Source organism: Vicia villosa, unplaced genomic scaffold, assembly GCF_029867415.1.
Source record: "Vicia villosa cultivar HV-30 ecotype Madison, WI unplaced genomic scaffold, Vvil1.0 ctg.000207F_1_1_1, whole genome shotgun sequence".
NCBI lineage: Eukaryota > Viridiplantae > Streptophyta > Magnoliopsida > Fabales > Fabaceae > Vicia > Vicia villosa.
The window spans coordinates 25,422-97,510 of NW_026705072.1; the positions used below are offsets into that span (position 1 = coordinate 25,422).

Genomic DNA, 72,089 nt, shown 5'->3' on the forward strand with positions numbered 1-72,089 from the left:
ATCTATCATCATTTTAAAAAAATATTATTTGTAATAGTGGTGGTTTTTTCTTAAAATTTTTTAAAATATTTCATCCATGTTTGCTTAGTATATGACAAATATCACTTTTATCATTAAATTGTCAATTAAACCAAAACTCAATTTAAATTTAAATTAATAGTTATATAGGTTACTTAGGGAGGAATGTACCATGTTGTCCAAATTGTTTTCATTCTAACAAAATTTTGTTTGTAAAAAATATAACATAATCACAAATAAACAAGCATGTGTTCTTATGGAGAAACCATGTCAACTTAATTTATTTTTGGTTCTTGTGGAGAAAACTTTATTATAAAATGTATTATTTGTAATAGTGTTTTCGTTCTAAATGCGATTTGCTTAGCTAGAAATAAGGTGAGGTTTGAGAACATCGCTGTTAATCTTTCTGCCTCCATATCTTTTTTTGAAGGCAATTTCTTTGGATGATAGTTCTTCCTTCGCTGACAACTTTCTGAATATGCAGGATTTTGAGATTCTGAATAGATTCAAGGTTATTATTATTCTTCCTCCCAAAGCCCCTAATATTTTAGAGGTTATTTGGAAATCCCTTCCTAGAAATTAAATTAAAACCAATTGTGATGGTGCTTCAATTTCTCTCTCTGGTATTTTTGCGTGTGGTGGCATTGTGAGAGATTGTGATGGTATTTTTTTGGATGCGTTTGTATCTTTTTGGGAGTTTCCAATTCTCTCATGACCGAACTCTTAGGTGCAATGTTGGCAAATAAGTTTGCTTAAGAGAAAAATTGGAAAACCTTTGGCTGGAAACTGATTCGACAGCAGTAGTTAAAGCTTTTAAATCCTCTTTTGTAGTGCCTTGGTCTATTAAAAATAGATGGGTGAACTGTATAAATATAGTTGCTAATTAGAATTTTGTGTTTTCTCATATTTTTCGGGACGTGAATAGTTGTGCAGACATTCTTGCTAACCTAGGACTTAATCTTACTGAATCTACTTACTTTTCTTCCACCCTTCTTGTTAACCTAGGACTTAATCTTACTGAATCTACTTACTTTTCTTCCACCCTTCTTGTTAACCTAGGACTTAATCTTACTGAATCTACTTACTTTTCTTCCACCCCTTCTTGTTTAAGGACTGATTTTGTAAAGATTTGATTAGAAATTTCAATTTTAGGTTTGTTTCCTCTGAATAGGATTTTGGTTTTGTCCCCTTATCTCTTTTCTAACAATCTTGTTTTTTATCTATCTTCATTTAAAAAATATATTATTTGTAATAGTGGTGGTTTTTTCTTGAAAAATTTTAAAATTATTTCATCCATGTTTGCTTAATATATGACTTAATCTTAATGAATCTACTTACTTTTCTTCCACCCCTTCTTGTTTAAGGACTGATTTTGTAAAGATTAGATTAGAAATTTCATTTTTAGGTTTGTTTCCTCTTAATAGGGTTTTAGTTTTATCCCCTGATCTCTTTTCTAACAATCTTTTTTTTATCTATCATCATTTTAAAAAAATATTATTTGTAATAGTGGTGATTTTTTCTTGAAAAATTTTAAAAATATTTCATCCATGTTTGCTTAGTATATGACAAATATCACTTTTATCATTAAATTGTCAATTAAACCAAAACTCAATTGAAATTTAAATTAATAGTTATATAGGTTGCTTAGGGAGGAATGTACCATGTTGTCCAAATTGTTTTCATTCTAACAAAATTTTGTTTGTCAAAAAAATAACATAATCACAAATAAACAAGCATGTGTTCTTGTGGAGAAACCATGTCAACTTAATTTATTTTTGGTTCTTGTGGAGAAAACTTTATTGTAAAATGTATTATTTGTGATAGTGTTTTCGTTCTAAATGCGATTTGCATAGCTAGAAATAAGGTGAGGTTTGAGAACATCGCTGTTAATCTTTCCGCCTCCATATCTTTTTTTTGAAAGCAGTTTCTTTGGATAATAGTTCTTCCTTCGCTGACAACTTTCTGAATATGCAGGATTTTGAGATTCTGAATAGATTCAAGGTTATTATTATTCTTCCTCTCAAAGCCCCTAATATTTTAAATTAAAACCCTTCCTAGAAATTAAATTAAAACCAATAGGGATGGAGCTTCAATTTCTCTCTCTGGCATTTTTGCGTGTGGTGGCACTGTGAGAGATTGCGATGGTAGTTTTTTGGGGGCGTTTGTATCTATTTGGGAGCTTCCAATTCTCTCATGACCGAACTCTCAGGTGCAATGTTGGCAATTAAGTTTGCTTAAGAGAAAAATTGGAAAACCTTTGGCTGGAAACTGATTCGACAGCAGTAGTTAAAGCTTTTAAATCCTCTTTTGTAGTGACTTGGTCTATTAAAAATAGATGGGTGAACTGTATAAATATAGTTGCTAATTAGAATTTTGTGTTTTCTCATATTTTTCGGGACGTGAGTAGTTGTGCAGACATTCTTGCTAACCTAGGACTTAATCTTATTGAATCTACTTACTTTTCTTCCACCCTTTTTAGTAACCTAGGATTTGATCTTAATGAATCTACTTACTTTTCTTCCACCCCTTCTTGTTTAAGGACCGATTTTGTAAAGATTTGATTAGAAATTTCAATTTTAGGTTTGTTTCCTCTTAATAGGGTTTTGGTTTTTTCCCCTTATCTCTTTTCTAACAATCTTTTTTTACCTATCATCATTTAAGAAAATATATTATTTGTAATAGTGGTGATTTTTTCTTGAAAAATTTTAAAATTATTTCATCCATGTTTGCTTAATATATGACTTAATCTTACTGAATCTACTTACTTTTCTTCCACCCCTTCTTGTTTAAGGACTGATTTTGTAAAGATTAGATTAGAAATTTCATTTTTAGGTTTGTTTTCTCTTAATAGGGTTTTAGTTTTGTCCCCTTATCTCTTTTCTAACAATCTTTTTTTTATCTATCATCATTTTAAAAAACATATTATTTGTAATAGTGGTGGTTTTTTCTAAAAAAATTTTAAAATATTTCATCCAAGTTTGCTTAGTATATGAGAATTATCACTTTTATCATTAAATTGTCAATTAAACCAAAACTCAATTGAAATTTAAATTAATAGTTATATAGGTTACTTAGGGAGGAATGTACCATGTTGTCCAAATTGTTTTCATTCTAACAAAATTTTGTTTGTCAAAAAAATAACATAATCACAAATAAACAAGCATGTGTTCTTGTGGAGAAACCATGTCAACTTAATTTATTTTTGGTTCTTTTCGAGAAACTTTATTATAAAATGTAATATATGTAATAGTGTTTTTGTTCTAAATGCGATTTGCTTAGCTAGAAATAAGGTGAGGTTTGAGAACATCGCTGTTAATCTTTCTGCCTCCATGTCTTTTTTTGAAAGCAGTTTCTTTGGATGATAGTTCTTCCTTCGCTGACAACTTTCTGAATATGCAGGATTTTGAGATTTTGAATAGATTCAAGGTAATTTTTATTCTTCCTCCCAAAGCCCCTAATATTTTAGAGGTTATTTGGAAATCCCTTCCTAGAAATTAAATTAAAACCAATTGTGATGGAGCTTCAATTTCTCTCTCTAGTATTTTTGCGTGTGGTGGCATTGTGAGAGATTGTGATGGTAGTTTTTTTGGGTGCGTTTGTATCTTTTTGGGAGCTTCCAATTCTCTCATGACCGAAATCTCAGGTGCAATGTTGGCAATTAAGTTTCCTTAAGAGAAAAATTGGAAAACACTTGGCTGGAAACTGATTCGACAGCAGTAGTTAAAGCTTTTAAATCCTCTTTTGTAGTGACTTGGTTTATTAAAAATAGATGGGTGAACTGTATAAATATAGTAGCTAATTAGAATTTTGTGTTTTCTCATATTTTTCGGACGTGAATAGTTGTGCAGACATTCTTGCTAACGTAGGACTTAATCTTACTGAATCTACTTACTTTTCTTCCACCCTTCTTGTTAACCTAGGACTTAATCTTACTAAATCTACTTAGTTTTCTTCCAACCCTTCTTGTTTAAGGACTGATTTTGTAAAGATTTGATTAGAAATTTCAATTTTAGGTTTGTTTCCTCTTAATAGGGTTTTGGTTTTGTCCCCTTATATCTTTTCTAACAATCTTTTTTTTTATCTATCATCATTTAAAAAAATATATTATTTGTAATAGTGGTGATTTTTTCTTGAAATATTTTAAAATTATTTCATCCATGTTTGCTTAATATATGACTTAATCTTACCGAATCAACTTACTTTTCTTCCACCCCTTCTTGTTTAAGGACTGATTTTGTAAAGATTAGATTAGAAATTTCATTTTTAGGTTTGTTTCCTCTTAATAGGGTTTTAGTTTTGTCCCCTTATCTCTTTTCTAACAATCTTTTTTTTTATCTATCAGCATTTAAAAAAAATATTATTTGTAATAGTGGTGGTTTTTTCTTGAAAAATTTTAAAATTATTTCATCCATGTTTGCTTAGTATATGACAAATATCACTTTTATCATTAAATTGTCAATTAAACCAAAACTCAATTGAAATTTAAATTAATAGTTATATAGGTTACTTAGGGATGAATGTACCATGTTGTCCAAATTGTTTTCATTCTAACAAAATTTTGTTTGTCAAAAAAATAACATAATCACAAATAAACAAGCATGTGTTCTTGTGGAGAAACCATGTCAACTTAATTTATTTTTGGTTCTTGTGGAGAAAACTTTATTATAAAATGTATTATTTGTGATAGTGTTTTCGTTCTAAATGCGATTTGCTTAGCTAAAAATAAGGTGAGGTTTGAGAACATCGCTGTTAATCTTTCTGCCTCCACATCTTTTTTTTTTGAAAGCAGTTTCTTTGGATGATAGTTCTTCCTTCGCTGACAACTTTCTGAATATGCAGGATTTTGGGACTCTGAATAGATTCAAGGTTATTATTATTCTTCCTCCCAAAGCCCCTAATATTTTAGAGGTTATTTGGAAATCCTTTCCTAGAAATTAAATTAAAACCAATTGTGATGGAGCTTCAATTTCTCTCTCTGGTATTTTTGCGTGTGGTGGCACTGTGAGAGATTGTGATGGTAGTTTTTTGGGTGCGTTTGTATCTTTTTGGGAGCTTCCAATTCTCTCATGACCGAACTCTCAGGTGCTATGTTGGCAATTAAGTTTGCTTAAGAGAAAAATTGGAAATCCTTTGGCTGGAAACTGATTCGACAGCAGTAGTTAAAGCTTTTAAATCCTCTTTTGTAGTGCCTTGGTCTATTAAAAATAGATGGCTGAACTGTATAAATATAGTTGCTAATTAGAATTTTGTGTTTTCTCATATTTTTCGAGACGTGAATAGTTGTGCAGACATTCTTGCTAACCTAGGACTTAATCTTACTGAATCTACTTACTTTTCCTCCACCCTTCTTGTTAACCTAGGACTTAATCTTACTGAATCTACTTACTTTTCTTCCACCCCTTCTTGTTTAAGGACTGTTTTTGCAAAGATTTGATTAGAAATTTCAATTTTAGGTTTGTTTCCTCTTAATAGGGTTTTGGTTTTGTCCCCTTATCTCTTTTCTAATAATCTTTTTTTTATCTATCATCATTTAAAAATATATATTATTTGTAATAGTGGTGATTTTTTCTTGAAATATTTTAAAATTATTTCATCCATGTTTGCTTAATATATGACTTAATCTTACTGAATCTACTTACTTTTCTTCCACCCCTTCTTGTTCAAGAACTAATTTTGTAAAGATTAGATTAGAAATTTCATTTTTAGGTTTGTTTCCTCTTAATAGGGTTTTAGTTTTGTCCCCTTATCTCTTTTCTAACAATCTTTTTTTTATCTATCATCATTTTAAAAAAATATTATTTGTAATAGCGGTGGTTTTTTCTTGAAAAATTTTAAAATTATTTCATCCATGTTTGCTTAGTATATGACAAATATCACTTTTATCATTAAATTGTCAATTAAACCAAAACTCAATTGAAATTTAAATTAATAGTTATATAGGTTACTTAGGGAGGAATGTACCATGTTGTCCAAATTTTTTTCATTCTAACAGAGTTTTGTTTGTCAAAAAAATAACATAATCACAAATAAACAAGCATGTGTTCTTGTGGAGAAACCATGTCAACTTAATTTATTTTTGGTTCTTGTGGAGAAAACTTTATTATAAAATGTATTATTTGTAATAGTGTTTTCGTTCTAAATGCGATTTGCTTAGCTAGAAATATGGTGAGGTTTGAGAACATCCCTGTTAATCTTTCTGCCTCCATATCTTTTTTTTGAAAGCAATTTCTTTGGATGATAGTTCTTACTTCGCTGAAAACTTTCTGAATATGCAGGATTTTGAGATTCTGAATAGATTCAAGGTTATTATTATTCTTCCTCCCAAATCCCCTTAATATTTTAGAGGTTATTTGGAAATCCCTTCCTAGAAATTAAATTAAAACCAATAGGAATGGAGCTTCAATTTCTCTCTCTGGCATTTTTGCGTGTGGTGGCACTGTGAGAGATTGCGATGGTAGTTTTTTGGGTGCGTTTGTATCTTTTTGGGAGCTTCCAATTCTCTCATGACCGAAATCTCAGGTGCAATATTGGAAATTAAGTTCGCTTAAGAGAAAAATTGGAAAACCTTTGGCTGGAAACTGATTCGACAGCAGTAGTTAAAGCCTTTAAATCCTATTTTTAGTGCCTTGGTCTATTAAAAATAGATGGGTAAACTGTATAAATATAGTTGCTAATTAGAATTTTGTGTTTTCTTTTATTTTTCGAGACGTGAATAGTTGTGCAGACATTCTTGCTAACCTAGGACTTAATCTTACTGAATCTACTTACTTTTCTTCCACCCTTGTTAACCTAGGACTTAATCTTACTGAATCTACTTACTTTTCTTCCACCCCTTCTTGTTTAAGGACTGATTTTGTAAAGATTTGATTAGAAATTTCAATTTTAGGTTTGTTTCCTCTTAATAGGGTTTTGGTTTTGTCCCCTTATCTCTTTTCTAACAATCTTTTTTTTTTATCTATCATCATTTAAAAAAATATATTATTTGTAATAGTGGTGGTTTTTTCTTGAAAAATTTTAAAATTATTTCATCCATGTTTGCTTAATATATGACTTAATCTTACAGAATCTACTTACTTTTCTTCCATCCCTTCTTGTTTAAGGACTGATTTTGTAAAGATTAGATTAGAAATTTCATTTTTAGGTTTGTTTTCTCTTAATAGGGTTTTAGTTTTGTCCCCTTATCTCTTTTCTAACAATCTTTTTTTTTATCTATCATCATTTTAAAAAAATATTATTTGTAATAGTGGTGGTTTTTTCTAAAAAATTTTTAAAATATTTCATCCATGTTTGCTTAGTATATGACGATTATCACTTTTATCATTAAATTGTCAATTAAACCAAAACTCAATTGAAATTTAAATTAATAGTTATATAGGTTACTTAGGGAGGAATGTACCATGTTGTCCAAATTGTTTTCATTCTAACAAAATTTTGTTTGTCAAAAAAATAAAATAATCACAAATAAACAAGCATGTGTTCTTGTGGAGAAACCATGTCAACTTAATTTATTTTTGGTTCTTTTCGAGAAACTTTATTATAAAATGTAATATTTGTAATAGTGTTTTCGTTCTAAATGCGATTTGCTTAGCTAGAAATAAGGTGAGGTTTGAGAACATCGTTGTTAATCTTTCTGCCTCCATGTCTTTTTTTGAAAGCAGTTTCTTTGGATGATAGTTCTTCCTTCGCTGACAACTTTCTGAATATGCAGGATTTTGAGATTTTGAATAGATTCAAGGTAATTTTTATTCTTCCTCCCAAAGCCCCTAATATTTTAGAGGTTATTTGGAAATCCCTTCCTAGAAATTAAATTAAGACCAATTGTGATGGAGCTTCAATTTCTCTCTCTAGTATTTTTGCGTGTGGTGGCACTGTGAGAGATTGTGATGGTAGTTTTTTTGGGTGCGTTTGTATCTTTTTGGGAGCTTCCAATTCTCTCATGACCGAAATCTCAGGTGCAATGTTGGCAATTAAGTTTGCTTAAGAGAAAAATTGGAAAACCTTTGGCTGGAAACTGATTCGACAACAGTAGTTAAAGCTTTTAAATCCTCTTTTGTAGTGACTTGGTCTATTAAAAATAGATGGGTGAACTGTATAAATATAGTTGCTAATTAGAATTTTGTGTTTTCTCATATTTTTCGGGACGTGAATAGTTGTGCAGACATACTTGCTAACATAGGACTTAATCTTACTGAATCTACTTACTTTTCTTCCACGCTTCTTGTTAACCTAGGAGTTAATCTTACTGAATCTACTTACTTTTCTTCCAACCCTTCTTGTTTAAGGACTGATTTTGTAAAGATTTGATTAGAAATTTCAATTTTAGGTTTGTTTCCTCTTAATAGGGTTTTGGTTTTTGTGGACCTCCGTTTTTTAATTCGGGCCATACCTCTGTTCGGGAGAGATACGTGAACTGACTCTTTTTTATCGCTTAATGCTTTCGCATTTTTGAAAATTCACAGAGTCGCCACCGACCTTTTATTTTATCCAATTCTGGGTAAGGGGGTAGGTTATACAAAGGGAAGGTGTTAGCACCCTTTGTATCCATGGTTATCCATGGGCTCTTAAGTTTGCTTAGCTCACTTGTTTTTCGATTACTTTTCAATTGCTTTAGAATGCTCATATGTGGTTTCAAATACCTTTGTAAATTGAATTTTGTAATGATCCGTGTGCGGATGTATACAAAATGCTTGTTTATCTTTCGAAAGATGTTTTGAAAAGAACGTTAACTTTGTAATGATCCGTGTTTGGATGTATACAAAGTATTGTCTTTTTGGAAAGTTTTGTTTTGAAAAACAACAGTGTATGAGAATTTTGTTTGTTTTGATTTGAGCAAGCAAACTAGGAGGTCTACCCTGAGTTGTAAGGTCTTTATCCCATTTCCTTTAAAAATCTATCCTTTCACCGGATATAAACAAAAGGTTCGATTTTGTACTCGAAACAGTAGAATTTTGACTTTGATTTTGAAAAGAATGAGAAGGGATTACCTTAAGAGGTGCAAGTGTGATTGTGTTTGTATTCAGATATTTTATCTTTGAAGTTAGTGATCTAACGGTTCAATTTTATCTTTGACATACACGCAGTTTATATTTGCTGGAAATTAAAATGCGGAAATGTAAAGTGCGGAAAGTAAATCTACGCTATTACATCGATTGTGCAGGAAATGTAAACTAAGCCTATTTACATGAATTTGACATCCTATACATTTATCTAGGAATTTAAATTGCAAGAAAAATAAAAGGCATGTTTTTGGATTTTTTATGATTGATTTTAATTATAATTAATGCATGATTAATTAAATTAAAATGAAGAAAAAAGATGAAAATAGATTTAAACCTAGAAATTGAGTTTAAAATATGTACAAAATATTTGTCAATTAATTTTAAAACAAAACTAATTTTTTGGGATTTTTGAAATTGATTTGAAATTGATTAAGCTAATTAATACATAATTATACAAATAACTAAAACTTAAAGAGAAAATTATTCAAAATATGTAGAAAATTGGTTATAATATATAAACAATATTTAACATGAAGAACAATTTTTTTTATGATTTTTTGATTGGTTAGAATAATTAAAAAGCAAATATATAAATATATACTAATTAATTATGCAAAATATTGAAATTTTGAAGAAAAATAAAATATTTTTATTTCAGAAAATAATATATTATTTTAGAAGTCTAAAAATATTTTTTATGCATTTTTTGGATTTTTGAAACTATTTTTAATTAATTTTACAAAGAAAATTAAAATAAAATAGAAAATAAAAGGATACTGATCAGGTGTGGTTGGATTGAGAGTCTATATCATGGGCTAGCGTGTCTGGTACGCAGGATGAGCTGGCAAGTGGATCAGAAGGTGATTAAATTGAGGCACATGGCAAAAGCGTGGACTGCAAAGCACAGGATCAAAAGTTATTTTAAAAAAAAACGCGCGCGCCCTGGCCAATAGGGAGGAGCCACGCATCATCTTCTTCATCAGAACCACCCTTTTACACCTTGCGTTTGCAGGTGGTGTAAAAGCTCCCACCTATTACACCTGCAAAAAATAGCGAATACAAGTAAAACGTGATATAAATCTGGCGCGATGCCATGGTTGAATTCGTCTGGTACATACGAATTCAATGGGACATGTTTGAACTTGTAATTTTGCCTAATTTGGAAAGCCCTAATTTTGAGATGAAGAACCCTAAAATGGTAGTTTCGTGTATACGTGTTCAAACTTCAATTAAGTTTCCAGAAATGATCTACACATCAAACCAAACTCAAATATATGTCTACATCTTGTTAAGCATGCGTGAATAACCAGATACGAGTTGATTTAGGTTCGAACAAATTATGACCTGTATAGCTCGATTTAGTGAGCTTCAAGGCTTGCAATTGATTGGGATACGTTTATTGATGTTCAAGGATGATGTTTGAATGCTTAGTTTGAACTGAAACTAGTTAGAAACTAAAATTCGAATTTTGAATTTCTTTCAAAAAGTTCCAAGTGGTTACAAGTGTGTTATGAGCAAGGCTTTGTTTCTGAACTTGTCTCTCTATATTACTGAAGTATTGGAGTCTATTTATAAGCATTGAGGTGCTTAAAATCTAAGCTAGAAAGCAATAAGTGCTTTTGCTAGAATCTTGACTTTTTCCACATATGTAGCTTGGCATTTAAGCCACTATGGCTTGATTTTCTTCTCTCCCTCTGCTGTACTTTGCCTTGAGACAGAGTTGAATGAGTCATATTGATGAGTCATGCTTGGAATTCAAGCTATCCATTATCCTTTCATTTTTCCTTTTAATTTAATCTTAAAATAAGAAAAAATCAAGCAAAAATGGATGAAAAATGTTATGGGCTTAGTCTTGGTCGTGGGAGGCCCATAATATTATGGAAATGATGTTTGAACCATGAAAACTTGGCCCCTTTTGGAAAAAATGCATTTTTGAGCAATGTTGGTTTTATGCATTTTCCAAAATTTAGCCAACTTCAACAAGGTGTAAATCCCTCAATTTTTGTCATATGAAGGAGATCTTGCACTTTTTGGAAACCTCAAAGAGTCCTCTAACCAATGCCTTTGGTATCATGTCAAAATGATTTTTGATGCTCCTTGTGTGTCCTTTTGAAAAAAGTGTCTTTTTGTTGACTTTGAAAATGACCTGTAATGTCTTTGATCATATTTTTCAAATGGTGAATCCAATGACCATGGGATCAATGGCATTTGAAAGATAATTGAATTTCCTTCAAAATGAGCTTTGGTTTGAATTTTTTGGATGAAGGATGAGAGAGTTATGACCAGTCAAAGTTGAGTTGACTTTTCAGGTAAAAACCCTAATTTTGAATCTTAGGGTTTTGTTGATTTTTGATCTTTCCTTGATGAATTATGATCATCCAATGATCAAATGATGAATCCTTTGACAAAATATGGATTTTGACAAAAAATTTCATTTTTGACTGTCTGTTGACTTTTTGGTCAAACGGGTCGTCTGTTGACTGTTTGAGCTGCTGACGGTGCGTCTGAGTGAATTGAAGTTTGAAAATTTGTATGATGGTACTTTGAGATGTATGGATGTGCATGAAATCCATTTGAGGTCTCAAAAACTTGTTTCTCCTGTAAAAACAAGAAAACCCTAGTCAGGGACTGTTTATGTAGGAGACAGTTAAACGTACCTGATTTTTGTGCAGTGTTGAGTCTCTGCTAATCGCGTGATATTCAGAAGACTTCTAGAACAAAAATCTTGGAATTTTGAATTGTGAAAGATTGATTTGATTGATGGTACAAAACACTGAGAATTGTACTGCCAGCAGTTTGGCTGTCAACTGACTGTTCAGGTATTGATGTAGTAGTTAGAGTGAAAAATCAACAGTCAAAGTTAATTTTCCTTTTTTTTTGTTGTTTTTGTTTTATGTGAAAAATGAAAGTTTATTTACATGACTTGTTAAAAAAAACAGACATAATAAATAACCAATATTTACTGTATGCGGGCAAAATTACCGATAATAACCCTGAAAATCATTTAATGCACAGAAAAATGAATATTTGACTGGCAGAAAACACACAAAATATTATCTGAGTAATTAAGCAATATTATGACAAATAGTACAACATTTAATACTGACAGTACAAATATTACATACTATATTGAACAGTATGACGAATAAACGGTACATTTAAGAAATAAGAAATACGGCAAATTTTAAGAATGACGATTGATAACCCATGCTACAAATAGTAACATGTAGATGATTGGGAGCATAAGCATCCCAGGTCCACAGTGTTCCGGGCTATGCAGACAGAAGAAAGACATGATCACCGTAGCAATGGTGATTACCATAAGAAAACACGTTTCCCACCGCTTCGCCATTTTGTCGGGGAAGAAGAAAGGATGGATTATGAAGTGGAAATTTGAGAGATGAATTAGAATTTGATGTGAGATTTTATGGAAGAAAATGGGAGGTATTTATAGAATGGAAAGGAGGATAGAGACGTTGGGGAATGATGTGATTCCGTACAAAAGGAAAATTTGAGTGGAAGTAAGATTTGAAAGAAAGTGGAGATAGTGTTGGGAAAAAGAGAGATTTGATTTTTGAAAAAGAGATTTGAAAAGATTTTTGAAAATAATGGAATATAGTACAATAATTAGTGGGAAACAAAAGATAATAATAATCTACTTGTTACCAGTACAGTCTGAGTTTCCTGATTCTGCGCCTGCAAAAAGATTTAACTCTGTACCAATTGTGTCAGTACTATTTATCTGTAAATAAATAAATAGCATGTGTGAAGTAATAAACAGTATTTGGCGTTTGCGTAAGAATAAATTCAACTGCAAGCCAAATTACTGTATAAGAAAAATTCTAAAAACTAAGTATTTCATATATCAGGATCTTTGTTGAAATAAAAATCCATGATTATATGAGACTTTTAATTTTCAGATTGGAGTTTTCTTGAAAAATAATGCGGGCAAATTTTGGGGTATAACAGTTTTGTCCCCTTATCTCTTTTCTAACAATCTTTTTTTTTTTATCTATCATCATTTAAAAAAATATATTATTTGAAATAGTGGTGATTTTTTCTTGAAATATTTTAAAATTATTTCATCCATGTTTGCTTAATATATGACTTAATCTTACTGAACCTACTTACTTTTCTTCCACCCCTTCTTGTTTAAGGACGGATTTTGTAAAGATTAGATTAGAAATTTCATTTTTAGGTTTGTTTCCTCTTAATAGGGTTTTAGTTTTGTTCCCTTATCTCTTTTCTAACAATCTTTTTTTTATCTATCATCATTTTAAAAAAATATTATTTGTAATAGTGGTGGTTTTTTCTTGAAAAATTTTAAAATTATTTCATCCAGGTTTTCTTAGTATATGACAAATATCACTTTTATCATTAAATTGTCAAATAAACCAAAACTCAATTGAAATTTAAATTAATAGTTATATAGGTTACTTAGGGAGGAATGTACCATGTTGTCCAAATTGTTTTCATTCTAACAAAATTTTGTTTGTCAAAAAAATAACATAATCACAAATAAACAAGCATGTGTTCTTGTGGATAAACCATGTCAACTTAATTTATTTTTGGTTCTTGTGGAGAAAACTTTATTATAAAATGTATTATTTGTAATAGTGTTTTCGTTCTAAATGCGATTTGCTTAGCTAGAAATATGGTGAGGTTTGAGAACATCCCTGTTAATCTTTCTGCCTCCATATCTTTTTTTTGAAAGCAGTTTCTTTGGATGATAGTTCTTACTTCGCTGAAAACTTTCTGAATATGCAGGATTTTGAGATTCTGAATAGATTCAAGGTTATTATTATTCTTCCTCCCAAATCCCCTTAATATTTTAGAGGTTATTTGGAAATCCCTTCCTAGTGTAGCAACCTGCCCTAAAAATTTAGACTTTTAGAGTCGCCACCTATTCTGAAGGGCGAATAGGAAACCCTACGCAGTATAGAGATCAGGGTAAGATACTATATTCGGGTTAAGGGAAGGTGTTAGGCACCCAAAACCCTTTCCTAAAGGTTAACATTGCAAAGATGAAGGTTTATGGCTAAATATAAAGAAAAGTGACAAACAGAATAGGGTTAATAATTTTAATCATTGACATGATTAGGGTTTGAAGGAAGGGGACTCGCCTTGTTGCCAAGTGCCTACATATCTCCTTAGGGAGAATCAGAGTCAACATAGTTCGGGCACAGGATTGTACGCCTTAGAGTTAGAGTTTGAATGGTTTGAATTTGTTTTGAAATGCGAATGTTCGAAGGTATTTTGAATTACCTTATCGTAGTTGTGAACATCGCAATGTTTGCAGGGATAAAAATCCGTAGTAATGCGGTTTAGTGTATTTTGAGTGTTTGGGCGTACAACCCTGATTTGGCACAATTAACCGCAATGATCAATAGGTTTGATCACCATAGTTAAAAGATTGGGGTTTTGCATCATTACCAATTCAAATCGATTGATTCGATTATTACTAATAATGAATTAATATGTTTTATTATTGATTTATTAATTTATCGTTACCCCTCATAACCGATAGTTTCGATTACAAATAATAACGAATTGATAAGGGGAAATATGCTAATCATCATAACCAATAAGATGGTTAAAACCATTTAGCAAAATAAATTTATTATTTTAATTTATTATTGGATTTGATTAAATAAATTAATCGATTGTTAACCATTGCGACCAATGTGTTTAGTCGGAACAAATAACAAATTAAATCCTAAAACTTTGGCCAAGTGGCTAGTGGGATTGGGCGAATCCTAATATATATAACCTTCCCAGAATTTTTATTGTGATTTAATAGTTAAAACTAATTAAATAAATTAAATCGATAAAATCGAAATAATCGGGAAAATAATCCTAATTAATCATAGCCCTAATCCTAGTTATTCTCAATTTAATTTTATCAATCAAAATTATATATAAAAAAACATTGATTTATTGACACCATTATATTAATAATATAAAACAACTAAAATAAATAAAAAACAATTAAAAAACCTGGGAAAGCAATTCGGTGTTGTTGTTCTTTGAAGCTCCATGGTGTGCCCTTCAGTTCTGGTACGTAAGATCAAATCTTGATATGATCCAAAGGCTGCTAGTTGAGAGTATATGGTGGACGCGTGTTGGGATGCGTGGCACCGGATCTGCAGACAATATCAAATATTAACAAAATAAAAGTGTCTTGGGGAAGAGTTGAACCCCAGACACGCTAGTTACTACCACGCCCTAGCCTTTGCCACTGAGCCACGCTTATCATCTTGTAAACTAATGGAACCAGTGTTAATATATATGAAAAAACAAGATTAAATTTGAAAACCAAAAGCAAGCGCGCGCCTCTCCCCTGGTTCATCTTCTTCCTCGTGAAAATTCAGCAAAGGCCACGTTTTTTTCGCCTACGGTTTACCAGCGTGGCCATAGGTCTTCTTCTCCAAATCCTGTAATTCATCACCGTTAAACCCCAATGGACAACCCAGATCGATTGAACTTCATCCCCTGCGTGCAAAACCATTGTTAATTTTGCGCAATTTGGCCTCTATTTGTCCGCCCCCAAACTAAAGCTTATGAACCCTAGTTATGGTGATTTGTTTAAATATGCACCAAAACACAATTAATCATCCAGAATGCAAATAGACATCAATTCAAACGCGAATATATAGTCAAATTCGATCAATAATGCCTATATCATCATGAACAGAATTCTGAAAATTTTAGATCAAACCGTGTTCTAATGGACGCGATTCAGGATGTGTTAATCGAAGGTGATGGCATGGTTCGCTTCAGAACATCTCAAGGAGCGCATTTGAATCACCAGAACCAATTGATTCACCCTGCAACAATGAAACAGAATTTCCATTTTTTTTCGACTTTGGGGATTCGGCCATGGCTCTTGGAGGCCACCCCTGGTTTGTGAAAAAGCTTTTTCTTTTATGTTAGTCAAATTAGGGTATTTCTACACCTATTGGGCCTATTGCCCAACTAACTCCATAATCATAAAAAACTAAAAATAACCTTAATAATAATAATATTATCTAATATTAATATTAATATTATTAATAAAAATTAATAATATTAAATACTAATAGTTAAAAATAATAAAAATTACTACTAATAATAAAAATGCAAATGTTAGTAAAAGAAAAATAATATTAACAGATGATGAAACCTTTGTAATAATTTGGGCCCCTGGTTTGGATCCCAAAACACCTGTTAATCGCACCCTATTTTGTTCTCAGGATATTTTATAAGAGGGCGGGTTTGACAATAGGAATGTCAAACCCCATGGCTCTTAATTCTAATCCTTGATGATTTAACAGGCGTAGATTTGATCAGGCAAATTTTAGGGTATGACAGCTGCCCCTGTTCAATCTTTTTAAACCTGAAGAGTCAGATAGGCACGTCTGCCTATCATAATCTAAAGGTAGAAGATGATTGAACACTGAAGTGCCCTAAAATTTGCGTGTGTCGGGAAGAAATTTCGTGGGAGATGGGCTTAACGATGCCACCCAAAGTGAATACCATTTTTTCAGAGTGTGAAGCAAACGCCTTTTGGAGGGTCCCAGGTGATTTTGATTGTAGCACAGCCTAAAAAGGCAACCTGAGTTTTATGCAATGTTATGATGCATGTGATGTATGATGCAGTGAGCTTCTCAAAATAAATGAGAGCCATGTATGTATATGCGTAATGTATGAATGAGGTTAGTTAGTTGAAATGATGCATGATTGTTAGTTTCGTTAATCGAAGTATGTTAGTAATTCTGAAAAGAAAGATAGCACCTTTGATTGTTTGTTGATGATGTTTTGGAAGATATCACTGCCGAGGGACTAACGTGATAAACCCAATTGAAGAACGGTTTAAAAATCTTGTGTGCCTGAAAAAGCTCCTAGAAAGGATGGAATACGCTTTAAAGAAGACTGCTTGAAAAGGCTCCTGAAAAGGACTGCACCAACAGGGTTATTTGCGAGGGTTATCGCAAAATTTACCTGCACCAACAGGGTTATTTGCGAGGGTTATCGCAAAATTTACCTGTGCCAACAGGGTTATTAGCGAGGGTTATCGCAAAATTTACCTGCACCAATAGGGTTATTTGCGAGGGTTATCGCAAAATTTACCTGCACCAATAGGGTTATTTGCGAGGGTTATTTGCGAGGGTTATCGCAAAATTTACCTGTACCAACAGGGTTATTTGCGAGGGTCATCGCAAATTTACCTGTACCAATAGGGTTATTTGCGAGGGTTCTGACAAGCGTACCTGCATAAAAGTAATCGTTTGCTATAGTTCTAGCAAACATACCTGCATGAGAGAGATTCACCTGTTTGGAGACTCACGACTCGAGGGTCGGAGAAAATACACCTTTCACAACACGAGGGTTGGAAACTCACGACACGTGGGTCGGACAATACACCTATCACAACACGTGGGTTGGAGATTAGGCTTTTGTAGCGTGATTTGAATTTTGATGTAATAGTCAGACGGGAACTGACTACCAAACGAGAATTGGATTTGATGGTTTTCCAGTATGAGAACTGGACTTTGTAATGATTTGGATTGCCAATAGAAATTGGGCTTTTTGTATATGCTAATGCTAATGTGTATGTATGTATGCTAATGCCAATGCAACCCCGAGATTTTATCTCCTTAAACCTATTGAACTTGTTTAATCCATGCTTGCACCTACACCATGACTATGCTTATGTTGGCTTTGTAATGTGGATAGTGCTTATGCATATACGTATGTTTTGTTGACGTAATGAGTGGAACGAAGTAATGTCTTCTGTAAGATTACCTGAAAAGGTCTTTTGAATGGATGTGAATGTTTGTCTTAAAGAAGACTATCTGAAATGATTTTTCGTCATGGTAGCAATTTGTCTTAGAGAAGACCACCTGTAAAGGCTCTTAGCGTAGATAGAAATTTGTCTTAAAGAAGATCACTTGAAAAAGTCCTTAGCAAGGGATGAAGAATGTCTTTAAAGATGACTACCTGAAAAGGTTGAAAGATGTCTTAAAGAAGACTACCTGAAGAGGTTCTTGAGAGGGATGACAAATTGTTTTTTTTGAAAGGGACTACCTGAAAAGGTGCTTAGGACAAGAATGTCTCGAAGAAGGCTACCTGAAAAGGTGCTTAGAAAAGTAATGTCTTAAAGAAGACTACCTGAAAAGGAACTTAGAAAGAAGGGAACGTCTTGAAAAAGACTACCTGAAAAGGAACTTAGAAAAGTAACGTCTTGAAGAAGACTACCTGAAAAGGTATTTAGAAAAAGAATGTCTTGAAGAAGACTACCTCAAAAGGTACTTAGAAAAAGAATGTCCTGAAGAAGACTACCTGAAAAGGTACTTAGAGAAGGAATGTCTAAAAAAGACTACCTGAAAAGGTACTTAGAAAAAGGATGTCTTGAAGAAGACTACCTCAAGAGGTACTTAGAAAGGTAATGTCCTGAAGAAGACTGCCTGAAAAGGAACTTAGAAAAGAAATGTCTTGAAAAAAGACTACCTAAAGAGGTTCTTGGAAATGGTGATAATTTGTCTTGCATAAGACAGCTTGAGGAAACTCCTAGAAAGGATCGTGAGATTCGTCTTAAAGAAGACCACATAAAGAGTTACGGTGTAATGTATCAACCAATGTATGTAATGCGTGATTTGTATGTATTTGTGTGATGCTCCAATGGTAGGTTATTAATAACCAAAGCGTATATAGTTCGCTGGAGTTGCAGGTCTGTTTGCTAGGATGGGGTGCGATGCTAGCGCGATTTCCCAATACCTGTTTTGTTTGAGCTCTGAAGATCGTAGTCAGGAGAAAGATTGATTCGAGGTTGTAAAGTGTGAAGACGCCTTTTCCTTTTGTTATGCGTCTTATGGATTTGTTATCCATTGCCCTAGTATTTTCGTGGAAAAAGATGCTTATGAGGGAAGTGCCCCAGCAAATAGCTTTGTCATATGCTTCGATGTTTAGATTGAAGGGTGTGCCCTTGATCTCCATGATATGGAGGACTATCCATAGTGTTCTATCCTTTTGAATTTGAATTCTTCCCATGTTCGACATGCCCCTGTTTGTTATTGCTTCGAGATGTGACCCAGGTCGATTGAACCTTAGGAAGAATGCCCCTAGTAAATAGGATCTTTGATTGTATGCCCCTGCGATCCTTGAAAGTTTGCCCCTGTTTAGGAGAACCCCCTAGATGTGGTTCCCCCGACTCCAGGGTCTTTATTAGAAATGATCACCTTTGATTAACCCATTTCGAGATTTCCTCGATGCTAAGTGTATACTCGTAGATGGTGTTGTACCTTTTGAGAAGTAGCTCCAATGGAATGCGTATGCAAGTTTTGAAATCGAAGTCCGTTATGAATTAGGACTGGATGGTTTTGGAAAGAATGCTTGAAGAAGCACATTGGTTAGAGATAGTTTTAACAAACATAGGAGTCAGTATAACAAATCCTGCTTAACATGCTTTCATGGTTAACCTTGCCTCAATTAGGACTTTTAAATGTTGTAACTTGGCCTGGTTCATGTTTTAAGAAACAATGGATATAAGGCTCAAAATTTATTTAACCCACCCCTTTCTCCTTGATGTTCTCCAGATCCTAAAAATTCGCCTAATCCAATGAATGTGCTTTGTTTACAAGAGAATTGTTTCAGTTCCAATGTTGAGCAAAAGCCTTAGTAGAGATTCAAGCATTGATGGAAAAAAGTTGTAAAGATCCAAGCATTGATGTGAAGCTTTGATGATTTAGCAGTCACAAGATTGTACTTTGTATTTTGCCTTTGTTTTATTTATCCCTTATTTTTGCATGAACCAACTCCTTGAGTTTGATCCATCGGGATGCCCTAATTTTTGCCTAAGTCGTTCTTTTGTTTTCATGGAATTTTCCATTTTGACTTAGCGGGCGTTTTTCTCCTTTTTCTTTCGAATGCTCCTTTTGAAGTACTTGATCCTTGGATATTGAATGTTGTGACTGCCATGTCGATTTTGATTTGTAAGCTTCGCCTTTGATACTTCCTCGATCTTGAATGATGTAATGAGGAAGAAGATTGTTGTGAATGTTATCTCCATTACTTCCTCAATCTTTGATGAATGCGAGGAAGAAAATATGCTTGAACCTTTGCTTTGCTTGATCCTTTGCTTGGATTGAGTGATTCTCTTGACAACCAAAATACACCATTGAATTAATTGAAATCTACCCTGCCCCTGGTTGAAATCAAGGTTTAAAAAGTAGAAGAAAACTCCAACTCCTGGCTCGAGGGGGTGACGAGGGATTAACATCCTTATATCTCCACTGTTTGGGAATGGAAACAATGCCTGTACATCCTCGGCTCGGTCTTACCTTGAAAGCATATATTTAGCTGGACTTAGTTTTTGTATTCGTCATTCTCCCTCAAGTTTGTTAATAACCCTAAAAATAGAAGTGTGTGACTGGAAAGTCATGGTAGTGAGTGAATGAATTGACTCCAAAACCTGCATGGTTGTCCCATTAGAATTACTAATCCGAAGGTACAACTTTTATCTTGAGTAACACTTAGCGGTCGTAAGGGTTGAAATTGTGAGCACGGTAGACACCTATTGATCCTAGGGATAATCTCCTTTGTAGATCCACTGACCTTGTTTCACTCCTTAGATTCTTAAACTTGTAGAAGTGAGGGCAACCTCGAATTTTCTTTGGACATGTCAAACCTGGCGGGAATAAATCGTTAGCGGTGGGTTTTCGTCGTATCGGAACTTCATGAGTTTCCATTGACTGAACCTCTTTTGCTTTTCCTAAGGATAGTATCACCTATGACCCTTTTTTTCTTGGTGTGGGGCTGACATATGTCGAATTCCCTCCATCGTAGTTATGCCTCTTTGTTCAGGATATTGCCCCAGTTGGACTAATCCTTGCCCCCAGGTTATCGTAGAGCGTCCTCGAAAGTTTGATATGTTCTAAGATGAACCCCTTTATAACTAGATACATCTTGAGTGTATCTATGAGGGAACTCTTTCTTGAACTAATCCTTGCTCGATGACAACCTTCATTGTATTCATAATCCTGTTATGACAAGGCATGGACATGCGGCTGGCATGGCGAAAGGCATCTTTTTTCTTTAGCAAGACTAAGATCTTTTATTCTCCTTGCTCCGTAGTCTACGATCCTTTGATTTTTTGGGAGTTTCGGGAAACTGGCTAGCATGGTTGGTATGGATGCGGGCGAAGATAGAAATGCAAATGTGAATGTATGAATGCATGAAAATGCAAATGCACGCGTAAGCGAGAGACTCCTTATATTGTAACTCCGTGTATGCAATGCAGACGTGTAACATATGATCCTAGGAATAGCCTTAGAGGCGACATTAGACCCTCTTGGAATCTTTACAGGGTAAATGTTATGACACGCCAAGGGAAATCCCTTGGATTCGAGAGTATGCAGAAGATAGAGGCTAGTGACCGTTCAAGACAGTCACTAAATCTCATGGCCATCGAGAGGCCAATCAACATGTACCAATGAATTTGTCCCTCGTGGGAAGGTTCTCTATGCGGAACACAACCTATATAAGGACGATATCGGGCGAAGAGAAATCCCTACAAGCTAGGGATGAAGACGCATAAATGGAAATCCGAACCCTACAAGTTAGAGGGTGTGCGAAGATGATAAGTGCCAAAATGTTGTTATTTTGAGTATATAATTGTGGCACTTATCGATTCTATTCATTCCGTTTTTGTAATAAAATCCCCACTTTTGTGTATATATTCACATTATTTAGTTTTTATATGTTTTATATACCGTTTAATAGTTTTTCCTTTGTTTTTATAGGTATTCATGCTTATTGGAGCCTCGAGGAATAAAGTGTCGAAGGCACGGCTCCGATTGCGCGATTTTGGATCAAATAAGCAAGTTTTGTGCAGAGAGCGCCGCTGAGCGGCGTGTAAGCGCGCTTTCCAGGGGCGAACCAAATTTCCCTGGCCGCTAAGCGGCAGCTCTGGCCGCTAAGCGGAGCCCTGTTTACTGTTCTAGATATTTTTGTAATACGTGTAGTCCGCTCAGCGAGATTTGGCCGCTAAGCGGCCGTAGCAGAAAATGTGTTTATATTTCTTCATTTGAACCATTTTAGGGTTATGGTTTTGGGAAAGTTTTAGTTCCAACTCCATCATTTTCATTCTTAGATTAGGATTAGCTTAGAAAACAACACTGGGTCATGCACTTGGAAGATCGGAGGTGGATTTCTCATCAACCGGAGCTGACAACCCGCGAGATGTTTGGTTTATCTTCTCTATTCTTTGTGTATTTCTTTTGTGTTGGATTTGTTTGTATAGTTACTCGAATCTTATGTATATTTACCGATTATAATGTTATGTTTAACTTGCTTTACAAATCTGTGTTGATGTTATCCTGGATTTTTGCTCTATGCTGGGGATTTAGGTTGCTTTAGAGATAAACTGCTTGAATCTTTATCTAGGATGATAATCTGTTGGTTCTGAACTCTAGAGATAGATTTAGAGCTAGCATTCACTGTGGGTATCTGTTCTTAATGCTTTCGTGTTTGAGCGGCGTGCGAGAGATCGCCGACGCGAGAATACGGATGTTCTCGCGACTCCGCGTTAGAGATAACCTTAGTTGTGAGATGATCTCGTTTGTGCTCCAGAGATGGACGCTTATGTGAGAGATACGTGATGACATAGATGAGTATCGTAGGTTGAGCATAACGGGTTGGTAAGTGTATGTTTGTGAAGAGTGAATATATTTACATTCCTGATAAGTTATTTCTCTTCTAAGAATGTGTTTATTCTTTTCCTGTCTATATCTTTGTTTACTTTTTGCTCATTCAAACCCAAGCTCGAAACCGTAGAAACTGTTGAATGGCATCTCTCCATCTCTGAGGACGATAATTCTCGGATCAATATTTCCAAATCTTTTTTAGTTGCTTGCCCTATACTGCATTCAACAAAATGGCGCCGTTGCCGGGGATGGTTATGATTGCATCGCAATAGTTTCCGTGGTTTTGAGCTTTGTATATAACGTATATATTGTATATGTTTACTTGTATATTTCCACTTGTACATGTTTACTTGTTTATGTTTACCATTTTAGCTTACTTGTTTATAATTACATATAATTATACTTTTGTATATAACATATATATTTTTATAGTTTCACTTGTATATGTTTACTTGTTTATATTCACCAATTTTTCCTTTTTGTATGATAATAGTTGTTTGTGTTCCATACTTGTACATATGTGTTTGTTTGTGTATATAGTTGTATACTTTCATTTTTAAGTTCGTTTAATCATTGTATATATTTGTACTCGTAACGTTTGTTGAGTGGTTGGTTAGGACACTTCCTTTAGGTTTGTGCGGTGAGATGTCACCATGGCATGACGGGAGGAAGCTACTTTCCAAACACCAAAACAATAAAGGCGTCGAGCTAACGACGTAAAACAAGCGCTTGTTGGGAGGCACCCCAACGGTTGTAAATTTTTGTCTATATTTCAGTATTTGAGGTATTTAGGTGAAGTGGAGGAAAATTGGAACAAGTGTTTTTGTTCTGATTTTTCTGGTTTTTCTGTCATCCGCTAAGCGAGCCTAGCTCCGCTAAGCGATGACAGTAAAATTCTGTTTTTCTGCTTTGTACCAGTGGGGTTCCCATTCCACTTGGTTCACTCCTTTTCTCCACTTTCACCAAGGTTATTTAGTAGTAGATATTAGTGTTATTTTTCTAATTCTTTTGTTGGTTGTTTGTACTCAAATTTTGTTCGGTGATTCGAAGATTTTTGAGGTGATTTTCCAAAGCTTGAGTGTTTCAACTTGCGGATGTATGGTAGGATATTGTTTTTGAAGTTGTATAATTCAAGGTACTCATTTATCGCTTTCTATAGCATAGCATGTTTAGGAAACTTTTCATTTGTACAATTACCATACCATTCATTCTTTTGCATTACTTGCTTGTTGATTGAATCACTTTAGTTCCCAAACCATAAATGTGAGGAAGCTTTCCATTGCTCATATATGCTGGAGGCCACAATCTTTGTTTTAACTGGATTTTATTATGCTTAATCTTTTGTTTATGTTGATTTTATGGAAGCATGAAAAGGATCAAGGCATTTTGTTTCATTTTGAGCACAACCACCATAACCAAATAGTCAATTCACCTTGTGAGTGTGTGATCATTTGTTAACCCTTTTGAGCCTTTTTGTCAATGTCCATGTTGTTTTTGCTAAATGCTTATCTTTGAGTGTTTAGTTCTCATTTTTGCATGGATGATTGATTCTTTGTTTTCTTGAACCCTCAACCATGACTTTTGGTATGAATTTGTACCTTGCCTTAGAAAGTAGGGAGTATTCATATGATGGTGTGGTAGAATTCAAGTTGGGGAGAAAAATGGTTGCTACTTATTTGGTTGTTTTATGAGGTTGAAAAGAAAGAAAAAAAAGAAGAAAAAGAAAAAATGAAAAGAAAAGAAAAGAAAAAGAAAGAAAAAAACGTGAAAAAGTTTTGAAAAACAAAAAGAAAATAGAAGTGAATAATTGTGCTAATAAGTATTGTGATTGGTTTGAGAAACTTGTGGTTAAGGAAGAAGTTTAATCGAGATTTTGTTGTTTGAATCTTTGGTGGATTGATCACTCCCTTAGGTTTAGGCAAGTTTTTGTTTCGAATAGCCTTAGGACTTATCCATTGTTTGTTAACCAAGCCACATTACAACCTTGAAAAGTCCTTGTGATTCTTGCTTTTATATCTTCAATGTGATTTTTGGATGAATGCATAATTTAATCTTTTGTTTGCAAGATTGTTGGATGAGTGTTAAAAGTCCTTCACCTTTGTGTGTTCTTCATCCATTGATGAATGTTTGCTAGGTGTGATTCATGATGTGAGCATGTATTGGTTTAGAATGTTTCGTATGATTTTTGTACTTAGGATTAGTTTCATTTACATGTTGTCGTTGTAGTATAGTGGTAAGTATTTACTTTGTTTATACGTTTTTGTATTGAGCCATACATTTGTTTTTGGTTTTCAAAACTTGTTGATTCACAATTCTTTGGTTTATTACTTTTGATTCTTTGATTTATTTGACATTGTTTGAGGACAAACAAAGTTTTAAGTTGGGGAGAGTTTGATAAGTGCCAAAATGTTGTTATTTTGAGTATATAATTGTGGCACTTATCGATTCTATTCATTCCATTTTTGTAATAAAATCCCCACTTTTGTGTATATATTCACATTATTTAGTTTTTATATGTTTTATATACCGTTTAATAGTTTTTCCTTTGTTTTTATAGGTATTCATGCTTATTGGAGCCTCGAGGAATAAAGTGTCGAAGGCACGGCTCCGATTGCGCGATTTTGGATCAAATAAGCAAGTTTTGTGCAGAGAGCGCCGCTGAGCGGCGTGTAAGCGCGCTTTCCAGGGGCGAACCAAATTTCCCTGGCCGCTAAGCGGAGCCCTGTTTACTGTTCTAGATATTTTTGTAATACGTGTAGTCCGCTCAGCGAGATTTGGCCGCTAAGCGGCCGTAGCAGAAAATGTGTTTATATTTCTTCATTTGAGCCATTTTAGGGTTATGGTTTTGGGAAAGTTTTAGTTCCAACTCCATCATTTTCATTCTTAGATTAGGATTAGCTTAGAAAACAACACTGGGTCATGCACTTGGAAGATCGGAGGTGGATTTCTCATCAACCGGAGCTGACAACCCGCGAGATGTTTGGTTTATCTTCTCTATTCTTTGTGTATTTCTTTTGTGTTGGATTTGTTTGTATAGTTACTCGAATCTTATGTATATTTACAGATTATAATGTTATGTTTAACTTGCTTTACAAATCTGTGTTGATGTTATCCTGGATTTTTGCTCTATGTTGGGGATTTAGGTTGCTTTAGAGATAAACTGCTTGAATCTTTATCTAGGATGATAATCTGTTGGTTCTGAACTCTAGAGATAGATTTAGAGCTAGCATTCACTGTGGGTATCTGTTCTTAATGCTTTCGTGTTTGAGCGGCGTGCGAGAGATCGCCGACGCGAGAATACGGATGTTCTCGCGACTCCGCGTTAGAGATAACCTTAGTTGTGAGATGATCTCGTTTGTGCTCCAGAGATGGACGCTTATGTGAGAGATACGTGATGACATAGATGAGTATCGTAGGTTGAGCATAACGGGTTGGTAAGTGTATGTTTGTGAAGAGTGAATATATTTACATTCCTGATAAGTTATTTCTCTTCTAAGAATGTGTTTATTCTTTTCCTGTCTATATCTTTGTTTACTTTTTGCTCATTCAAACCCAAGCTCGAAACCGTAGAAACTGTTGAATGGCATCTCTCCATCTCTGAGGACGATAATTCCCGGATCAATATTTCCAAATCTTTTTTAGTTGCTTGCCCTATACTGCATTCAACAGAAGACAAACATGGAGTGACCGTTCAAGACAGTCACTAGATCTCATAGCCATCGAGAGGCTAATCGAACGCATGCTAATGAAGTTGTCCTTCGTATGAAGGATGTGATTTTTTTTGAAATAGAGTCCCTACAGGCTAGGGACTGCATAGATGTAGGCACGAGGTGACCGTTCAAGACAGTCACTAGATCGCATGGCCATCGAGAGGCCAATCGATGTGCGTTAATAGAAATGTCCTTCGTGGGAAGGACACGTAGTTGTAAGAATACAAGGATATAAAAATAAAATCCCCACAGGCTAGGGGATGCATAGATGGTGATGTCCTTCGTGGGAAAGACATGGTCTTTAGAAATTAGAGTCCCTACAGGCTAGGGACCACGTGGGGATACCTGCAAAATCGAAACGCATAGATATTCGAAGTATATAAATTGCAAACATATAAAGAGCATAGCAGCACAAAAGTCCTAGGTTCATAGGTTCGACGTAGCGGCTCTTGGGAGCCAACCTTTTTATATGGGGGTTCTAGAAGGTCTCATGGGGTCGTTCGTAGCCTCCGAGACTTTTTGTCTCTTCGGATTTTAGAACAACTCATTTTATCCATGAGGTTCGAATTTTTGGGGTAGGTTCCCGGAGAGATCAGCTAAGTATCCAGTCCAGCCCTCCACAAAGTCAAGCTTCGTTTCGGACCTTTCCAAATACCTAACCCACTCCGAGTGGAGTTATCAGTGAGACTCGTAGGCGATTCATACTCCCCTATTGATCTCAAAGTTAACTCCCACACTTAGGGTTTAACACAACATAAAAAAAACACCAGCAAATATAATAGAAATAAATATTCACTTAAATAAATATTTAATTAAATTGCAGTAATGAAATTGAAAAGGAAAATAAATAAATAAATAAAATTTAAATATTTGAAACTAACCTTGAATCCGGCCGCTTGCAATTTAAAAAAATACAATACGCAGCAAATATTTAAATAAACAGATTTTTTTTATAAACAGGTATTTATTCAATTGATGTAAAAGATGAAATTATAAATAAATAAATAAAGTAAAAACTTTAAATATTTAAATATAAATAAACCCTAATTTTTGGCAAATTAGCCAAACCCTAAAAAAGTTTGCCAAAAACCTAAACCCTGCCAAAGCCTATAGGAGCATAGTATTCACCATTATAGTTATCCCCAGCAGAGTCGCCAGCTGTAGCAACCTGCCCTAAAAATTTAGACGTTTAGAGTCGGCACCTATTCTGAAGGGCGAATAGGAAACCCTACGCAGTATAGAGATCAGGGTAAGTATATTCGGGTTAAGGGAAGGTGTTAGGCACCCAAAACCCTTTCCTAAAGGTTAACATTGCAAAGATGAAGGTTTATGGCTAAATATAAAGAAAAGTGACAAACAGAATAGGGTTAATAATTTTAATCATTGACATGATTAGGGTTTGAAGGAAGGGGACTCGCCTTGTTGCCAAGTGCCTACGTATCTCCTTAGGGAGAATCAGAGTCAAAGTAGTTCGGGCACAGGATTGTACGCCTTAGAGTTAGAGTTTGAATGGTTTGAATTTGTTTTGAAATGCGAATGTTCGAAGGTATTTTGAATTACCTTATCGTAGTTGTGAACATCGCAATGTTTGCAGGGATAAAAATCCGTAGTAATGTGGTTTAGTGTATTTTGAGTGTTTGGGCGTACAACCCTGATTTGGCACAATTAACCGCAATGATCAATAGGTTTGATCACCATAGTTAAAAGATTGGGGTTTTGCATCATTACCAATTCAAATCGATTGATTCGATTATCACTAATAATGAATTAATATGTTTTATTATTGATTTATTAATTTATCGTTACCCCTCATAACCGATAGTTTCGATTACAAATAATAACGAATTGATAAGGGGAAATATGCTAATCATCATAACCAATAAGATGGTTAAAACCATTTAGCAAAATAAATTTATTATTTTAATTTATTATTGGATTTGATTAAATAAATTAATCGATTGTTAACCATTGCGACCAATGTGTTTAGTCGGAACGAATAACAAATTAAATCCTAAAACTTTGGCCAAGTGGCTAGTGGGATTGGGCGAATCCTAATATATATAACCTTCCCAGAATTTTTATTGTGATTTAATAGTTAAAACTAATTAAATAAATTAAATCGATAAAATCGAAATAATCGGGAAAATAATCCTAATTAATCATAACCCTAATCCTAGTTATTCTCAATTTAATTTTATCAATCAAAATTATATATAAAAAAACATTGATTTATTGACACCATTATATTAATAATATAAAACAACTAAAATAAATAAAAAACAATTAAAAAACCTGGGAAAGCAATTCGGTGTTGTTGTTCTTTGAAGCTCCATGGTGTGCCCTTCAGTTCTGGTACGTAAGATCAAATCTTGATATGATCCAAAGGCTGCTAGTTGAGAGTATATGGTGGACGCGTGTTGGGATGCGTGGCACCGGATCTGCAGACAATATCAAATATTAACAAAATAGAAGTGTCTTGGGGAAGAGTTGAACCCCAGACACGCTAGTTACTACCACGCCCTAGCCTTTGCCACTGAGCCACGCTTATCATCTTGTAAACTAATGGAACCAGTGTTAATATATATGAAAAAAGAAGATTAAATTTGAAAACCAAAAGCAAGCGCGCGCCTCTCCCCTGGTTCATCTTCTTCCTCGTGAAAATTCAGCAAAGGCCACGTTTTTTTTCGCCTACGGTTTACCAGCGTGGCCATAGGTCTTCTTCTCCAAATCCTGTAATTCATCACCGTTAAACCCCAATGGACAACCCAGATCGATTGAACTTCATCCCCTGCGTGCAAAACCATTGTTAATTTTGCGCAATTTGGCCTCTATTTGTCCGCCCCCAAACTAAAGCTTATGAACCCTAGTTATGGTGATTTGTTTAAATATGCACCAAAACACAATTAATCATCCAGAATGCAAATAGACATCAATTCAAACGCGAATATATAGTCAAATTCGATCGATAATGCCTATATCATCATGAACAGAATACTGAAAATTTTAGATCAAACCGTGTTCTAATGGACGCGATTCAGGATGTGTTAATCGAAGGTGATGGCATGGTTCGCTTCAGAACATCTCAAGGAGCACGTTTGAATCACCAGAACAAATTGAATCACCCTGCAACAATGAAACAGAATTTCCATTTTTTTTCGACTTTGGGGATTCGGCCATGGCTCTTGGAGGCCACCCCTGGTTTGTGAAAAAGCTTTTTCTTTTATGTTAGTCAAATTAGGGTATTTCTACACCTAATGGGCCTATTGCCCAACTAACTCCATAATCATAAAAAACTAAAAATAACCTTAATAATAATAATATTATCTAATATTAATATTAATATTATTAATAAAAATTAATAATATTAAATACTAATAGTTAAAAATAATAAAAATTACTACTAATAATAAATATGCAAATGTTAGTAAAAGAAAAATAATATTAACAGATGATGAAACCTTTGTAATAATTTGGGCCCCTGGTTTGGATCCCAAAACACCTGTTAATCGCACCCTATTTTGTTCTCAGGATATTTTATAAGAGGGCGGGTTTGACAATAGGAATGTCAAACCCCATGGCTCTTAATTCTAATCCTTGATGATTTAACAGGCGTAGATTTGATCGGGCAAATTTTAGGGTATGACACCTAGAAATTAAATTAAAACCAATAGGGATGGAGCTTCAATTTCTCTCTCTGGCATTTTTGCGTGTGGTGGCACTGTGAGAGATTGCGATGGTAGTTTTTGGGTGCGTTTGTATCTTTTTGGGAGCTTCCAATTCTCTCATGACCGAAATCTCAGGTGCAATGTTGGCAATTAAGTTTGCTTAAGAGAAAAATTGGAAAACCTTTGGCTGGAAACTGATTCGACAGCAGTAGTTAAAGCCTTTAAATCCTCTTTTTTAGTGCCTTGGTCTATTAAAAATAGATGGGTGAACTGTATAAATATAGTTGCTAATTAGAATTTTGTGTTTTCTTTTATTTTTCGAGACGTGAATAGTTGTGCAGACATTCTTGCTAACCTAGGACTTAATCTTACTGAATCTACTTACTTTTCTTCCACCCTTGTTAACCTAGGACTTAATCTGACTGAATCTACTTACTTTTCTTCCACCCCTTCTTGTTTAAGGACTGATTTTGTAAAGATTTGATTAGAAATTTCAATTTTAGGTTTGTTTCCTCTTAATAGGGTTTTGGTTTTGTCCCCTTATCTCTTTTCTAACAATCTTTTTTTTGTATCTATCATCATTTAAAAAAATATATTATTTGTAATAGTGGTGGTTTTTTCTTGAAAAATTTTAAAATTATTTCATCCATGTTTGCTTAATATATGACTTAATCTTACAGAATCTACTTACTTTTCTTCCATCCCTTCTTGTTTAAGGACTGATTTTGTAAAGATTAGATTAGAAATTTCATTTTTAGGTTTGTTTTCTCTTAATAGGGTTTTAGTTTTGTCCCCTTATCTCTTTTCTAACAATCTTTTTTTTTATCTATCATCATTTTAAAAAAAAAATATTTGTAATAGTGGTGGTTTTTTCTAAAAAAATTTTAAAATATTTCATCCATGTTTGCTTAGTATATGACAATTATCACTTTTGTCATTAAATTGTCAATTAAACCAAAACTCAATTGAAATTTAAATTAATAGTTATATAGGTTACTTAGGGAGGAATGTACCATGTTGTCCAAATTGTTTTCATTCTAACAAAATTTTGTTTGTCAAAAAAATAACATAATCACAAATAAACAAGCATGTGTTCTTGTGGAGAAACCATGTCAACTTAATTTATTTTTGGTTCTTTTCGAGAAACTTTATTATAAAATGTAATATTTGTAATAGTGTTTTCGTTCTAAATGCGATTTGCTTAGCTAGAAATAAGGTGAGGTTTGAGAACATCGCTGTTAATCTTTCTGCCTCCATGTCTTTTTTTGAAAGCAGTTTCTTTGGATGATAGTTCTTCCTTCGCTGACAACTTTCTGAATATGCAGGATTTTGAGATTTTGAATAGATTCAAGGTAATTTTTATTCTTCCTCCCAAAGCCCCTAATATTTTAGAGGTTATTTGGAAATCCCTTCCTAGAAATTAAATTAAGACCAATTGTGATGGAGCTTCAATTTCTCTCTCTAGTATTTTTGCGTGTGGTGGCACTGTGAGAGATTGTGATGGTAGTTTTTTTGGGTGCGTTTGTATCTTTTTGGGAGCTTCCAATTCTCTCATGACCGAAATCTCAGGTGCAATGTTGGCAATTAAGTTTGCTTAAGAGAAAAATTGGAAAACCTTTGGCTGGAAACTGATTCGACAGCAGTAGTTAAAGCTTTTAAATCCTCTTTTGTAGTGACTTGGTCTATTAAAAATAGATGGGTGAACTGTATAAATATAGTTGCTAATTAGAATTTTGTGTTTTCTCATATTTTTCGGGACGTGAATAGTTGTGCAGACATACTTGCTAACATAGGACTTAATCTTACTGAATCTACTTACTTTTCTTCCACGCTTCTTGTTAACCTAGGAGTTAATCTTACTGAATCTACTTACTTTTCTTCCAACCCTTCTTGTTTAAGGACTGATTTTGTAAAGATTTGATTAGAAATTTCAATTTTAGGTTTGTTTCCTCTTAATAGGGTTTTGGTTTTGTCCCCTTATCTCTTTTCTAACAATCTTTTTTTTTTATCTATCATCATTTAAAAAAATATATTATTTGAAATAGTGGTGATTTTTTCTTGAAATATTTTAAAATTATTTCATCCATGTTTGCTTAATATATGACTTAATCTTACTGAACCTACTTACTTTTCTTCCACCCCTTCTTGTTTAAGGACTGATTTTGTAAAGATTGGATTAGAAATTTCATTTTTAGGTTTGTTTCCTCTTAATAGGGTTTTAGTTTTGTCCCCTTATCTCTTTTCTAACAACCTTTTTTTTATCTATCATCATTTTAAAAAAATATTATTTGTAATAGTGGTGGTTTTTTCTTGAAAAATTTTAAAATTATTTCATCCATGTTTGCTTAGTATATGACAAATATCACTTTTATCATTAAATTGTCAATTAAACCAAAACTCAATTGAAATTTAAATTAATAGTTATATAGGTTACTTAGGGAGGAATGTACCATGTTGTCCAAATTGTTTTCATTCTAACAAAATTTTGTTTGTCAAAAAAATAACATAATCACAAATAAACAAGCATGTGTTCTTGTGGAGAAACCATGTCAACTTAATTTATTTTTGGTTCTTGTGGAGAAAACTTTATTATAAAATGTATTATTTGTAATAGTGTTTTCGTTCTAAATGCGATTTGCTTAGCTAGAAATAATGTGAGGTTTGAGAACATCGCTGTTAATCTTTCTGCCTCCATATCTTTTTTTTGAAAGTAGTTTCTTTGGATGATAGTTCTTCCTTCGCTGGCAACTTTCTGAATATGCAGGATTTTGAGATTCTGAATAGATTCAAGGTTATTATTATTCTTCCTCCCAAAGCCCCTAATATTTTAGAGGTTATTTGGAAATCCCTTCCTAGAAACTAAATTAAAACCAATTGTGATGGAGCTTCAATTTCTCTCTCTGGTATTTTTGCGTGTGGTGGCACTGTGAGAGATTGTGATGGTAGTTTTTTGGGTGCGTTTGTATCTTTTTGGGAGCTTCCAATTCTCTCATGACCGAACTCTCAGGTGCAATGTTGGCAATTAAGTTTCCTTAAGAGAAAAATTGGAAAACCTTTGGCTGGAAACTGATTCGACAGCAGTAGTTAAAGCTTTTAAATCCTCTTTTGTAGTGCCTTGGTCTATTAAAAATATATGGGTGAACTGTATAAATATAGTTGCTAATTATAATTTTGTGTTTTCTCATATTTTTCGGGACGTGAATAGTTGTGCAGACTTTCTTGCTAACCTAGGACTTAATCTTACTGAATCTACTTACTTTTTTTCCACCCTTGTTAACCTAGGACTTAATCTTACTGAATCTACTTACTTTTCTTCCACCCCTTCTTGTTTAAGGACTTATTTTGTAAAGATTAGATTAGAAATTTCAATTTTAGGTTTGTTTCCTCTTAATAGGGTTTTGGTTTTGTCCCCTTATCTCTTTTCTAACATTCTTTTTTTTTATCTATCATCATTTAAAAAAATATATTATTTGTAATAGTGGGGGTTTTTTCTTGAAAAATTTTAAAATTATTTCATCCATGTTTGCTTAATATATGACTTAATCTTACTGAATCTACTTACTTTTCTTCCACCCCTTCTTGTTTAAGGACTGATTTTGTAAAGATTAGATTAGAAATTTCATTTTTAGATTTGTTTCCTCTTAATAGGGTTTTAGTTTTGTCCCCTTATCTCTTTTTTAACAATCTTTTTTTTTTTATCTATCATCATTTTAAAAAAAATTATTTGTAATAGTGGTGGTTTTTTCTTGAAAAATTTTAAAATTATTTCATCCAAGTTTGCTTAGTATATGACAAATATCACTTTTATCATTAAATTGTCAATTAAACCAAAACTCAACTGAAATTTAAATTAATAGTTATATAGGTTACTTAGGGAGGAATGTACCATGTTGTCCAAATTGTTTTCATTCTAAAAAAATTTTGTTTGTCAAAAAAATAACATAATCACAAATAAACAAGCATGTGTTCTTGTGGAGAAACCATGTAAACTTAATTTATTTTTGGTTCTTGTGGAGAAAACTTTATTATAAAATGTATTATTTGTAATAGTGTTTTCGTTCTAAATGCGATTTGCTTAGCTAGAAATAATGTGAGGTTTGAGAACATCGCTGTTAATCTTTCTGCCTCCATATCTTTTTTTTGAAAGCAGTTTCTTTGGATGATAGTTCTTCCTTCGCTGGCAACTTTCTGAATATGCAGGATTTTGAGATTCTGAATAGATTCAAGGTTATTATTATTCTTCCTCCCAAAGCCCCTAATATTTTAGAGGCTATTTGGAAATCCCTTCCTAGAAATTAAATTAAAACCAATTGTGATGGAGCTTCAATTTCTCTCTCTGGTATTTTTGCGTGTGGTGGCACTGTGAGAGATTGTGATGGTAGTTTTTTGGGTGCGTTTGTATCTTTTTGGGAGCTTCCAATTCTCTCATGACCGAACTCTCAGGTGCATTGTTGGTATTTAAGTTTCCTTAAGAGAAAAATTGGAAAACCTTTGGCTGGAAACTTATTCGACAACAGTAGTTAAAGCTTTTAAATCCTCTTTTGTAGTGCCTTGGTCTATTAAAAATATATGGGTGAACTGTATAAATATAGTTGATAATTAGAATTTTGTGTTTTCTCATATTTTTCGGGACGTGAATAGTTGTGCAGACATTCTTGCTAACCTAGGACTTAATCTTACAGAATCTACTTACTTTTCTTCCACCCTTCTTGTTAACCTAGGACTTAATCTTACTGAATCTACTTACTTTTCTTCCACCCGTTCTTGTTTAAGGACTGATTTTGTAAAGATTAGATTAGAAATTTCATTTTTAGGTTTGTTTCCTCTTAATAGGGTTTTGGTTTTGTCCCCTTATCTCTTTTCTAACAATCTTTTTTTTTTATCTATCATCATTTGAAAAAAAAATTGTAATAGTGGTGGTTTTTTCTTGAAAAATTTTAAAATTATTTCATCCATGTTTGCTTAATATACGACAAATATCACTTTTATCATTAAATTGTCAATTAAACCAAAACTCAATTGAAATTTAAATTAATAGTTATATAGGTTATTTAGGAAGGAATGTACCATGTTGTCCAAATTGTTTTCATTCTAACAAAATTTTATTTGTCAAAAAAAATAACATAATCACAAATAAACAAGCATGTGTTCTTGTGTAGAAACCATGTCAACTTAATTTATTTTTGGAGTCCATAATCATTTCTTAAGAAATAGGGAAGACAAACTATTCCCTTTTCTTTTTCTCCACCATCCACAAACGCCATCTTCTCACACAATACAAAGAAAAATGTGTGACAAATGTTTTCAAATTAGAAGATATCTCAATCCACCTCATAATACTCTTAGACAATCAGTGAAATTTTATTTCTGCTCATGCTTCCGTAGATGTATTTACAAAAATATATATTTTTTATTTTACGTTGAATCGTTACGTAGATCCATTTAAACAACGTTAAAATAAAGTTTCGTAGATACATCTACGAAACAAATCAACGTAAAATTAAAAAAAAAAATACTTTTAGATATACACTTTTAAAAACATAAAATATTTTTAGAAACGCACATATCCACGGAGTGAAATGAGAGATACGGGGTAGAATGAGAGATTTTCTCAAATTATGTGTGTAGTTTTTTAGATTGAGAAATAAATAATGGGTTCTCAATAACCCTCAATAACCCACTTACAACATTTATTAAGATATACTAATATTTATTAAAATCTTAGTTCTTATTTCCATTCAAAACAATAAGCACCATCATTAGGTATAACTCGACATGGTCCATTTTTTTTTACGTTCCATCTACATAGATCACATATATATGAATCCCTTATTGCTATGTAAATATTAAAATATTCAGTCCTATTATTCCACTTAAAAGAACAAAAAAATAGTGTTGTTCCCCAGTAGTTATTAAGAAATTTAAAACTATAAGCATAATTATAACGAAGAAGATGAGGTCCAAGATCATCATCTTTAGATTTGCAATGAACAGTTAAATCTGATCTGTCTTCCATACGGTTAACAACCATCACACGTTTCTCTCCAATAATGCAGTGAACAGGTAGCAATGTAAATAAATTGAGCAAGATGAATATTTGGATAAATGTCAACATTGCATTTAATTAATTTTTTTCTTAAGGTGAAATACTTTTTTTACATGATGGGGAAATATTTGCTCTAAAGAAAAACATATATTTATAGGAGGTTTTAAGATTGAATAGAAATATATATTTTTATTAATTATTAATTTTTATATGATCTAGGAAATTTATAGTTTTAGAAAGAATATGAACAAATTAAATGTTAATATAAATTATTAAATATTTAAAACTATTTCAAATTTTACCATTAAAATATGATTTTGACTAGAAAAAATGTTGACTAAATATTCATAACCAAATCAATTTAAAACTAATAAAAAAAATTCTGAGTTTTTTTTTTTTGACAAACAGATTTTTCATTAGTTAAATAATAATTTTTTATACTTGAACTTTCTATGGTGTGGTTATGGGAAATCAATTTCATATATTATCTTAGAATATAAGAATGGTGTAAAATAATATCTATCATACTAAATTATAATTTTATAAGTTTTTTTACTAAATTGTCCTATCAAAATTCTGTTACTATTAATTACTAATAAATAATAATTAAACAAATAAAATACATTAAACGGCTGATAAACTTCCGATTTTTCTATTGTTAGTAACCCCTATAACTTCATTAATTAATTAGCTACTTAATTAATTAATTAAGACAGTAACTACAAAATAGTTCATTGCAATTCTACTTTGGATAACGGGTAATATTGAAACCTTTTTGCCTTTGGTAGCATTTGGTAAATAGCATTCATTGTCGTTATAACAAATAGATGAAGGAAAAATACTTAGCTTGAACCATGACCTCCCGGCACGATGTGAGATATTGGATTAAACTCTAGTATGATCGGATGATAGTTTCTTGGTTCGATAGGATTAAACATGAAGTCGAAGGTTGTTCACATACTGGTGTCGAAGATGCTAGGGTTGTTAACATGTTAAATTAGGTTTTAGTGTTTAAACTCTAATTTGTTAAGTTAGTTAGTTTATTAAGTTAACTTGTGTAATGGACCTTGTGGAAAAAGCCCATTAGTTAGTATATTAGGTTTTATTATAAATAGCATACTAGTCTTTCATCACTGCATACTGCAAATCCTAATTTAGGGTGAGAGAGGTTATTTGTTATTCTTGTAAACTTGTAATCTTGTTTTCTAAGAGAAAGTAAAACAATAACAGTTATAACCAATTCTTGTATTCTTCTTCTTCCTTGTCCTTTATTCTTTCCTTGTTTTATACTTCGCTATTGACATTGAATTCACAACAAATTGGTGCGGTGAGCGTGGAGAAGATGCCTTCAACAAAGTATGAGATTGAAAAGTTCACAAGAGTGAATGATTTTGGTTTGTGGCGCTTGAAGATGAAAGCCCTACTGGTTCAACAGGGTTGCTTGGAAGCATTAAAGGGAACGGCGGCTATGGACGCTGCGTTAACGGATAGAGAGAAGACGGCCATGACCGAGAAAGCACACAGCACAATTTTGTTGAGCCTTGGGGATAAGGTTCGCCGACAGGTATCAAAGGAGACGGCGATATCAGGGTTACGGGTGAAACTTGTAAGTTTGTACATGACCAAATCGTTGGTAAATCGACTCTACCTAAAGCAAGCTTTGTATTCATTCAAGATGATTGAAGATAAATTGTTGGCTGAGCAGTTGGATATGTTCAACAAGCAGATTCTTGATCTTGAAAATATTGATGTGAAGAACGATGACGAAGATCAAGCGTTGTTACTATTGTGCGCTTGGCCTCTATCATATGCTCACTTCAAAGAAACTCTCCTGTATGGAAGGGAGTCCCTGACCTTTGAAGAAGTTCAATCAACCTTGTATTCTAAGGACTTGAATGAACGAAAGGAGCATAAACCTTCAACTGTTGGTGAAGGTTTGGCCGTTAAGGGCAAATTCTATTAAGGATGGTAAGTTTGATAAGAAGAAGGGAAAAAGTCAGCAAAAGTCTTATAGTGGTGATGCATCTGGTATTCAATGCTGTCATTGTAAGAAGGAGGGTCACACAAGAAAGGTGTGCCCTGAACGCCTGAAAGATCATGGAGGTAAGGATAATGGCAATGCAGCCATTGTTCAAGATGATTTCGAATCATCTGATGTCCTTTTGGTTTCGAACAGTGATTCTAGAAGAGAGTGGATTATAGATTCAGGTTGCACTTAACAAATGACTCCAAACAGAGACTTGTTCGAGGAACTGTGTGATTAAGATATTGGATCAGTATTGCTGAGAGATAACAAAGCTTGCAAGATTGCAGGTGTTGGATTTGTGAGATTCAAGCTACATGATGAGTCAATAAGGTTGTTGAATGAAGTCAGGTATGTTCCTTATTTGAAGAGAAATTTGCTTTCTCTTGGTGAATTCGACAAGAAATGATATGTTTTCCAAGGAGAGAAAAGTATCCTAAGAGTCATGAAGGGTGATCGCACTAAATCACACTATGTTTCTGACTCGAAAATCACATGTTTTCCTTAGTTTTTATTATCATTTTCTTGTATTATGCTTCTATTTCCTTTGTTTTCAGGATTCTTGACCTTTCGGAGCCTTTAGTGAAGAAACGAGACAAAACGCCGAGAAAATAAGGTTTTTCAAGAAGATTCACACTTGTGGCGTTCAGCACCGCACCGACCATAGGGGGCGCCATGACGTGGCCCACTCCATGATGGGGCCAACTGCCATGATCCCACGATCCCGTCCGTTACTCAGCACCGCGCCCGCGGTGAGGCTGCCGCGCCCGTGGCCTTCACAAAGTAGTTCCCGCTCAGAAGGAGTTGAGGGACACTCCTGTCCTTACGCACTTCCAGAATCCATTATATATAGTTTTCGTTTTTCATTTTTTAAGTTTTATCCAAGCTTAGTACAAACTTAAGCCATATACTATCAGTTTCTGTAAAGTAGTAATCTTTTCACATCGGGGAGTTACTACGGTGTAGATTGAGTTGTAATCGAGTCTTGGAGCACTTTGGTTGAAGTTCATCATACCAGCCTTCACTTTGTATCAAATTCAAATCTCCGATCGGAGTAAGGTTCAATTTAATTGCTTTATTTATCTTCTTGCTCTTACCATAGTCTACATGTTTTTATAGACTCTAAATGCTCTTACCCTAATCTACATGTTTTATAGACTCTAAATGCTCTTACCATAGTCTACACGATTCATAGACTCACACCCTTTTAATTACTCGCTCTTATCATAGTCTACATGTGTTATAGACTCACACTTATTATGTCTGGATAAATTATAAAGGTTTGAATGTAATGATTGTCATCATGATTGTGTTCCAATTATCATGCTAGTGAAAATACTCTAGGGATGTTTTTCTTTTAACTTAAGTCAATTTGTGTTTAAATGTTTATTGGGTAAGATCGAAAGCCGTCCATATCAAAGATATGACTTGATTATTATTTAACCAAACAAAAGAAGCGAAAGCGATTTGGTTGGTTAGATAGGAATCATTAACTCTTTTTAGAAAACGATTTTGAAACTATTTTCGGATGCGTTTGTAGGTTTGAAATCTGACTCTTGGCCAAAAGCCAAGAGTCTCTTTAAGTTAATATTTCCAAGTCAAAATTACTTTTCTGTTAAGTCAAAACTATCAATTTCTTAAAAATAGATTTACCTCTTTAATGCGGAAGGCACCCTTTATATGTGAGAATAAAGGAAGTTAAATTAAAGATAAATTCGGTTCTTAGTAGCCAAAAGCTACAAGTTCCCGTTAAATTGATTCTTTGCTACGAATAGAAAATACTGCCCCATGAGTCGTTTCATTTATGCATGTCTGGATCATAGTCTGATTTCATGGTTTACATTCCAACCTGTCGCTTAAACTGTTATTCACTTCGCTTACTTACCTTGTTGCACTGCACTCACAACAATATTCTTGTTCACCTTAGATAAGCACCTTAGCAATAGAGTTGATAGATTGACGATTGGTCTCTGTGGTTCGATATTCTTATATATTACTTCGATAGGCTGTGCACTTGCAGTTTTATATTTAGGCTATACGTAAACAACCCATCAAGTTTTTGGCGCCGTTACCGGGGACCAACTTCGTCAAATTTCGTATCCTATTGTTATCCCGTTTAAACTAAGGCTATTCTAGCCGGTAGATGCGTAGAAATTGTAGCATCGGTAACCTATTAAACCCTTTAGTGGAACCCGACAGTTACGCCCGAGCACGTCTGTTTATCCTTAAGTTAAGGAAAGCTATGACCGAAGACCATAACCAAAGACCGCTTAAAGAGTTTGCTCAACCATCTAATGAGGAGCCCAGTTCTAGTATCGTAAACCCCGCTATAACAACCAACAATTTCGAACATAAGCCCTCATTACTACAACTAGTACAACAAAACCAATTCGCTGGTCTCGCTACAGAGAACCCGAATCAACACCTAAAAGTGTTTATCCAGTTAGCTGATACCCTTAAGGTAAATGGAGCCACATCCGAAGCCATCCGCTTAAGATTGTTTCCTTTCTCCCTTAGAGGTAAAGCCCATGACTGGTTAGATGCCCTTCCAGCCAACTCAATAACGACTTGGGAAGACCTTAGGAGAGCTTTTCTTGCCAGATATTTCCCAAGAAGTAAGACCGCTGTCCTTAGGAACCTGATCACTAGTTTCACATAAAACCAAGGCGAATCACTTTTTGATGCTTGGGAGAGATATAAAGAACTTTTGAGAGCCTGTCCGCACCATGGCCTAGAGCAATGGTTAATCATACACACCTTTTATAATGGACTCGATTACAACACGAAGATGTCCATTGACGCTGCCGCTGGCGGAGCGTTGACGAACAAACCTTACCCCGACGCTTGTGCCCTGATAGAGGACATAGCCCAAAACCACGCCCAGTGGGGAATAGAACGAGCGACGATAGAGAAAAAGGAGAGCCATGGAGGAAAGCATGAGATAAGTTGCATGGACATGATGAATACTAAGATGGACGCCTTGACCTTGAAAGTCGAGAACATGTCTCAAACCCCTACCACAGTGGCAGCAATCCAATCTGAGTGCGAACTTCGTGGAACTCAAGGACATCAAACCATTGACTGTAACCTTTTGAACGACTCTAGCTCAGACCAATTTAACTATACCCAAGGGAACCCTTTCTCGAATACCTACAATCCTGGATGGAGGAACCACCCAAATTTCTCTTACAAAAACAATAACCCCATCCAAAATTCCGGATCTTCGAGACCCCAAGGATTCCAAACACAAAAACAAAACCAACCTATGCAAGTTGTGCCACCAAGACCAAACCTTAAAGAAACCATATACACCTTTATTCAGAATCAAACTCAGCAAAATAAAGAGTTTATGAATCAACACATTCACACAAACAAATTAGTTACTCAACTGGCAACCAAGTTTGATTAGATGATGACCCACACCAAAATGCTTGAGACCCAACTTTCACAAGTAGCCCAAACCACCTTTGCACAAGTTGTACCTGGAAGACAATTCCTTGGACAAACTCAACCCAATCCCAAAGGCCAAGCAAATTCTATCACCTTGAGAAGTGGAACCGCTTATGAAGGACCTAGAAATCCTAACCTAAGCACATCAGAAAAACCTAAGGAAGATGCTGAACCGAAGGACCAGGTAGAGGAACCAGAGAAACCCGAAAAGCATTCAAAACCAGAGGTAGAGAATAGCACACCACAACCTTACAAGCCACCTATTCTGTTCCCACAAAGGTTGAAAAACACCAAAACAGAAAACCAATTCCAAAAGTTCATTAAGGTAATAGAGAAACTCCACGTAGAAATCCCTTTTACCAAAGCAATAACCCAGATACCTTCATATGCTAAGTTCTTGAAGGATATTTTGTCCAACAAACGGCGACTCGACGATCCCAAACCTTTAGAATGCCATTCCATATCCAAGAATAAACTTGCCAAGAAAGACAAAGATCCTGGAAGTTTTTCTATCCCTTGCGTCCTAGGAAATCATATGATAGACAAAGCATTTTTAGACCTAGGAGCAAGCGTAAGTCCGATGCCTTTGGTAGTCTGTAAGAGGTTAAAACTAGGAGAAATTCAACCTACTAAGATGTTATTACAACTAGCCGATAGATCTATCAAATACCCCATGGGTATTTTAGAAGACATACCTATCAAAATTGGTCAGTTATACATTCCGACCGACTTCGTAGTTATGGATATCAAAGAAGATGATGACATCCCAATCCTCCTAGGCAGACCATTCATGTCGATCACCGGAGCTATAATAGATGTTAAGATAGGGAAGCTGACTTTTGAGGTAGGAGATGAAAAGATCGAGTTCATTCTATCAAATTTCTAATGGCACCAGTGATATGAGATGCGTGTTATGCCATCGATGTCATTGATGAGTGTGTAAATGAGCTCAGCGGATCCTTAATCAGATTACCTTCTACCCCCATTTTAGAGGATGACGGATTTAAGAGTAATGAACCTTACATTGACGACAACCTTTTTGAATGCTTAGCACTTACCCCTGACCCTATGCCGTGCACCAAGAAACCTACCATAGAACTTAAGGAACTACCCAAGAATCTAAGATATGAGTTTTTGGATGAATAGATGAATCGACCTGTCATAATAAGTGCCACTCTAAACCAAATCGAAACAAACCAAATCTTAGATACCTTACAGAAATATCCCTCAGCTTTAGGTTATAAAGTCTCTGATTTAAAAGGAATAAGCCCGTCTTTATGCATGCATCGGATTATGCTAGAGGAAAATTTGAAACCCTCAAGGGAACATCAGTGATGTAGTAAAGAAAGAAGTCCTTAAGTTATTAGAAGATGGCATCATATACCAGATTTCGGATAGGAGTGGGTAAGCCCTGTCCATGTGGTACCAAAGAAAGCAGGTATCACCGTCGTGGAAAATGAGAAAGGTGAGCGTGTAGCAAAACAAACAAAAGGAGGATGGCGCATGTGTATAGATTACAAAAAGTTGAACAAGGCGACTAGGAAAGACCATTTCCCTCTTCCATTTATAGATCAGATGCTTGAGCATCTATCTAGACACTCGTATTTCTGCTATCTTGATGGATATTCTGGCTTTTTCCAAATCCCTATTCACCTAGAGGACCAAGAGGAAACCACATTTACTTGCCCTTATGGAACATTCACTTATAGACGAATGCCCTTTGGGCTCTGTAATGCACCTTCCACTTTCCAACATTGTATGATGTCGATTTTCGCAAACTACCTCGATGGAATTATGGAGGTATTTAGGGATGATTTTTCGGTGTGTGGATTTGATTTTAAAAACTGCCTTTCAAATTTAGAGAAAATCTTTGAAAGATGTGTGGAAGTGAACCTTGTGTTGAACTGGGAGAAGTGTCCATTTCATGGTGAACGAAGGGATAGTCTTAGGACACATCATCTCTGAGAGAGGCATAAAAGTCGACAAGTCCAAGATAGAAGTTATAGAAAACCTAAACCCACCTGTAATACGGTGAACTGACTTTTAAAGAAATGTCGCGGTAAGCAAGATCTCGCCACCAACTTTTATTTTATCCAAATTATAGAAAGGCTAAAAGAACAGAAAAAAACCTTTAAAAGAAATTTTGAGTTCGGGGGGTAATTTATACAAAGGGAAGGTGCAAGGCACCCTTTGCATACATGGTTTTCCATAGGCTCTTAATTGCTTTGCTCTTTAGTTTTCAAAGGTTTAGAAATACATAGAAAAAGCATTGGAATAAGGACTTTAGCTTGTAAATAAGCGTAGCCTTTTTGAAGGTTTTTGATAAAAAGGGTAAAAAAGGATTTAAACCATAGCAAGCAATTATGAGGTAATTACCTTAAAATTTAAAAAGAGTTCTTTTAGCCTTTCAGGGCTATCCATACCATAAGAAGGTAGGAAGTCCTTTTATTTGGAGGTTTAAAGGGTCATCGAGAGTTCGTTCGCCATAAGACTGTCCCTTTTCATAGAGAGGGCAGGTAGTGTAGGGGAAGGAAAAGAATAGTCATTATTAGGAAACCAAGAGGACACCTCAGCAATAATCGAAAGGGACTATCACATCATCATAGGCAACTTCGATGGACGAGATCATATAACCGAACCGAAGGCAACATCATTCGGACTTATGATCTTTTGTGATGAGAATGAACCGAGGGCAACATTTGCTAAGGCGTCCTCGTATCCGAGGGACTTGACTATTCTGAACTGAAAAGGCAACAAGGCAACAAGCAACAGGCAACAGGCAACAGAGGGTTTACCATAAAAGGTGCGTGGGTTCACAATCACGTGATTCAATTTAAATAATTATTTTGTAAATTAGTTATTCTATATTCAGTTTGAGGTTGCACTCCCTAAATTAATAACCACGCAGTCATAATAGCAGTTTAAGTGCCTTCAAGGCCAAACAATACAACCAGAAGCAGTTACAAAATAAGCCATGGGGAAGGGGAAAAAGAAATAAAATAAACCCCAACAAAGCAATAGGTTTGACACAAGTAATAATTAAAGAAGTAATTAAAAAGGAACGAGTTTTAGGGTTACCGAAGGTTCGAGCTTTGACCGGTTGGTTAACCTTGAAAATCAATAAAGGCAAAAGACGGGGTGAGTGTAGGAGAAATTCATTGACTATTTGTGTAAACCCTAATTCAATCTATAAGGCAAAAATAAAAGTAAACTAATATTTAAATAAGAAAAGAATTAGAAACTTAGCTTTCGATTGGTATGGCGCGTAGTCGGAGGATCTTGGTTAACCCTGAAAAAGTCAGACACAAAGAAGAGAAATTTTTAGTGTATGAATGATCTAAGGACAAACCTCGCAAACCCTGATTTAGGGTACAAGTTAACCATGGTTAATAAAATAATGAAAACCAAATTAATTAATCAACGGTGTTCAACTTAATTAATTAAATCGGCAAAAATAAATTTTTGATTAAATTGTCTAACCCTAACAAGTATTTTAATCAATTAATAATTAAACAACTAAATTAATTTAATCATTTAATTATAAAATAAATTTTATTAAAAATAAAATGATTATAATTTTATAAAAAAGGTTTTAGTTTTCTTAAAGAAATAAAAATGAACAAAAATATTAAAAAAAACAAAAGGAAAAGAAAGTATAAAAAGAAAAAAACAATAAATAATAAATGAAAACTTAGCGAAATGTTCCAGTGTGGAGCACCCAGGGAGGTCCATGGTGTAACTGCATGATCGTGTGCGTTGGATCTGGAACATTGGAGATCTGATGGTGGATGAATTGAAAGCGCATGGCAGACTCTCTTAGTGAGGCGCATGGGATCAGAGATTGATATTTGTTGAAAAAAATAACACCAAGGCCAGGGATCGAACCCTGAACCCTTGGGTGAAAGGCTTGCGCACTTACCATTCCCACCAACCACTTGAATTGTTAATTTATACAAACGGAACAAATTATATTAAAAGGCATTACTTAATTAAAAAAGGGCGCGCGTTTTTGAACGGGCCAATTACCAAGCGACAGGCCTTCATCTTCAAGCTCCAGACCTGTAATTCACCTTAATATTCGCTACGAATTGGCTGCGACTCCGTTCGTAGCAAATTAAACCTGTAATCACAAAAGTCGTGTATACGCACCAAAAATACAATCTAAAGCCATGGTTGTGATCCTATTGGTCATACGAACACAATAATACCTGTGTTTCCCCCTAATTCGCCCTAAATCCATAATCCCTAATTTTAAAGGGATGAACCCTAACATGGTGATATACGGTATACGTGCGCAATACTCAAATTAACAACCCAGAAAGCTTCAGAGCATCATGATAAACCAAGATATATGTTCAAAACACGATTATGCTTCGTAAATCATATGAATCGATTCAAAATAGAAAGTGACAAACCGTGGTGTATGGTGGGTGATCCTGGACGTTTGGCTTGCAAACAATAACTCAGAAAGCTTTGGGGATCTCCTGGGAATCGTTTGGGATGGTCACAACGCTTTGAATTGGCCTCAAACCTCAAATTGATTTTGAGATTTCTTTGGTTCTTGAAGACACGAGTTAGGTCTCTTTCTGCTGCCAAAAAAACTCTCCTAATGCTTTGTGTTAGTCAAGTACTTATAGGAGCAGAATTAGGTCAATGCGAACTGAATAAAATCTCCATAAATCATTTATTGAAATTTGATTGGAAATTGGTTTTGAAAGTTTCTAAAATTAGTCAATTTCAATATTTCTTTTACCAATCTTCTCTTCACGAAATTGAATCAGTTATATTGCCTAATTGATGATTGAATATGGCTAAAATACTCCCTCCAATCAAATCTTTGATTATTATTTGATTTATTTGATTTTAACTATCTTTTAAATGAATAAAAATCCATAATAAATTAAATAAATCATGTAATTTCGTGAGAATTGGATTTTGAATATTGGATAACTTGAGGGTCAAGCTTGGGCCAAAAGAGATTGGGTTTGTTTGCAAAGAATTTCATTTTTAGGCCTTTTTGTGTCACATTTTTCTCTAAAAATTGTCCAACTTTGACAAGGCATATCTCTCTCAATTTTTAAGATATGGAGGAGTTCTAGGACTTTTTGGAAACCTCAAGATGTCCTCTATAAACCACTTTGGAAGATTTTTGCTTTTGAGGATTTAATCTTGATGATATTGGCTTTGACAAAAAACTGCAATTGGTTGACTTTCTAAAAAGACCTGTAATCTTTTGATCCATATCTCTCAAATGAAGCATTTTTAGCCTTGGCTTGTGAGAGAAAAAATTGTAGAGTATTAAATTTACTTCAAAATGAGCTTGGGATGGGAAATTTCTGATGTTCCATGTAGGAGTTATGGCTGGTCAAAGTTTACTTGACTTTCTCCTATGAAAACCCTAATTTAGAAACTTTGGCTTTTGTTGATTTCTGAACTTTTCTTGATGAATCATGATCAATACTTGATCAAATGATGAATGATACTTCAAAATAAGGATGTAGACAAAAAATCAGGAGTTTTGACTGTACTTTGACCACAGTTGACTTTTAGGTCAAACCAGTCGACTGTTGACTTTCTGGGCAATTGACTGAGCAATCTTTGGAATTGAAACCTGAACTTTGTCATGGAGATAGTTTGAAGCATCATAAGCCATATGAAATGCATTGGGGATCTTGATTTATTAAGTTTCTTCAGAAGAATCAAAACCCTAGTTTATTGAGCCATTGCATAAGAGAATGTGTCTTTTAGTCTTAAGTCTTGGTATGAGCTTGGGAAGTAAAATGAGATGGGCAAATTTTGGGGTATGACACCACCTAAGACCATTAGGGAAGTGAGGAGTTTTCTAGGTCATGTTGGGTTCTACCGACGTTTCATCAAGAATTTTTCCGGAATAACAAAATCTTTAATAAACTTATTGATGAAAGATCTCGAGTTTGAATTTGACCAAAAATTTCTTGAGGCCTTTGAAGTTTTAAAGCAAGCACTGATTTCAGCGCCTATCATACAACCCCCCGATTGGACACAACCCTTTGAAATCATGTGTGATGCTAGCGATTTCGCTGTAGGAGCCGTACTAGGGCAGAGAAAAGATAAGAAACTACATGTCATTTACTATGCTAGTAGAACCCTAGACGCTGCCCAGCTTAATTATACAACCACAGAAAAGGAATTTCTAGCTGTAGTGTTTGCTGTCGATAAATTCCGATCTTATTTGGTAGGAGCCAAGATAATAGTTTACACTGATCACGCAGCGATCCGATACTTGTTAAGTAAGAAAGATGCTAAGCCTAGATTGCTCAGATGGGTTCTTTTACTCCAAGAATTTGACCTTGATATCAAAGATAAAAAGGGAACAGAGAACTTAGTTGCTGACCATCTCTCTAGGTTAGAACATCTTAAACCTGAACTAATACCTATAGATGATCACTCTACCTATGAAAGACTAGTAGCTGGAATGAACACAATTGAGAAGGATACTCTGCATACCTCTGGAGAGGAAACCTATAAGGAGATCTCAACCTTGAACAACGTGCCATGGTACGCAGATATTGTAAATTATCTAGCCGTTGATATCATACCCCCTGACCTAAGTTACCAACAGAAGAAGAAGTTTTTTAGTGATGTTAAACATTTCTTTTGGGACGAACCCCTCCTATTTAAAAGATGCATAGATAACATATTCAGACGATGTGTGCCAGAAGAGGAAGTAGGCAACGTCATTGAATACTTCCATGTTGCACCTTATGGCGGACATGCAAGCACGTCTAAGACATGCGCTAAGATCTTCCAAGCAGGTATTTACTGGCCTACCATTTGGCGCGATGTCCACACTTACATTTCAAAATGTGACCGATGCCAACGCACTGGGAACATCTCAAGACGTGACGAAATGCCCTTGAGTAACATTCAAGAGGTAGAATTATTCGATGTTTGGGGTATTGATTTCATGGGACCTATTCCTTCCTCACTGGGTAACAAGTACATCCTAGTAGCCGTTGACTATGTCTCAAAATGGATCGAAGCTGTTGCATCACCCACAAATGATACCAAGGTAGTTATCAAACTGTTCAAGAATATCATTTTCCCTAGGTTTGGAACCCCGAGGTTAGTCATAAGTGATTGAGGATCACACTTTATATCTAGGATATTTGACAAGCTTCTAAGTAAGTATGGAGTAAAACATAGAGTAGCAACACCATATCACCCACAAACCAGTGGCCAAGTGGAGGTATCGAATAGGGAAATTAAGTAGATCTTAGAGAAAATTGTGTCATTGTTTAGAAAATACTGGTCAGCGAAACTTAGAGATGCTCTGTGGGCTTACTGATCAGCCTATAAAACCCCTATTGGAACAACCCCTTATCAATTGGTCTACGGAAAGTCCTGTCATTTACCTTTCGAACTGGAACATAAAGCCTATTGGGCAATTAAGGCCTTGAATTTAGATTACCTAAAGGCCGGAGAGAAACGTATCCTGGACATTCACAAGTTGGAAGAGCTTCGCTTGAATGCATATGAGAATGTCATCATATATAAGGAAAGAACCAAGATATGGCATAATAAGAAGATCATAAAGAAAGATTTCAACATTGGTGACCCAGTTCTCCTATTCAATTCAAGGTTACGACTCTTTCCTAGTAAGCTTCGCTCACGATCGACAGGTCCATTTGAAGTATCAAAAGTTCTAAGGTCAGGAGCACTGGAAATTAAAAATGATTCATGTGCTCCGTTTGTGGTAAATGGACAAAGATTGAAGTTATACAAAGGGGGAGATCTGCCCGTTGGTTACTCTAGTCATATTCTGATAGACCCTCCAATACCTACATGAAGTAAGATCTAATCGTCAAGCAAATGACGTTAAACAAGCGCTGCATTGGAGGCAGCCCATGATTTATTTTTACTTTTATTTTGTTTTAGTACATATATATATATATATATATATATATTTTATCTGGACTAATTTCTCGTGTTTTCTTATTTTCAGGATGAATTACCTCGATGGAATGGTTATGGTTTTCAGGGATGAAGCACAGAGAGCCCGATTTACTGCTTTATCTGCTAGACCTATGGTACCCACTAGGTACCCCGATCAAAGCTGCATGGAAGCACTCGGGATTGAGCCGAGTATCAGGTATCTGTGCAACCAACTTGGTTGGAATGATTATGCTGATGATGTCCACAAGACCTATAGGAACCTTACTCTGGAGTTCCTTAGCTCCTTAGATTATAACCCATGGGTGGGTGAAGGAGATGGCCGAGGGCGGATTAACTTCATATTGTTTAGCACTGAGTACACCCTGAACATCAAGGAGTTTGGGGATTTACTTGGTTTCCAAACTGGACCGACCGTCATCACTGAGATGCCATTGAATTACTTTTTGAGCAGAGATATTGACAAATTATGGCAGGACATTACTAATGGAGCTAGCCTTGACCCTTCTACCCAGCTGTCAAGGAAGATCCACAATCCAGCTTTCCGATACTTTGAGATAATCCTTTGCCACACATTCTTTGGGAGGAGCTATGGTGACCACCTAGTCACTGCTGAGGAGGTCCTATTCATATACTGTGCCAGCCAGTCCAGACCCATCACTAGTGGAGGTTTTCTGATAGAGAGCTTCGACCACACTGCCAGATCTACTGTAGGATTCATACATTCCGGAGGGAATGTGACACAGATAGCCTCTGCTCTGGGCTTGGACATGATGTTATTTCAGCTGACTCCATACTGCGGGTATACCTTTCTGGATCTAGATTTCTGTATGGATCGTGGACTCATGAGGAGGGCCTCCTTCCATCCATATCAGTATAGGCTACTCATCAATGATCAGACAGATAGCCACGCTCCGCAATGAGGTGGCTGACCTTCATTTACAGTTGGAGCTAAACGATGCCTCCTTTACTGGTGAGTTAGATGATCTAGCTCGCGAGGTGGCAGAGATTCGACGCCAGTTGACTGAGCTACGTGGCCCAGACCCTCCTGCAGAGCATCCTCCCGGTTATGGGTGGAAATAGGCTGGGCCGAGCTAGGCTTTGCCAAGCCTGAGCCTGGCCTCTCAAAAAAACCGAAGCCTAAGCCTGGCCTGTAGCCTGTCGTAGGCTTATTTTTTAGGCCTGAGCCTGACCTTTTCGAAGGCCTGGTTAGCCTACATAAAAGCCTATTTGTTTTAGACATATATAAATAACCAATTAAAATAATGTTTAAATAGACTAACTTATTTTAAATTATCTATTAGCATAAGTTCTAAGAGACTATTTGTTTAAGAAAACTTATGAAAACAATTTTCATCAGGTGTTTTCATCTTATTTTCACAAATTCTTTAAGATAACCATGTTTTATTTATGTATTTTAATTCAAAATACAAAATATAACATAATGATCATAAAATAAGTATTCATATTTATTTAAATAGGCCGGCCTAATAGGCTTAAAAGGCTTTTTTTAGGGCCTGGGGCCTAGCCTTTTTAACTAAATAGGCTTATAAAGAAGCCTAGGCCTTTTCTATTTAAAAATAATGTGTGGCCTGGCCTGAGCCTATATAGGCTAGCCTGTAGGCCCCTGTTATAGGCCTGGCCTATTTCCACCCCTACTCCCGGTTTGTGATAGATCTGTGCTATTCACGAGATCTTTTGTCTTAGTATATATATATATGTGTGTGTGTGTGTGTGTGTGTGTGTGTGTGTGTGTGTGTGTGTGATTTCCCTTATGTTGATTTCCCTTTCAGTCTCATTTGATACACTTGCTGCATTCTCTGCTTTATGCACTATAGTACTATTTACATTGTGATGACCTGACGTTCGTACTTATATATATATATATATATATATATATATATATATATATATATATATATATATATATATATATATATATATATATATATATATATATATATATATATATATATATATATGTTTGTGTTTTTCCCTTATTTGTAATTATATTGTTCTACTAATGTTTTTGTTTTTCTGGTCATCATAACAAAAAAAAAAAGAAGAAAAAAAATTATATATATATATTTTATCCTTTTCTAAAAATATATATACATATGTAGGCGAACACACACACACACACATATATATATATATATATATATATATATATATATATATATATATATATATATATATATATGCAAATATGCATATATATTCTATTTTTGAAAAAAAAAGGTACTAGGTACACCCCCAAGGTGTAAGTAAAGACAAGGAAGAGAGGCCCAAAAGCTAAAGAGGACAAAAATCTGCCCAACCATTTTTGAACTAGCCGCGCCCACGGTGGGCCTGTTGCGGCCGCGGTGACGCAACGGTCACCTAACGGTTAGTTGCTCGAAAACCACCCCCATTCTTCCCCTTTTTCCATTTCCAATCCCATTTTATTCCATTCCTAACCCCCCATAACTCCCATTGTCATCCATAAGTACTCCACTACATTAATTTCTACCATAAATACTCATCAACCACCACTTTCTTCACTACCTATAAATACCCCCTATTCTATTTTCTTTCTCACATCTTCACTACCTCTACATTCCATAACCTCCCTGCTCTCTTTAAATTCATCCAAAGAAGATCCTATGGAGTTTGAAGGCTACACTTTGCGAGAAGGCAAGCCCAGGGCTAAGCAACGTCAACTGCTTGAGAAGTTGCTAACCACACCAATCCACTCCACTCCACCAGGTATATCGATGAAAACTCTCTTTATTCATTAGGGATATACCATAGTGTCTTCTTCCTTCTCGACAAACTAGGCATGCATGATATATTTGCTACTCAAGCACCCACCTACCCTAGGATGACGTTCGAATTTATTAGTCCCTTAATCTATAACGTCTCGCCTAACACTGCTAGCACCCTAGGTGGAGTCAAATTTAGAATGTTTAATGTTAAGTATGATTAATCCACCGACGGTCTAGCAGCCATGTTAGGGTTGCCTTATGGGGAGGGTGCTATTTAAGAAGCACCTTTGGACACGGATTGGGCATTTGAAGCATTCTGGGCCAGGATCACTAAACAAAATGCAAACTCTTTTGATGGCCTACTTGCTTCGCATATCCATAATCCTGCCCTTCGTGTCTTTCGATTTCTTCTAGCATCCACCATCTTTGCTCGGGAGAACCCGAACAAGGTGAATGCTAAAGAGCTAATTATCATGCAAAGCTGCCTAGCTGACACCAAAGTTAATCCGGTCCTATTTATGATTGCCCATATGCACCATGTTTTAAGAAAAGGTGGACCGATTTCCTTTGGTGGTCTGGTTACTTCTATTGCTCGTGCCATTGGTTTGGACATGGAGCTTGCCACCCTTGAACCACTCCCCCCTCGTATTGCAAATCTTAAGTTTTTAAAGGATATGCGTTTATGCAAGACGAGTCCGGAAGGTGGTTATTACCTTATGGTTGGTGGTGCCGCCGTACCCAGTGTTGTTATGCCTTGTACCCGTCGTACTGATATCAGATTTGAGCACAACTGGATGAGGGTAAAAACACTGATGATGAGTTTGACTACCGTACACAGGAACCACCCCACTTTTCACCATCACACACTGCACCCTCTTCTTCTAACCCACATGCAGGTACCGCTCCTAGTTTCCATGTCACTGAGGACATATGGCGTGAGTATATGGCCCGAGAGGCCCAGAGGGATACCCTCCTTGCTACCCTGCAGCAACAGGTGGCAGATAACATGGCTTATATGCGAGCATCGCAAGAGCAGAATGCCCTCTCCTTGTGCACTATTATGGAAAGTCAACTGGCTTTCCAGAATCAGCAGCACCTTCACCAGACCACATATGATAGTCACTTCCAGTTGATGGAAGCTACCCAAGGTACCCTCCTTGGTAGGACACGAGAGCTACAAGTGGCAAATGCCGTTTTGACAGAGTGAGTGGAGCAGCTAGCCTTGGGCAGAGAGAGCCGCCGTCACAGCTGTAGCCGCCGTTCCGGCCGTACCACCCAGGACGGTGAGGGTACTAGTGGACCCCACTAGCATTTTCAGGTGCCTCCTACCTACCTTATCTTGGAACATTGGGGACAATGTCCGATTTAAGTGTGGGAGGAGTATTTATCACTTTTATTTCCCTTCAGTATGTTTTGTTTTTTTTGTTAGTTAATAAAATGCATGTGATAGACGAGTCTTTATGCGTAGTGTATACCCTTTTCCCCCAAGCGTGCTCTGAGTCTATGGATTGGCCCTCTTGTGAATCTGGCGGTGTACGTCTGAGGATGCACCTTGGTCATTCATGGGTGCAATGCATTGAATATGCAAATGTGAGTTATCAAAGAAAATAGAGAAAAATAAATGTCGGCTATGAGGATCGATCCCGGGTCCTTCGCTTGCTAAACACCCAAAATGCTCCTTGCCATTTGTACCAGACTTATTTATTTGACATATTTACGCAGCAATAACATTATAACGCAAAACCTTTTAGGAAAATTTGAAAGAGAAAAAAAAGACGCGCCCACAGACTTCTTCTTCTTCGTGGATCTTCAGAAACGCAGGGCCTTTAGCCACGGTTTCACGTCGTGGCCGTATGTCTTCCTCACTCCAACCTGCAAATCATCATCAAATAATGCAAGAGAATAACCCAGATCAAATGTAAATCACCTTACGAATCCAATATGACCACTAGTTTCGGCCAATTTTTCGTGTAACTAGAGTTCCTAATTCAAAACTCATAAACCCTAGCCATGGCACAATCTTTAACCTGCAACTAAATACAAATTAAATGGTACAGAAGGCTTCTAAACATCATCACAATTCAAAATATGTATTCACATGTTGTTTATAATTGGTGTATGAATATGATTGAATTCAAAAACTTTTGATGCAAACCGTGGGGTGTTGGGCGAAAATCCAGATGCCACAAGCCTTGAGAATGATTGGGACAACTTCCTGGATCTCCAAGGGTCGTTTTTGAGCCTTCAAAAGTTTCTGAATCCTCCTCCAACCATCAAACCGATTTTCACACTTTCTTGAAATTTTGTGAGCTTTTAACGTGTTCTCTAGGACTGCAATCCTTATCCTTGGCATATGGAATTGTTTCATGTATATATAAGATTGAATCAGGGCAACAAACTTGGCTTGAATCTTCATTGAATCAAAGATTGCATTTGATTGAAATTTGATTTGTAAATATTTCCAATTTTGGCCAAAATCACTCCATTCTCTCACCAATCTTGCATCCATGAATTTTGAATCAAATATTGAGTATTTGATTATTGGAATTGATTAGAAACTAGACCAAATCAAACCTTTCATATTTTCTTCAACTTATTTGATTAAAATGTATTTTTAATGAATAAAATTCAATAAAAATAGGATTAAAAATCATATGGGCGTGGGAATGGATTTGGAGATTCTTAGTGACTTGGGGAACAAGCTTGGATCATAAAATATCGGGCTTCTTTACAGAAAAAAAAATCCAATTTGACCTTTATTTGCTTCACATATTTCACCCAAAATTGACCAACTTCGACAAGGCATATCTCCCTCAATTTTTAAGATATGAAAGTGTTATAGGACTTTTTGGAAATCCCCAGATGTCCTCTACAAACCACTTTGGAACGTTTTTTCGCATTTGGGGATTTTATCTTGATGATATGGACTTTGACAAAAAACTGCTTTTGGTTGACTTTCAAAAAGGACCTGTAATTTTTTGGCTCATATCTCCAAAATGAAGCATTTTTTGCCTTGGCTTTAGAGAGACAAAGTTGTAGATAATTCAATTTCCTTCAAAATGAGCTTTGGTTGGGAAATTTATGATGAACCATGTGAAAGTTATGATCAGTCAAAGTTCAGTTTATTTTTAATTCAAAAACCCTAACTTAGAAACTTTGAGTTTTGTTGATTTCTGAACTTTCCTCGATGAATCATGATCAACCCTTGATCAAATGATGAATGTAACTTCAAATGCTTCATGTTGACAAAAAAATCAGGAGTTTTAACTGTATGTTGACCATAGTTGACTTTTAGGTCAAACTAGTCGACTGTTGATCATTTGAACCATTGACTGAGCAATCTTATGAACTAAAGCTTGAAAGTTGGCATGAGGATACTTTGAAGCATATGAGAGGCCATGAAGTCCATTTAAGGTGTCGGGACCTGATTTTACTTTGAGAGAAGAAAAACCCTAGTTGTGGGTTGATTGCTTAGGAGAGAGATAGTCAGGCTTATTTCTCAGTGCTTGAGCCAAAATATTTTAAAATAAGATGGGCAAATTTTGGGGTATGACACCATCCAATAGTATCCTGCTCTCAGTATCTTCCTTGTCATTGCATGTCCATTAACGTGAGTGCCAAAAGATCCTTCATGATTTTCTTGCATTAATTGGTTTGCTTCGTGTCTATCGACGCATCTGAGCAATACCATTTCAAAATTCCTTTTGTAGAACACATCCCTAGTCACGAAGAAATTATCAGACAATCTTCTCAAAGTTCTTCTGTCTTTGCTAGATGCCCTAGGTGGGTACTCTTGTTTTTGTAAGAAGATTTTAATATCATAAAACCATGGCTTGTCATCAGTGTCAGCTTGAATAGTGAATACATGAGCAGGCCTATCCAGGTGCATGATTGTAATTTGAAGAGCTTCATTTGGAAACTTCACTTGATACATGGAAGCCAAGGTAGCCAATGCATCTTCCATTTGATTTTCCTCACGAGGTATGTGATGGAATTCAACTTTGTTGAAGAAGGTTAGCAGTTTTTGGGCATAATCTCTATAAGGAATTAAACCAGGATAACGAGTTTCCCATTCTCCTTTGATCTGATTAATGACTAGAGCGGAATATCCATACACATCAGAATCTTGATTCTAAGATCAATGGCTTCTTCTAGTCCCATGGTACAAGCTTCGTACTCTGCCATATTGTTGGTGCAGTCGAACATCAGTCTTGCAGTGAACAGTACATGAGAACCTTGTGGCATAACAATGACTGCCCCAATTCCTCTACCATAAGCATTAACAGCTCCATCAAATATCAAACCCCATCAGGATTCAGGACCTGGTCCTTCTCCATGTAAAGGTTCTTCATAGTCTTTTGATTTTAAATACATGATCTCTTCTTATGGGAAGTCGTCTTGCAAAGATTGATCATCATCAATAGGTTGAGAGGCCAAATGGTCGGCTAAAACACTTCCTTTGAGGGCTTTTTGTGCATGATATTGGATGTCGTACTCTAATAACAACATCTGCCAGCGGACAATTCTTCCAGTCAACACAGGCTTTTCAAACGAGTATTTGATTGGATCCATTTCGGATATGAGATATGCCGTATGAGTCAACATGTACTGCCTTAACCAGCGAGCAGCCCATACAAGAGTGCAACAAGTTTTCTCGAGCAATGAATATCTTGTTTCACAGTCGATATACTTGTTGCTCAAATAATAAATGGCATACGCTTTTCGACCATACTCGTCTTGCTGACACAGGACACATCCCATAGAATTTTCAAGTACGGTCAAATACATGATCAAAGGTCTTCCTTCCACTGGAGGGCTTAAAATTGGAGGTTCCAGCAGGTATTATTTGATATCCTCAAAAGCTTTCTGACATTCTTCTATCCATTTATACTCTTGGTCCTTGCGGAGAAGCTTAAAGATCGGTCCACAAGTTGCAGTCTGTCATACCCCAAAATTTTCCCTCTTATATTCAATCATAGGTTCCTCAATTATCCAAGAGCACTCAGGGTTCTATCAGTCAAAGCTCCTCGTAATCAAGGATCTCCAAAATTAGGGTTTGCATTGTATCAAAGGAGTTTAAATCTCTAAGGTCTCAAATGGATCTCAAGGTATCTCACATGTCTCAAAGCATCTCCATTACTCATTCAAAAGCTCGGATGATTTACAGTCGTTTAGTTTGACCTAAAAGTCAACTATAGTCAAAATACAGTCAAACTTCAAAACTTTTGGTCAACATCAAGTATTTGAAGTTATACCCATCATTTGATCAAAGATTGATCATGATCCATTAATAAAAATTCAGAAATGAACAAATTCAAAAGGTTCAAATTAGGGTTTTTATAGGAGAAAGTCAACTCAACTTTGACTGGTCATAACTTTCACATGGAGTATAAAAAATTTCCCAACCAAAGCCTATTTTAAAAAGCAGTTTTTGTCAAAGGGTATATCATCAAGATAAAATCCCCAAATGAAAAATATGTTTTAATGTGGCTTGTAGAGGACATCTTGAGGTTTCCAAAAAGTCCTAGAACTCCTCCATATCTTAAAAATTGAGGGAGATATGCCTTGTCAAAGTTGGTCGATTTCGGAGGGAAATGTAAAGCAAATAAGGGTTAAACTTGGTTTTTTTTCCAAATGGGCCTGTCCTTTTATGATCCAAACTTGGTTATGAAGTTACTAAAGAGCTCTAAACTCAATCCCATGACTATTTGATTTTTATTATAATTTTAGTGAATTTTTATTCATTTTAAACATAATTTAAATCAAAATAAATGAAGGAAATATGCAAGATTTGTTTTAGTTTTGATTGCTAATCAAATTCAATCACTTAAAGGCCATAATCTGCATCCAATTTCGTTCTAGACCAGATTGGTAAGATTGGATTAGAATTGAGTACATTTTAGAAAGTTTACAAATCATATTTCTTCAAGAATCAATCAAATATCAATCTCAAAAAATTATGAAGATGGGACCCAAATAGGTTGACCTAATTGTAGCGCTAAAAAATACTCGAGGTATCTACACACTCGAAAAAGAACAGAGTCGCCACCGATCTTTATTTGCTCCAAAAAGGAAAGGGAAAATGTCGAATAAAACCCATGAATAAAAACAATTAGATAAGATGGTCATCGCAACCAAATTAGGGTTCGGGAGTCGGTTAAGCAAGGGGAAGGTATTAGCACCCCTCACCTACATCGTACTCGATGGGACCCATTTAGTTAGTTTTATGAATGAGTGTTTGCGGGATGTTTGCGTTCTTTAATTTATTAATCGATAAAAGAAAAGGGGTTTTTATTTTTCATTATTATGCTCGCCAAGACGTTTGTGTCTTGTGCCTACGTATTCCCTCGTGCAATGGGAAAGTCAGAGCGATCGTTGGTTAATTTTATGAAGGATGTTTAGTGTTTGGTTCAAAGGATCAGAGGTATTCAAGAGGTGTGCACTTCTTGTCACTCGATCACTTCGATTGGATTAAGAAATAATTTTTAAAGTTTGATTCAAAGGATCAAAGGTATTCAAGAGGTGTGCACTTTTTGTCACTCGATCACTTCGATTTAATTAATAAATTTTTTTTTTATAGTTTGATTCAAAGGATCAAAGGTATTCAAGAGGTGTGCACTTCTTGTCACTCGATCACTTCGATTGGATTAAGAAATAATTTTGAAAGTTTGATTCAAAGGATCAAAGGTATTCAAGAGGTGTGCACTTCTTGTCACTCGATCACTTCGATTTAATTAAGAAAGAATTTTTAAAGTTTGATTCAAAGGATCAAAGGTATTCAAGAGGTGTGCACTTCTTGTCACTCGATCACTTCGATTTAATTAAGAAAGAATTAAAAAAGGTGTTAATCCAAAAGAATCGAGGTATTCAAGAGGTGTACACTTCTTGTCACTCGATCTTTCGGTATGGTTTAAAGAATTTTTGTGAGAAGAAACTCGACGTTGGATCGAGAAATTATTTGTAACCGCTTGGCGTTGGACCAAGGTTTATTGACTTTGAATTGAGATTAATCTAATATTTTTAACGTTTTAATATGAGAAGTAAAATCTAACAAACCTATGTAATAAAAATATTTTGTGTGTTTTGTTATATGAAATAAGGTCTAAAATAAAACATGTTTTTGTATTTTGAATATTATACTAACTAAAATAAAGTAAACAAAAAAAGATAACAATGACATGGGCTAAAATAAAAAAAAACAAAGGGTGTGCATAAGAGAAGTTCGGGTGTGTTGAGATTGCTCAGGCCCAAAGTTAGTAACCCATAAAAATAGAATAAAAAAAAGTTGTGTTGGGCCGGATCATATTAGAACCCGGTTACCTATCCAACACACAAAAATGGGTTATGGAACCCTAAGAGCCAAAACACACGCCCCTTCTATGTTCCAACAGAAAAAGAAAAAGGAAACGTTCTCTGCTTTCACTCATCTCACACGATTTTCACTCTCAAAAATCTCTCTCGATCTCATATCTCACGTGTTCTCACACAATCGACATCACAAATCAAGATTCAAATCAAACAAGAACAGAAACAAACAGCATTATACCCTTATCCCCAACAAAGCCCATATCCCAATTTCTCATTATACCAGGAATTATAAGTTACAGTTACGAAGATAATGGAAACCAAAATCAAAATGAAAGCAACAATGATGAAGAAATTATACCGATGTGAATCCCTCAACGATTTCAGGTATTTGCACTTGTTCTACTCTTCGTCTCTGCTTCTTGTCCGCTTCAGAGGAGACGGCGCCTCCGACGAGTGCTTCGGCGAGCGAAGTTCCAAATAACGTTTATTCTTTTCTGATTTCTACTCCTTCTAAAATCCGGTGTTATTGTTGTGCGTAAAGTCAAGGTTGAAGGTGTTTGGAGTGAATGAAGGTTTATCGAGAAAATGGCTTATGAATCGGCTAAGCGTGATGGTGTTGTGTTGAGGTGTGTTGTGAGTGATTCGGTTAGGGAGGGTTTGAATTGTCTGTGCGTGAGGTTGTTGAAGGTAAATGGGTTTTGGTTGAAAATTTGAGAGTAGTTTTAGGAGGGATCCCCGAGCTGCGAGTAACTTGGCAGAGGTTTTATAATATGATTGTTGGCTTGTTGTTAGGTTCTGCAATTTATGAGTGAAATAGTTGAGTGAGGTCTGAGTTGCAGAGTGTGGTTATATGTGAATCATGGCGTGAGTGATTGGCTTTGTATTGAGGGCGCGGGGGTTTAGAAGAAGGGTTGTGTGACCATTGCAGTAAAGGTTTGAGAGGATTATTGCAAGGTTTTAGTGGCTGCAAATTTTTGTTAGGTTTTTTGTGTGTGGCTGCCGATCTCTTTCTCCTCTAGGGTTTATCAGTATTTATACTAGGTCAGCCTTCAAGAATTGGGGGGAATAGAGATTTGAATAAACTTCTGGCTTTGGTAATTTTGGGCAATGCTTTCTCTGATTCTCCACTGCTTTCTTTTTTCTCCCCAATTTAATGCAAATTTTGTTGTCTTGCTGCAAACCTTTTCTTTGATATGGCATTCTGACTTTACTCTTTCTGTTACAGCCTTTTTTTTGGTCAATTCGGGTAACTCTTGGCTTGGTGCACACAGCAGGCAGCAGGTTTCTTGCAAGTCTTTGGTTGGTTTTGGACAGAAGGCTTTGGGCATAGTTTCAGCAGCAACAAATTGGGCTTTGCAAGCAAATAACTTAGGGCCTTTAGAGTTGAAGTTTATGGACTGGTTTTATCTTTTATGTAACAGCTTTTGCAATTCAAGTGTAATCTCTTAATAATAAAAAAATGACTATTTCAAATGATTAAGAATCTTAGCAAAAAGTCTTGCAATTCTTGTAATTTTTCAAATGAAATTTTGAATGAAACTTCTTCCTTTTTTGTAAGATATAATTGCAATTGAATACAATTCATTCTTGATCAAATGGAATAGAGATGAGATCTTTCTTTTTCTTTGTAAGATGCAAAGCTATTGGAAATTGGATGGAATGAAACCTCATGATTTTGAAGGAATATAGCTTCATGTTTTGATTCATGGACTTTAGGATTTAAATGACAAATATCTTTGTAACTTAAGGAATTATCTCATAATATTTATCAAAAACTACATGAATTCTGTCTTTTGAATTCTTGAATCAAGCATTTGCAAATTTGACACTTAATCTTGTATTCTCAATGCAAAGAAACACAAACTCACTCAAAACCAATGATTATGACAAAAAATGATTCTTGAATTGATAATTGGATCACCATATCGATGAAATAGAAAGTCCTAATTTCTTTCCCCTAGAAACAACACTTGAATCACGTTCAATTGACATATCCAGTTTGAACCATGCAGAAACCTTGATTTTTGTACAAATGTTGATCATTTGAAATCATGCCTTAGTGAATGAATGAATGAATGATATGCCAATGATCTAGTGGAGCAAAATGTATGGGTCAAAAATTGGGGTATGACACTAATACACTCCTTATAAGTATCCAAACATACTCAGATGCAAGGGGGGGAGAATTTGCAGCCAAAAGCCATAGTGGAGTTCTTGGAAATTCAAGAAAAAAAATCAAATTCGAATTCAAAGTGGCAGGCCAATTCAAAGAGTTTTGAGGATTCAAGTACATCCCTGGAGCATCCCTGAAGCTTACTCATCCTCCATAGACATCCAACAGGTTCAGAGTCATCGTACATATGCCACGGTTTGTCAAGAAAAGTTTTCATTCGATTATGCCAATTTATATGTCATAAATGGTTTTTGATTATGTTTTTGAGTTTGTATGATTGCAAGGAGTGTTTCTGGACTGACAATATGGTGTTTCGTTGCAAGATAGGGAATCCACCATTGATAGGTTTTAGAGCTTCAAAATTGGGGTTTCTTGTTTGAGACAAAATTGGACTTAATTGTGGGCACCATCATACTCAAGGAATCAAAACGGATCGATACATGGTCTTAGTTGGAGTTTATATTACTTGTGTGGTGTTTTTGTGTGTGCAGGTTTTTTAGCTACGGCGAGAATCCGTGGGTAAAAGCTCTTTCTACGGAAAAACTGTAGGTAGAAGTCTGGTTCAGAAATTCAAAGGGACTGGGGAAGACAGAGAAGCAACGCGCGCCACTTTTCTTTTGAAATTCAAATTCGTGTTTTATCTTGTTATATACCGGTGGTAGGAAAAGGATTAACAGCTAGCGCACGTGGATGGATTGGCTGGACGTTTCGATCCCCGTCCCTTTATATATTTTTTTGGTAAGTTAGCAAGTTGCAAAATCCAGTGCATACGACCCAGAGATGTCCACCATGCGCTCTCAACCAGCAACCACAAGATCCCACCATTGTCAGATCTGATGCGTGTGGGTCTGCAGGTCCACCATGGACTATCTGGGATGCCTTGCACATGATTGAGCCCCAGGTTTTTTTATTTTTTTTATATTAGTTTGTGTAGTTAATAATTGAAATTAATATATTTGCTATATGTATATAATTTGATTTTTTTTTTAGAATTAAGTTAATAATATAATCAGGATTAGGGTTTAGGATTATAATATTTCCCGATTATTTCGTTTTAATTAATTTAACTTTAATAATAAAAATCACAAAAAAACCCTAGAAAGGTTATCAATGCATTAAGGTTTGTCCAATCCCACTACCATTTGGCAAAAGTATTAATTCTAATTCAATCGATTCTTGATTAATTTATCAATTTTCTCTTCGATCCGATTATATCTAATAGTCGCATTGGTGAGAAATAAAATAATAAAATACATTTATTTTGCTAAATGGTTTTAACCAAATCTATTGGTTACGATGATTAGCATATTCAATTCGTTATCATGTAATAATCAAATTTATTAATTATGAGGGGTAACGATAAAATTAATAATTTAAATTATTTAAAACACATTCATTTGCTATTCGTGATAATCGAATCTATACATTAGAATGTTTAGCAATCCTCCATTCAATTCGTTAACTATGGTGATCAAACCTATTGATCATCGCAACTAACGGTAACATATTAAACCAGGGTTGTACGTCATTTAAAACACTCAAAACTCATCTCTTCAATGCTGCGATTTTCAAAACTACGATAAGGTAATTCAAAATACCTTGCGAACTTCGCATTTCAAAACTTCGATAAGGTAACTCAAAATACCTTCAAACCACTTCATATCAAATTCTAAGGCGTACAACGCTGCCCCGAACTACGTTGACTCTGATTCTCCCTAAGGAGATACGTAGGCACTTGGCAACAAGGCGAGTCCCCCTTCCCTAAAATTTCAATTCATTCAAAATCTCACTTTTCTCCCTTTTCACTTCTTTAGCTATTAACCTCAATAATTTTGCCATAAACCTTTACCTTACAATGCAAATCTTAGGAAAGGGTTAAGGGTGCCTAACACCTTCCCTTGACCCGAATATAATAACTTACCCCGAATCTCTTAACTGCGTAGGGCTTCCTATTCGCCCTGGTAGAATAGGTGGCGACTCTAAAACATTTAATTTTTAGGGCAGGTTGCTACACATTCATATGAGAGATGAATTTGGAGATGTAATTCAATCGTCCAAGAAATCCTGACTTGTTTTTATGTTTTTGGAGGAGGCATTTCTTGAATGGCCTTGACTTTATCGGGATCAACCTAAATACCTCTTTGGCTGACGATGAAACCTAGTAGTTTTCCAGAGCGGACACCAAATGTGCACTTAGTTGGATTCATACGCAACTTGTATTTTCTCAAACGTTGGAACAACTTCAGTAAGTGCCCCACATGTTCTTCTTCTGATGCAGACTTGGCAATCATGTCATCCACATAAACTTCAATTTCTTTGTGAATCATATCATGGAAGAGAGTCGTCACGGCTCTTTGATAATTTGCTCCAGCATTTTTCAGACCAAATGGCATCACACGGTAACAAAACGTGCCCCAGGGCGTGATAAAAGCTGTTTTTCCATATCTTCAGGTGCCATCATGATTTGATTGTAACATGAGAATCCATCCATAAATGAGAAGACTTTAAACTTAGCAGTGTTATCCACCAGTATGTCAATATGGGATAGTGGGAAATCATCTTTTGGACTTGCTCTATTTAAGTCTTTATAATCAACACACATTCTGACTTTTCCATCCATCTTGGGAACATGCATTGTGTTGGCCAACCATTGAGGATATTTTGATGTGATGAAGAAACCGACATTGATTTGCTTCTGTACCTCTTCTTTAATCTTGTCTGCCATATCTGGGTGAGTTCTTCTTAGCTTTTGCTTAACAGACGGACATTCTGGCTTTAACAGTAACCTGTTCTCTACAATAGTGGTATCCAACCCAGGCATATCTTGATAGCTCCAAGCAAATACATCCACATATTCTTTCAACAAATCAACCATTTTCTTTTTGATGCTTGCTTCTAACAATGCCCCTATTCGCACTTCTCTTTTCTCTTCTTCAGTACCCAAATTGATCACTTCCAAAGGCTCTTTGTGCGGTCCAATGATCTTTTTCTCGTGCTCAAGTATACGGGTGATCTCTTCAGGGATCTCTTCACTACTCTCTCATTCAGCTTCGTTCAAAGGGTATTCAACTTTGGGAGGGCGCCTAGGATCATTGTTTTCAACGGGTTTATCAAGAGATAATCTGCACATGATTTATGTTTTGCTTTTTAGGAACAAGTAAAAGAAAAGGTGTATGTGCAAATTTGAGAAAAACAATTTTTGATTGATTTTATGGGTTTTTTAGATGTTATCATTTTCAGAAAAAGATAAACGATAAACAAAAGAGAAGCAAAAAATTGCTTTTTATTAATGATTTGAAACAAAGCCCTACATAAGCTCACTTTTGTCTTGGGCAGAATAAAAGGAATTATTTTAAACATCCCGACACATTACTCTTTCTCCTTGGACAGAGCGAAAGGTTTTTAAAATGACAGAAAATTACTTAGACTTGTGAATAACAAAAGAGATGTTGATGGAAGTCCATTTGGAGTTGTCCTCTTCATGCGTCACGAAGCTTGAACATTCTGGAACATCTTCAATGATGGTAGATATGTCTTGTTTATCTGGGTTGATGTAGCCAGCACTTTAAAAAGTCTCGTGCAGAGTCTTGCTGCAGCTTCCATACTCATATTCTTTTCCTTTTGATTTCTGGGATGTGAATCCTAGACCACTTTTGTTCTTGTTAGTGGGAAGTTCAATAACTTGCCCCCCGCCTTCGTATGATCCTTGGGCAACCAGTTGTTGGGCATCTTTCCAGGATGAAATAGAAGCACCGGCTTTATTTCCGTATCCAAGATTAGCAACTTCCAAAGCATGGAATTAAGCTTCAAGCTCTTTAATATTGGGGATAGAAGACAACTGACTGACGAACATAGCTTATTCTCCATAAACAATAATCAACTTGTCTCTTACAGTAAACTTTAGCATCTGATGTAGAGTGGAAGTGACAGCTCCAGCACTATGAATCCAGAGTCTTCCCAACAAACAACTGTAAGCGGGATAAATATCCATTATCTGAAAAGTGATTTCAAAATCATGAGGTCCGATGCGGATAGGAAGATCAACTTCTCCAATCACAAGTGCACGTTGAACCATCAAAAGCTTTCACAACAATCCCATTCAGCCTTATAGTTGCCCCTTGATAGGACAGTCTCTCTAAGGTGCTTCTGGGCATGACATTTAGAGATGAACCAGTATCAACTAGAACATTTGTCAGGGTATCTTCTCCACATTTCATAGAGATGTGCAAGGCATGATGATGCTCCAATCCTTCTGGGGGAAGTTCTTCTTTACTAAAGCTCAATACATTGTTGACGGTGATGTTGGAAACAACATTATCAAACTGCTCGAGGGTTGCATCTGGTTCAATGTAGGCTTGCTTCAGAATCATCATCAGTGCATTCCGGTGAGCTTTTGAGTGTACCTGTCATACCCCAAATTTTCCCGCCCTATTTCTAACAGTCGAATTATTTCTAAATTTGGGTTTTACAAAATTTTGGGTTTTTTACTAACATTTTGACGATGATTTATTATGCTGCTCATTTGATAATATATCAATAGTTTACTTTAAATTATCTGTATTTCTTAAATAACAAATATTTGTTCGCCCTTTTTAATTTTCAAATGTCTTTTTTATTTCAAATAAATAACATAGCACAATTGGGAAGAAATAAGGCTTGCAAGTAAGAAGTCACGGGTTCGAATCCCACAAGTGGCATTTCCACAACTCTATAAAAAGTGGTCTTAGAAACCCTGAAAGAGACCTTCTTTCACTTTTACGTACAATTTACAAAAAACATACTTTTTAACTTTTTTACTACGCTTCTCTTCTCCCTCCGAGGGATTATCTTAGGGTTGTCTTGAACAACCCTAACCCGCCGTTGTCGATTAACTGACAACGACCGACAAACCCTTTCCCCCTTTCAAACGCAACTTTTCAAACCACTCAAACGCGATTTCAAATCATTCAAACTCATTCACAAACTCAAACATTTTCGGCCGATGATTACCTATGAGGCCTCCCAAAAAAAAGGGTTTCTGGCCATTGTTGTCTCGATCTGACAATGGTCGGTCTCCACAAAAAAAAGGGTTTTCGGCCATTGTTGTCTCGATCTGACAATGGTCTATTTTCACTATACATGGCTTTCGGCCTTTGGTCATTGTTGTCTCGATCTGACAATGACTCCGTCAAAACCCTTGGGTTTACCTTTTTGGCCGATGATTAAACCTTTTGGTATGAGGCCACCCTTTTATTAAAAAGGGTATTTTCAATTGTCAATATATTTTTTTACAAACCTTTGGTTTGGCCAATGATTTTTATGAGGTCTTCTTTTTTAAAACGTTTTTTTACTTAAAACCTTGTTTGGCCAATGATGATACATTGAGGCCATTTATTCTTGCTATATTTTGTCTTAGCCTTGGTCATTGTTGTCTCGATCTGACAATGACCCTATCAAAACCTTTGAGGTTTTGCCATTTTGGCCAAAGGCATATTATTTTTTAATTTATTAGGCAACAATTGTCAAAACCCATATTATAAAACCTAAACCTAAAGGCTAAATGGGTCTCCTTGAATACAAGGGAGGCAAAGGGTGCCTAACACGGTGGCGACTCCATTTGAACGTAAATTTTTAGGCAAGTTGCTACCACTGGCGACTCTGCTGGGGAATTTTTAAAAAAAAAAAATAGGTTTATCCTAATTTAGCCTTTAGGTTTTAGATTTTGAGTTTTATTTTGGTTATTCCCCATTTAATTTATTTTTAAATAATTGTTATTAATTTCTCCCCATTGTTTATTAATATTTTACTAACTTTTAAATAATAATAAATTTATTTTTTTTACAATTATTCTGAAACTAGTTCCTTGTAACCCCAATTTTATTCTCAATCTGTCATCTTTTCTCATTTTAATTTCTAACTCGTTTTTGTCATATGATGATATTATCTGATGATCTTTTGTTTTAAGAAAATGTATGTTTTTTCTGTTAGAGGTCCATTTCATTCACAAAAATACTCACATACTTTTTTTTCACCATACACCCACTAATTTCGTTTACCAGTTTGGTCAACTGGAAGTTTTTTTCTTCATGTTTTAATCCATCTGATTTCAATAAAACCGAATCGAAAAGTTGCAAATAAAATTGAACGTTCAAGTTCTACACAAGATTCGATACTACCATTATAAGTTGTCATCACTAATCAAATATCACAAATCATGCTATGTACATGCTTTTTTTAAAAATCACTATAAATATCACACAATAAACATATTATGTGCAATCTCAGTTCTCTTGTTTTGCAGAAAAATGGCCAAGAAACCCATGACAATCACAACAACAATTCCAAAGTTGAAGAGGCGAATCTGGAATCAAAGTTCAACCACAAATCTTCGTAACTACAGCACTTGAGGCTTCAAACACAACACCTCCGCCAAACACAGCAAAAAGTACAGAAGAAGGAAAAAGAAACACAACGATTCAATAGCATATTCAATGCAACCTACAACTCACAGACCAACACCGTCAATGACGAAAAATCAACGTCAAGCCATGACCTCTTCACTTGCACAAGAACGCAAGTATAACAGCTCCACGGATTCGACTTCAAATCAAATTCATTCAAGAGCCACGCACAGCAACAACGTCAAGTCAGAAGCGGTGTGATTACTAGAATCAAGAAATCAATCGGTACGTTTCGATCTTCACTACATTTACTTTGCTGTTTGTATGAATTGAATTCGGCTCCGATTGAGAGTTAGGATTCGATCTCTGAGTTTGATTTTGGAGATGCTGTTGCTCGTTTTATTTTGTGATTTTCTGCGGTAGATTTAATGTTCATAGAAGCAGAAATTTGGAGAGAGATATGTTGAGTTTGAGGTATGAGAAGGGACTATCTGTTTGATTTTCATGGAGTTTTTCTTCTCCATTTTCGTGCACAGAGGGAGTAGGAAATTAGTGAGATAGGTTTGGTTGTTATTGCTCTGTGCATTGAGGGAGAATAGACCGAAAATTGAAAAAATAATGGGTCTGGGGGGCTGCTCCCTCATTAGCTTTTAGGTTTTTGTTGTTTGTGTTGTAATTTTGGGCCGGGTCGGCAACAAAAAAGAAAAACCAGAGTCCAATTCTATTTCTCCTTAGCCTACCACCTTTACACGATGCACCCATTTGCCTTGATAATTATTGAAAAGATATTGGGCCCTTGATGCCATTCCTTGGCCCAGCGAATCCCTTCCCATACTGCATCATACTTTTTCCATGTTACACATCCCTGCCTGCGAATTAAACCCCCCTTCTGGGGCATTTTATTTTTCTCTTGATCCCACTTTATTAGTACTTTAATATTTTGCTATTATTTCCAAATGTATAAAAAAAACATCTACACAATCCAATAAAAAAACACCAACCAAACCCCCAAAATACGAGACTCTGATTTCTCTCATCTTTTGATGGAGATACGTAGGCACACGGTTGCGAAACCAAGGCGAGTCACCTAATAAACAAACCTGAGTCAAATTTCTTCGCCTCGAGCGAATTAATTCTGATAAAGATCACGATTCTTTATCAAGAATCAATCAAACAATTAACTCACCTCCCCTTTAGTCTTAGGTTTTTTCAATTTTGTTTGGTGTTTATATTGTTTCATTTTTCTGCTGATAATTATATATTTGTTTCATTATATCTATTTTGTTCGTATAATTATCATTTTGTTATACTTGTTGGTAGGATAATATATTGTTGTTAAACCTAAGTGTGGGAATTATCATTAAGACCAGAGGAGACTTGCATCGCCTACGAGTCTTAGTGATAATTCAACTCAGAGTGGGTTAAATACCCGGAAATGTCTGAGACGAGGCTTGACTTTGTCGAGGGCAGGACTTGGTATTTAGATTATCTCTCTGGGAACCTACCCCTAAAACTCGAACCTCATGGGTAAACGATCCTTCTAAAATCCAAAGAGACAAAAAGTCTTGGAGGCTACGAGGGACCCCATGAGACCTTTTTAGAACCACCTATGGGAAGGGTAGACTACCTTACGCCATCATATTGAACCTACGAACCTAGGACTATATGATTTATGTTTTTCTATTACCATAACCGCGTTTCAATGCTTTACTAACCCTATCCCTAGCCTGTAGGGATTTCTTTTCAGAAGAGCGTGTTCTTCCCATGAAGGACATCCTCATTAATGCACGTCGATTGGCCTCTAGATGGCCATGAGATCTGGTGACTGTCTTGAACGATCACCATGTGCCTGCCCCCACGCATCCCCTATCTTGTAGGGTTTTGGATTTCGGTTTATACATCTTTCATCCCTAGCCTGTAGGGATTCCACTTCGTCCGACATTGTCCTTAGATAGGGTGTGTTCTTCATAAGGAACCTTCCCACGAAGGACATCTTCATTAATGCACGTCGATTGGTCTCCCAATGGACATGAGATCTAGTGACTGTCTTGAACGGTCACCATGTGCTTGTTCCCGCTCGTCGCCTGACTTGTAGGACTTGGATTTATGTCTATACATCTTCCATCCCTAGCCTGTAGGGATTCCACTTTGTCCGTCATTATCCTCAAAAGGTTGTGTTCTTCGTAAGGAACCTTCCCACGAGGGATATCTTTGTTAATACACGTCAAACGACCTCTAGATGGCCATGAGATTTGGTAACTGTCTTGAACGGTCACCATGTGCTATATCCCACATACTCCCTAGTCTATAGGGATTTCTATTGGTATGTCATCACATTTATCTTGTAAGGATTTCATTGGGTCTAATGTTGTCTCTAAACCCGTATAGGCTATCCTTAGGGTTATATCTACCATACGTCTGCATTGCATTGCACATAAGGAGGTCTAACATACATTGGAAAAAAGGAGTCTTCTGCATACCCATGCATCCGCATTTTTATTTTCATACATTCATACGTTTGCATTTACATTTCTACCTGCGCCCTTATCCATCCTTGCTATGCTAGCTGATTCCCTGAGACTCGCGAAGAAACTCAAAAAAAGGTTTTGAACTATGGAGAGAGGAGAATTAACTATTGGAGATTCAAATGAGTTTGGTTCTACAAGAAGAAAAGGACACCCTTCACTGTACAAGCTACATGCCTGCCTACGCCTACGACTCAGATGTTGGGATTTACGAAGGATCTTATGAACAAACAAGAAAAGGAAAAAGAGGTTCAGTCTAAGGAAACTCATGAAGTTCCGGGTGACGAAAACCCGCCGCTAAGTTTTATGTCAGGATTTGGTCCTTCGAAGGATAGGTCATACTCACACACCGCTAAGAGGACTATCCAATGCCACGAGGAAGGCTTACACGCCTCAGATATCATTTACGCATATACATACGAAAGACGACTGCCTATGTCTTCGCCTTAGATTCTGTTCTCATCGAAGATTCCCCTACGCTAAGATCAATTTCCCAGCAAACAAAGTTGGTATGCCCAAGGAGAGTTAGAGGTCACCCTTTACTTCTACAAGTCACAAAACTAAGAAGTAAAACAAAGTTATTGGATTAACAAAGGAGATTGTCCCTAAGATTAATAGGTGTTTATCATGTCAAAATTGCAACCCCTACGTCACTAAGTGTTACCATGTATAAGCGTTGTACCTTCTAACTTACAATTCTAATAAAATAATCATGCATGTTTTGGAATTGATTCATTCCCTTCTCTCTAGCATTACTACGACTTTCCATTTTAACTCTTCGATTCTATTTCAACTTGCCACTTTCAATTATTAACAAACTTAAAGGAGAATAACGAAATACAAATAACTAAATTTTGCTAGACATATGCTTTCAATGTAAGATCGAGCTTATGAGGTAAGGCATTGTCTCAATCCCTAAACAGTGGAGAAATAAGGAGATAATCCGTAGCCAACCCCCTCGAGCCAGGAGTTGGAGTTTGTTTCTATTTTTCAAATAAGCCTTAATTTCAACCAGGGGCAGGGTAGATTTCGATTAATTCAATGTTGTATTTTATGGTCAAGAGAATCAGTCAAGCAAAGCAAAGGTTCAAGCATATCTTCTTCATTGCGTTCATCAAAGATTGAGGAAGCAATGGAGATAACATTCACAAGATCTTCTTCCTCAATACATCATTCGAGATCGAGGAAGCATAAAAGTTTACAAAATAAAGTCAACATGGCAGTCACATTATTCAAAATCCAAAAAGTAAATTTTAAAAAAAAAAAGAAAATTTCAAAAAAAAAGGGCCCGCTAAGTCAGATGGAAAACTCCATAAAGAAAACAAAAATTGACTTAGGCAAAAATCAGGGCATCCCGATGGACAAAATTCTAAAGAATTGGCCCATGAAAAAATAAGGGATAAAAACAAAACAAAAGCAAGAAACAAAGGA

The 72,089-nt window shown here is 35.4% G+C and overlaps 1 protein-coding gene and 1 non-coding gene across 2 annotated transcripts; one reads left to right on the plus strand and one right to left on the minus strand.

The window, feature by feature from the left end:
* Positions 1-40,769: 40,769 nt before the first annotated feature.
* On the minus strand, positions 40,770-40,876 carry LOC131625361 (small nucleolar RNA R71). Its single transcript, XR_009290839.1, has one exon. It is a non-coding gene; the product is annotated as a small nucleolar RNA R71 (small nucleolar RNA).
* Positions 40,877-41,570: 694 nt separating this feature from the next.
* Positions 41,571-42,479, plus strand: LOC131625355 (uncharacterized). Its single transcript, XM_058896222.1, has one exon. The coding sequence runs from the start codon at positions 41,571-41,573 to the stop codon at positions 42,477-42,479; it is 909 nt and encodes a 302-aa protein (XP_058752205.1).
* The last annotated feature ends 29,610 nt before the right edge of the window (positions 42,480-72,089 follow it).

Excerpts from the sequence above, each read along its gene's own strand:
- LOC131625355 (XM_058896222.1), top strand. The coding sequence starts at position 41,571 with ATGCTTGAGACCCAACTTTCACAAGTAGCCCAAACCACCTTTGCACAA.